Source organism: Dermacentor variabilis, chromosome 1 (assembly GCF_050947875.1).
Source record: "Dermacentor variabilis isolate Ectoservices chromosome 1, ASM5094787v1, whole genome shotgun sequence".
NCBI classification, from domain to species: Eukaryota; Metazoa; Arthropoda; class Arachnida; order Ixodida; family Ixodidae; genus Dermacentor; species Dermacentor variabilis.
This window is the reverse complement of record NC_134568.1, coordinates 202805505-202877593: the sequence shown is the minus strand read 5'-3', so window position 1 is coordinate 202877593 and position 72089 is coordinate 202805505. Positions and strand designations below refer to the sequence as shown.

Sequence of the window (72089 nt, the reverse complement as noted above, 5' to 3'; positions counted from 1 at the left end):
GGTATCAAAGAATGATGGATGCTTGCCCATTGTTGCCGAATAATATATGCTAGTGATTCAAGCTTCTTCACTTAAACTTCTCCGGGAGAGAACAAGAGACCCGTAAACTGTCTTTTGGCCGTTTATTTTACACTTATTCTAGCCTTCGCTGCAACGGAATACAGCATTAACACAGGAAATATTTTACCAAGATGAAGATTTCAGTGTCATAATGAAGTGTTCAATCACATTAGAAAGAGTGAAGATCAAAGCGTACCATGCAGTATAACAATGAGCAACATTTTCCGGTAAAAAAAAAATGGTATAAGTAAAGAAGAAGCGGAGTCAAACATATTAACGTGGCACTTAAAAAAACGCTATATTCTCTAATTGCTTGATTATTTCATATGCTATTGCCCTAATTGTTTTTTTCTTTCATAGCTTAACTGAGTGTAAACCTGCATTAATGCTGAACGAGTTTACTCAGAACAACCTTCTTATATCGATAGATCCTCACCCGCATTCCGCTCCCGAGCACGTAATTAACATACATGCGCATTCAACCAATTAGCAAGCCGAGAACCTACTTGCGTACCATATTTTACAGCTTAGAGACATTGCCCAGTAATGCACCACTCTTTACCATCGGCCGTTGCCTTGACATCTCCGGCTGTCAGTATTGGTAGGCGTCCGCGCTAACAAAACGTTCTTGCCTATATACTGTGACTCTGTGAATCACAATGCACGTTCTTGTGTTCTGCTGAAAGGGCTAAATAACGGCTATAAAATGTTTGTAAAATGTATGCTGCAACAGAGATTTATTTTAGAGATAAAACGTATCAAGGTTGCCTGGCAACGGCTTCTCCTGTGTTACCGTATGGACCTACTCAAGCCGCACTAGAATAAAAATATTCACTCTGAGATCTCGTCAGGTCTCGTCTGCAGTGATCTATCGTGATGTCCAAACGCGAAGTTTTTGTTTACACGACGTTGGTACCACATTAAGATCACGTACATAACTTTCTTCGCTGGCCATGCAACGTAGTTTCTCGATTCGCATATGGATGTTTGTCCTAAGGTGAAAGTGGAAGACTTGTGCGGGCGTGGGCCCTCTAGCCCTGCTGGCTGCGCAGCTGGCTCCTCCTGGGCGGTGTCAATGCGTACGTCCTACCGAGACCCAGCTCCGTAGACCTCTGTACGACACGCTCCCTGCCCATGCGCACGCGGAGAGGTTTGCTCGCCGGCTTAACGCGAGTGGCCGCTTTGTCGCCGCTATTCAGGTACATCAACGCCTCTTCGTTCCCTGCGCCACCGAAGTCAACTCCCTCGCCTCCCGTGTCAATAGTACCCGAACCAGCATTGCCGAAGTCGGAGCCGCCGCCCTCCTCCACGATGACCACTGTGCCGTCGTCAACGGGAACGTAGACTGGAACATAGATGTATTGAACTCCGCCGAAGCCACCGCCATACAGGCCATCCAGTACCCTGCCATAAAGGGCTGTGGTCAGCGCGTTCAGTCCTGCACCGTAGCCACCTCCTCCCACGCCCCTGTAACCACCACCGCGGTAGCCGCCGTAGGAGCCGACTCCCCTGTAGCCTCCGAACCCGCCGTAGCCACCACGGTATCCGCCACGCATCCTGCCGCCATAGCCGTACGTGCGCTTTGATATATGGTGAAGACTTGTCAAGGAAACTGCAAACGACCACACAACGCATAATCTCGATCAACAAACACTGTTTCACGAGATCAGCACTTCAGCATTAGACCTGCTTCACCAAGCACGCACTATGCACGTTTGGTGAAACGGCTGCCATGCCAAATTCTTTCTCTTTGCTTGCACTTAAAATTGAGAGCAGGAATAATCTGTGGTCTTACCAATGTCGAGGAGAATGCATGCCAGTAGAACATATCTAAGTTTGGTCATCTTCGTCTGAACACTAGTGCTGCTCTGTCAAGTTTACGATTTTCTCCTCAAAAATCGCGTGACCAAGTGTGCTTGCACAGACGACAGCTGCGCGTGCGTGCCGAAATTACTTTTACTGTGCGTGTCTACATTGTCAATAAGTTGCTTTGCTTCCCTTTCCGAAGTCATCACCTACATTCTTCCCAGTGTTGAGACACGTGCCAAGGCGCGTGAAAGAACCGTCTGGTCCGTCCTTCGCTCGACTTGAAACAGAGGTAAGCCGACCACAATAAATGTGGGCAAGTGCAAAATTAGCCTGATGCATGAGCACTGTCCACATGGTGCTCAAGATTGCTTTACATCTTTCAACTCATTCGCCAGGAATGGAAAAGTTTGCTCTTGCACGACACCGCAATAGTCATATCTATATACTGAACTCCTTTACAGTGCGTGCGCATACTACGCTGTTCTTGAAATGCGCGTTCTCCTATTGTTCTCTGAAACTGAATTGGAAGCAGCAAACTGCTGGTTCCCTTCCGTTTGTTAATATTATTTCAGTGAATCGAGCGATTTGACAACGAAACAACTGTTATAAAGAAACAATTTAGAAGCTATGTGAAAGGAAGTAATCGAACGTCGTCTACTTAACATTCTTCAAGACGTATTTTTATTGCGATTCTGGGATATTAAAACGACCAACGGAATGACGCCATCAGCTAGCCGCGGCGGGTGTCGTAGCCGCGCCCGTCGGTTGCACAGGATTCACGTAGACTGGATTAATAACCCACCTGTACGGATAATACCCGTACCCGTAGTTGTATGTGTAGTAAGGGTAACTGTAATAAAATGGTGAATATAACGCAGAGTAACCATACAGTCCTGAGTATAAGTATGGCAAGTACAGCCAGCTGAGCGCCAAAAATGGCCAAATGTAACGCTTTCGCCGCCGTAGAGTTGTATTTTGAGTTTCTCTTCGCACTCGACTTCTTATCTCTGTTTGAGGAGGATCATGTCCAACGGGCTGCCAGCTAGAACCCAAAGCTACGCCTCGAACGTTTCTAAAGTTGTCACTAATCTGCGCACTCCTTGATGGCATCCTTGAGCGGTTCCCAATGCCGAAGTTTCCGTCGTCTTCGCGATTAGCGATGTTATTGTAAGACGGCTCTTTTTCAAAAAGTGCTGTTCTGATGAGCTGTGACCGAATTTGTAACTGGCGCAAAGGAATTCTGCGGTCATCAATCAGGGTCCCTCTCTGGTGTCGTGATGCACGAAGTTCTGCTCCGCCTTCGGTTACTTGCAGCTCGTCCAGAAGTGCAGGTTTTCCAATCCGGCCCCCATCTCTTTGGAAACCTGAAAGCAATAACGGGGATGTTATCCTAGGTTTACATTTACCGTCTTTTCACAAAGTACGCACAAGTAGGCTCAAGACAGTGTTTTATTTTCTTTCAGCTTTTTTTCTCTCGCAAACGTGTACCTATTGCGCTAGTGTCCCGCTCATTGAATTAGATCTACGACAATTGCGCCGGCGCTTACTCCAGCGGCCGCCTAGTCTTTTATTCGAGCGCGTGAAAGGCAGCCGGTACTGCAATTTCTCCTCGGTATCTGGATAACTTGTATCAGTGCATACTATTTATAGGAGACATCGCAATACTCGGCTAGTTAATTAAATAATATTTACAAACTAAATTGGTATTTCAAAGGTTTCGGGCAAACAATGCAATTATGCCGCTGAAGCGGGTATATCGGGTATATAACGATTTCACGTAGTTTATTCAGCACTGCTTCAGAAAAGCTTTGCGCCGGAGTAATACGTGTCATGCCACCACATTTCAGCGCACGTTTTGGAGGCGGACCCTTGTGAACCTAATGCCATCATGCGGAAGCCCATATGCAAGGAGGCACAATGTACCTATGGAATGAAGGCAACAGGATGAAGCCAGGAACATCACCAAGAAAATTAACCATTCTTTTAAGAGGAAGTTTTAGCTCGGGTGCTCCTGTATAAATACACGTAAAAGGAGAATTCGTCTTTCTCGGCCACCACTACACAATGTTGGACGAGGTTTGTTGCACTTAAAGGAAAACAGTAAATCTAGTGACTGTTGGTTTCGAATTTTTCATTTAGTTCGTCAATTTTTTTATTAAAGATTGGCAAGAATCGAAAATTTTCATAAAGCGGAACTACCAAGTTTACAACCCTCTAACTTCGCAAGGAAAAATGGTACACAATTCTGTGAATTCCATCTGATAGTACATCTAAAACGGACAAAATGGATATCTTACAGATGAATCTAAAAAAATCAGTAATATGGGAATACACCATTTGCTGAACCTTTGTACACATCGTAACAAATTCACGTAAGATAAAAATTGACATATTGAATTTGTCCGCCTTAAATGATCTAATGGATGCCGTTTACAGAACCGCGATATATATTCTTTATGCAGAGCTATTAATTTATAAACTTCGAGCATCTATTTTTTTCGAACTTTCAAATTTTCGAAAATTCTTTTCACGAAATTCAGATTCTAAATCGAAATCCCGCTTTCAACAGTCACTAGAATTGAATTCTCTCTCAAATTGAACATTTTTTCTAAAAACCGGTCCAGTGGTTATCTGAGAGAAGCGTTTTTGTGTTTTACATGTATTTGAATAGGCCGCGCCGGAGTTTGGCCCGAGCTAACGCTTCCTCTTAAGCTGAAGTGTTGAGTAATTAAGCATCCCGTTTACGTTTACTCATAATTTTATTTCTATAAAGGAAAAGCAAAACGCAAGTGGCACGCAATGAAAACCTTGGAACCGGTGCACGGGAGCCGAACCTACAACGTTCTCATGAGACATCTGGTGCTCGGCAAACTGAGCTACAATAACGCTGGGCACTACGTCCCCTTTCTTGTGGATGTGCAAATCTGCCCTCGTGACCGGAGGGGTTCGACAGAGTCACTCCGTTGCCCTATATCACTCTCTCTCTCTCTCTCTCTCTTTATTAAACGCGTGTAGAGGAAAATTTGGTGCCATGGGTTGTGCCAGCTACTGTCTTTCACTTCTCCAAACAATGCGCATCAAGTGTATAGCAGCCAAGAAAATGAATATAAATTAAATGCCAGGACCCAAGAACTCCTGGCCGTCACCTAGGCGGGGCCTTTGGCCCTCCCCACCAACTCGCAGGGCACACCATAAAGTTCTTTCCTCCTCCAATTATCTCGGAACGCATTTACGAATATTTCACGGTAAATTCAAACGAAAAATGTACATTATAACGCATGCAAGTCAAGCAGGAAAAATTATAACACTCTGTTGAAGAATCATGCCAGCTCAATGTACTGTGGGAATCAGCGTAGGCGAAGCTTTCGCGTACACTCCGGTGCCGCGACCAATCGAGCGTCGCTTCACTGCCGCCACATGGGCTGTCTCCCCTCCACCGCCGTAGCCCGGCGGTTTAATCGCCAGCATTAACAGCCAACTGGCGCGCCTCCTCTCCTCCCGCTTTCGGCCCCTCGATACCTGCACCTCTGCCTACCGTGACCCTCGCCCGCGCCCTCCTCTGCGCAGTCCAAGCACCTCCCCCCCCCCCCCCCCGAAGAGTGCACCTGAACCTGGATCCGAACTACACAAACTAAGCTTCGCTTTCAAACTATATATTTAAAAATTGGATTGCGTTCACGGACCGTTCAGATCGAGATTAAGTATACACAATGCATATCACAATATCTACATGATACGCCGCAAACATAACGCGTCTCGATCATCCAAAATGACATCGGCAATGTATAATAAATCAATAATGAAATGAAGTGTCCCCTTTAGTTTTGGTGCTGTATTTTTTATTACTGAACATATATTTTTTAAATCTTCGAGCATGCAGTATAGATGCATATATATATATATATATATATATATATATATATATATATATATATATATATATTGGAAGACGGAGTGTACTTGGGATTGGGCGCTTGCAAGGCGGGTGCTGGAAGAGAAGACGACGAGGCAGAGAATAGAACAGCCGGCCGAGTGAACGGGTGTTGGCGCAGTGAACATTTTATATATCGCAGAATAGTAAGACTGCGTGGCAGGAATTCGTACGCAGGGAATAGTTAATTCAAAAAACCAGACCTATCTCGTAATACACGCCAATTCACGGGCCTTCCGAGAATTTTGTCCAGAAAACTCAATTTTTCATTTGGCGATCATTATTTGCGCACTGCAAGAAAGGGTATGTAGCAAAAGGTACCTTTTCTATGAAAAATATCTTTACGTACGCAGTGCCTGGAGACAGCGTATGTATTTACAGTCTGTCTGTTGAAACAATAGACACACTGACTCTTACTCTAATATTAAATTGTACGTATAATGGAATTGATGTAAAATATGATGTTGTTTTGACCACTGCTTTTTTTCAAAACACACACACGTCTCGATATTCGGACAGACACTTGATGCGAAGTGCTGCCTGCACCGCTTTGTGACGGTAAGACGCCCAAGTCTCATTTTCCACCTGCGGTACACTTGCTTCATCATCAATGACTGAATTACCCGGAACGCCAAACTGATTAGGATCCCACTGAAATTAAATTTTGGGGTGAGGTTCTGTTGCCTTTGTCGACATTCGTGTGGGGTGGTAATCCGCCGCCTTTGGCGGAGCCGGAGCCGCAATTCTTCTGCACTTCATTTTGTAATACATGATGCCTTGAATTTGTACTTACGGAATTAATACTGGTTAGTGGTGTTTAGCCCTTTAATCACTGGGGATATCTCGCTAAAGTAAAGGGGGGGGGGATTACGTAGAACGCATAGGAGGCTCGAGGCGGACATTCCGGCGTCGAGCCCTGCTGTTGTGGATTATGCGATTTGCGATAGCCCGAACACTGTGCTGTCCCTTGTAACGGTTATGTAGAAAGCAGACATCGAACTTGTATTTTGGCTTCAGGTTTGTGTGTATACCTGAACGTGATCTCTAAACTACATATCCTTCCTTCTGATTTCTAGTAAATGACATTAACGAGAGCTGTCAGGCACTTTGTTCAGAGACACTGCAGAGACATTGTTCTCGGGAACAATGTCTCTGTATGCTCTATGCTCGCACTTATATGTGCATCGTTTCTGTGGTTTAGTGCCTAAAGCAGTGGATGACGGGAAAATTGTACTGCTAGGCAAAAGTGATGATGGCATATCTAAACAAATTTCAGTAGGTTGTCATTTCCATGTAATTACTACACCACGACATCTGTATATACAAGGTTCTGGATAGAAAAAGATCGGAATAACTATGAAGACCGAGGCGGAATACGACAATATTTTTCCTGACTACACAGGGCAGGCGCAGCAATGTCGATGCTGAATAGTTCCATTCAACGCAATGTTGACATTCCTTTCCACGGCTTTCACTGATCGAGCTCATGTTTATATTTTATCAAAGACAGAAGTTCCTCATCGAATTCCAGAAAATAATTTTTTTTCAGCAGCGGTATTGTAAATGGGAGTACAGCGGTATTTCCATTTAAGGGCAACGCCTCTGGTGTTAAAAAAATAGAACTTTGGTATCATCCAAAAGAACTCGCTGGTTCGTCTGCTTGACATTCCTTTTGTTCCTCTCCTTCCCTGAATAGCAAGGGCCTGTAAAGTGGCGATCTTCTCATCTGGTGGTAGCTACACGAACTTTTTGACCGGTTTCCGTGCACATAAGCTCAGGCACTACATGACGCCTGCGGTTTCATAGATTTTCTACATCCACCGCCAGCGCCGCGAGTGGTGCTAGCTAACACTTCCAAGTTATACATATATGCGCATAAATACATAAGGAAGTGGACGGAGCGACTGATCTCGCAGTAACTAAATTGATAGAGCCCCAGGCGCGTTATGCGGAGGTTGTGACTGGATTCCCATTGCCGACAAGGTTGCCTTTTCTTCCACTTTGTTTTCGTTTTTGTAATACAATAAACATATATCGCAAATTTATTCCTAGTCGTGAATTATTATCACAATATAATAGAAAACGGTTCACTTTCCTTGTAGTTTTCGTGACTTTATTGGCTTTGGCCTCATGTGGTTGTTATCCCTCACTAAAAGCGAACCTCCCTGTTTCCTTTCTTTTTTCTTTTTCCCCATTGTAAATGTAGAATAGAATAATCATTTTCTTTTTTTGTGATAGTTTCTTTCATCATTATCAAGTAAACCGTGGGCAAACGGTGGGAAAGGTTTTTGTTGTTTCATTCTTTCTATATTCTTCCCTTGCAGATTTGTTTTCACTACGATTTCACGGCAGAGGGCTAAACTGCTACCACTGGCGCCCCCCCCCCCCTGCATAATAAATTTTATACGAAAGCGGCCTCTTCTATAATAAGCAAATTATCCTTCCTGCAACAAGAAACCGACGAATTCAAACTTTTTCGCACATATAACTGATTTCGCAGTCACCCTCACTTTCTAATGAAGGACATGGTAGATCTTAAATTCTGGATCTCTCATTGCAGACTACAAGACAGTTTTTTCTGCATGTAACTAACCTGCTGTTTGCCCACGGCCGGTCGCTAGCATTCCGAGGAATAGCAGAATCAGGTTGATCCTGCGATGAGACTGCATCGCCGTACGTGGCCGCAGCCGGGCGACTTTCTGTCTCCAATTTCTGCACGCTCACTGACTTGGTTTGCGGGCCGGCGAGCCTAATGGAAGCCTTATATACAAGGCAAGATGCCTTCAGTACAGTTTGCGACTATGCCACTGATCTGAAAGTATAATTGTATTCCACTCAAACAAGACTGCAGGCCGAGAAACGCGAATGTATACACCTGGAAACTGCGCTTTTATGGGAATATTATGCAGTTGCTCAATGTGGTGTATCGCAGTGGCACGGCGCCGAACCAGCTTGATCGGAAAAAATTGTACAAAAGTTTTTATGCCGTCCCTTAAGCGTCGGCACTTCACTATTTATTACCTGTAGAAGTACGACGCGAATAAACATTTCCCCGTTCTGTATGTTTTTGAAGTTTTATTTCAAGAGCACTTTCTCCCCACTTCACAGGCTTGGAACAGTAGGGCAACTGTGTGGTGCAGCGCGAATCGGGACAGGGGACACGGCAAAAGACAAGTACATGCGCTTACTGCCAATTGAAAATCAAAATATGGGGTTTTACGTGCCAAAACCACTTTCTGATTATGAGGCACGCCGTGGTGGTATACTCCGGAAATTTCGACCACCTGGCGTTCTTTAACGTGCACCGAAATGTACATACACGGGTGTTTTCGCATTTCGCGACCATCAAAAATGCGGCCACCGCAGCCGCGATTCGATTCCGTGACCTCGTGCTTAGCAGGCCAACACCATAGCCACTAAGCAACCACGGCGGGATTACTGCCAATTCAAATTTTCTTGTCTGATGCAAGGTGTTATATAGAAAACCATTATCTTTTATTTTTTCGCTGTTTATTGTTTTTATTTTCTCCATTCTTTCTTTTTCTCGTGTCGTTTTCCTTCTGTTTTTTCTATATAACACCCGGTACTAGACAATAAAATTTCAGTTGGCAGTAAGCACTTGTCCTCGTTTATTGTGTGTCCCTTGTCCCACTTCGCGCTGCACCACGCAGTCTCATGGAAAACCAGCCAGCCCAAACCATCACCCTTCTAAGTAGTGAAACGGCGGAACATTACGCTATACCAAGACGAAACGAATAAAACAGGGTTTCCACATTTAGTGACAGACACTGAAGGAAAGCAATGTTCTGCTGCTGTGCACAAAGCCCCGGGTTCGTTTCCCGATTTCGGTGGCCGCATCGATGAACTCTCGGTGAACGCTCAACAGCCATACTTTGGGTGCATAATAAATATTCCAGGCAGTCGACAACAATTAGGAGCCCCATACTATCAAGTCTAATCGTACATATGTGCTGCTTGGGGACATTGCACTTCAAAATTCAACAATCGATTGAATGTCGTCTAGGTTATAGAGGAGTGACGTTACATCTTCCTCAAAATATAAGTCGTTGAGATCTTTTCGCGAAAATTTCGTGAATTATTTCGAAATTCGCAAATAATAAATACGGAATGGTGAGCTCTTCTACAGTTCTGGCGCAAGCTTTGCCAGCATGTCGGTTCTTCTATGTTGCTTACAAATTTCCAATGACGGCCCTATGAAATCATGACTGGGCACTCCATGAAATGTAATTCAATGAACGACAGTTTCTGCATCTGATGATTACTAAACGAAATTTTCAGCGCTTTTATTGAGTGCACTTTTTGTCTGCACGTTGCACAGCAGCTTCATTGCAAGCTGGTCGCAATGAACTTTGTTTTTACTGAAATTAGATACAGAGGAAGCATAAACATGATGTGTACTTACTCCTAATGCAGAAATTACACAAGCGGAATTTGCACTCTTCTTAGGTATCGTGCACGCCTTGCCCAAAACCGTGTGGTACTGTAGACGGGGATGTATATTTCATGCGTTGAACTGGCCCTTTATGGTCACCTACGTACGGTTATAGCGAACGAGCTGCTTTGTGCACAAGTTTTCAGGCAGCACTTCACATGCTTGAATGGTTCGAAACAGGAGGCATACCAGTGAATCGTGATAAGTATGACTACAGTCCCGGAATGTCCTATTAGACCCGACGACGACGATTACGACGATGATGATCATGATTTATTGGCATTCCATTTGAAACAAGGCGGTGACAAATAGTCACCTCGCTTGCTTGAGTTCATCAGGTATGCGATTATCGATGAGATTCTGTGGCGCCATCTGTTGGAGGCACCTCTGCATCAAAAGTATCAGATACCTGTAGGTATGACAATACTAGAGAACAGCGCGAAAAGCGGTGTCAAGATTATAGACAGCACGAGCTCCGTAATCCTGTCCCGTCTTTTCGTGCTGTTTATCAAGTACTATCGTATAATGTAGCAAGAAGCGCAGTTTTCAACCGACCTATTAGTAGCTTGTCGTGCTTGCACCCACAGCATTCTATTTGATGCCTTGGAAGCTGAGTTTTAAGACATCTGTAAGTCATTACGCAATCATTACGTGGCTTACCTGTTGCGAACAGTACAGAAACGCACTGCGTACGCTTCGTCGTGACATTGAGATGTCCACACACTTTTGCTGCCGGAAGAGTGTGGTCCCATGAAAACCTGCGGCTTTCCGGAAAGCGGTCGATCACTTATTTCCATGTGAATACTTGTACATCCTCTGCGCCACTAACTGCAAAGTCATTTCATTGCGACTGGTGGGTGATACTAGCAGCAAGAGCTGACTTGCTGTTTACAAGAAAACAGTAGTTTGCACTCCTTTATGGGAGCCTATATTGCGGCTTACAGTATGTGCCGTAACTTCAAATTTCTAACATGATACGTGTGATATGCTTTGCCCATACTATACTCAGAAGCTCTCAGCTCGTTTTATGTAAGAAAGAAGGCGCGTGCGCTTCTATAGGCTGGGACCTTTCTCAATAGGTCTTTAGAAGGTGAAGCCAAATACATTGGTCAAATAATGTGCTTCTTTCCTACAACTACTTATTTTTTATTCACAGGTGTTATGCATATCGCTTATCTTAAGTTCGTAAACCAAGACAGCCGTCCACCGGTTCACCGACACTTCAAGCCGGTGAGGCTGAAAGGCTCTGGTTAAATACTAATTAGTAATATCAGTAAATAAGTGTTTTTGCATACTTTCGCTAATGTTTACAAATTGCCTAAAGTTAACTTAGCCATCTACTGCGCGATAAGACGAACACCGACGCGTTGATATACATGCAGTTCATTTCGTTTGTTACACGTTTGTGCAATCCTATTTTCCACGCAGAATATTGATTGTAGTAGACCTTTTTCAAATGGCGGAGCAGGGTCATTCACGGGCTCGAATAGCCAAATAATCGTGACGTCATGCCTTTTGAGTATTTATGAAACATCGCCTTTGGCAACATACGTCCTATATCGCAGTACAGAATAATAGCGATGGCAGCGATGGCCTATCCAGTGGTGGAGATCGAGGCTGGCATAAAGATCCAATGAAAAACTACGGGAACGACCGCGTTAGACTTGTTCAACAGCGTCATACATCGCACACTATATGTAAGCCTATCAGCGGAGAGGAGGCGGCAGCAACATGGTGTTCAGGAGATAACGCTTTACTGCAAGCTTTATGGAGACGTTTTCCAATTGCTGTGTCCTATCTTGCCACTTTGGCCATTAGCTGGGTCATCCTTAATACGGCGGTTCTAGCCAGTTCCTTATGCGCCAGCACCATTGTCCTGGTTTGTACTTAAGAAGGAGACTCTTTGAGAACTCCAAATGCAGATGACATCCCCTCACCGCGTAACTAGTTGGGTGTCCGCTTAAGCGGGGAAACTATGATATCTACTGTAGTTGTTCCCACCCCTTGCCCGCCCTCAGCGATCACTTGTTTACTGCTGGAGCGTTTCTTGTCCAGGTCTGCCACGTACTCATGTTGCACTGATGCAACGGAAATTACGTCATCCCCTGACGCGGCTGCACTTGGCCTGCTTAGGCCTGCTTACCCGCTTGAGGCCAAACGGGTAGCCATTTCTAACCTATTTGCCCCTTCCCGGGAAGTGAATGGTGCTGTAGACTTATGCTACACTTTATTTTACCTCGGCAGCAGAAGTTTGGCATTATTTCGGTGGTCTTCTTGAGGTTGGCTGCCCGCATTGAAGGATGAAAGCCTAGCCTATGGTCACATGCACACAGGCAGCTCACGATGTCATAGCAACGAAACGGTGGCTCCGTTTGTCACAGCTGCGGCAAAGCAGGGTGAAACACGCCGTGCGGTGACGTATGGTGCCACCGTTCTGCTGCAGAGAAATTCGCATCTTTCGAACCGTGCCGCCGCAGACGACGCGCACTTGCCACTGCCTTAGTTTGGCATTGCTTCATGCGGCATACGCCAGCATATATTCTCGCCTCACTTGTGCATAGAGCGCTCGGACGCGTCAAATCGGTTTTCTAAATATTTCATGACTTCTTAAGGAATCCTACTTGTGTTAGCTTCTCGTGTCTAAACTTCATTTATGATTTAGTGACGTGTGGGATTTGGTGAAATTAGTAAATTTGCAAATATAAGGAAGGGCCAGCTGGCCCAACACAGGGGTAATGGAAGAACGCTGCGAGGGGCCTTCGTCCTATAGAGAACATAAAATAGGATAATGACGATACGATGATAATGATGACGATGACGGGTGTGATAACCATAAATGCCTTTGTTAGGAGCGATGGCTGGTTATATGGCAAAGAATACAAAGGAGCTCATCGTTTTTACGGTAACCTCCTTCAGTTCGGAAATCAAATAACCACAAATTTTTATTTCTCCACCGGTTCACCATAACCGCTATACAACACAACCAACTTAACTTGACAGGTCACGAAATTGCACGAGTTACTCCTGCCTTTAGTGATCCCTTATTACACCAGGAAATCGTACCGTATAATTGCGAATTTCTACTCCTACTCCTCTGTTCACGAGAACACCGCTGGGACTCTGGCTTACAGAAGGGAGAACTTCATTCATCGTAATGTCCACGGAGGGTGTCATGGTATCCGTACCGGGAGTTTCAGTGCCTGGAAAAGGTGAACTCTGCCGGGTCGTTCCCCCGTGTCCTATTGGAGCGTCAATCCAGCTTGCGGTGGTGAGCGGCGATTCCGTTGTCTTTGGGACCTCAGAAATACTAAATGGCGTAGTATGCGGTCCGGCATTTTCGACCTTCTGACCACCGGTTGCTTCGGGGTCGCTGCTGGGCACATCTGTGAACCTTGGCATCTGGGTCGTGAGTGCAGTACGTGATCGAGGCATGAAGGTCTGCACCTCGGGCGAAGGTAGCGTCGATTGAGCTGAAGGGTTCTCAGGAGTGCGCTCTTCTGTAACGTTCATCTCCAGAGACGCTGTGAAAGGACCAGGTGGCGTTACTTCTGAATGGGGTTTCTCCGACATGGGTTCAGTGGCTTTTGTTGCTGCTCGACTCGAACCATCAGGTTTTGCTGTAGAGCCTCCAGGGATATTGCTCACCGGCGGCTTAGTAGTTTTATTTCTCTTCGGTGGCCAAACAAAGCTCCAACACCAGTATCGACCCGTCGCATTTGGCGCACCTCCAGGGAGCACGACGTAGACGCCATGCCAGAAGGGCGTTACCTTCTCGCCTTCTACACGGTTCGGAGCCCATGGCTTAGGAAGTTGATCCAGAAATTCGGGCTTGAACGGACTCGGTATGTAGGCATAGCTGAAAAGGGCTGGCCATGACGGCAAAGCTTGAAATCGAGACGGCCTCTGAGGGCTTCGATTACCTGGCTTGTTTTGAAGCGAAAGTAGATGCAAGCGAGAATCCGGTCTCTTTCGCAGCCGCAAAATAGGCGATATACTTTCGCCATCGAAGCCAAGGAAGTTTCTCGCATTGCGTTTTAAGGGATGCACTTGAGAATCGTCGGTTGTTCTTGATTTGTGTTCTGGGAGCACGGCTTTTCCTGGTATGGAAGCGGCACCTACATTTTAATGAAGAAATGAAAAAGTGCGTAGTGTCTGTTCAGACAACGCTAATCAATTAAACACGTACAAGAGGTGTGAAATAGAATAAATATATACTACCATATTAGTTACAAGGGAAAGATACTTTCAAGTCTAATGAAAAAATGAGTATTCTACAAGAAACTATGGCTGGCAGGCAAATGCTCGACTGCGGTAAGATGAGATGTGGCATGTGAGGAGGGGCGGCGCCAACCCTGCCAGTAAATAAATAATTCACCCATATCCATGCTCTCGTGCATGTTTGTTTATGGAGTCATAAAAAGACCTTTTGTTTCCATTCGCCTACGTTTCAATTTTCCCAATCTTTTGTCGTGCTTGTCTTGTCAGGATGCGTTTTCCTGCATCATTTATATAGTAAGTCCTCCATTATTCGTTTCTTTTGTGCGGGAGGATACAAGTTTATGAAGGCAGTAGCGAAAAATAAGAAAAACTGGTGCAGTATGACTATCCATGACATGATGAGTATTGAACCGATTCCGATTGATGTACATGCTCGCCCACTGCAACTCGGTTTGCTTGACAAAAGGAAACCCCATTCATAGAGATACTGCAGTTTAAATAAACTACCTTATGCTTACGCTGCAGGGACCTACTAGCGCACTTAAGCAAAGAGATGGCGAAATGACAAACTTGCAAAAAAGCTAACTGTTTTTCAAACAGGTTTCCTGGCTGAAGAAATAAAGGTACCTCTGGAATAGGCTGTATCCACAAATACGCTGTCTTGTTGCAGAGGTGTAAATGAAACTTATTAGCATTATATAGGTTCGTGAGAGACTCGCTGTATATATCTGAGTACGGACTCATAACCACAAGATTTTGTTGCGTGGGAGGTGCGTCGTAGCTGCTCCTATAATTATCCAACCTAGTAAACCTGCATTGTCGGTAGAAGTTTACGACGCTAACCTTTAATTTATGAGCCCTTGCAAATTTCGAGCAGTATTCGTAAACACATTGAACCTATTCATACCTGTTTTAATGTTATGATAACATGTCCCGACAAAATTTTTGTAAGCCAAAGGCCGTAAATTATGCTTTCTAATTAACGAATGCTTAAACATAACACGCCTTTTTCACGACAGTTACACGAAAACGAAGACCATAAAAATGGTACATTGCCTGAAGCTATTTCCATTATTTGAAATCATGCAAGCAGTCTCATTATTTACAAACTGTAAATATGAAAGTGTTTCCATTATTTGAAATCATGCAAGCACCTTCATTGATTACAGACTACAAATATTAACGTGTTTCCATTATTTGAAATTATGCAAGCAGTTTCATTTATTAGCATTTACACGAATCCAAGAGGCCAGTATTTCAAAGGACCTAGGTGCAGGCAAAAATGCACTTATGTAGTGCTCGCGAATCAAGAATGCACGTTGAGTGAGCGAGAGAATAAAGGGCAGTGCCTTCCAGATTTCCACATTAAAAGTAGGTAATCCTTATACTCGCCTGTACCACCACCATTAAGATATGATCTGTCTCATTGACGTTGTCTATGTGCGCGATAGCTAAGGCTTTTTACCATTTTCTTCCTTCATAGCAAGCAGGCAGTAATATACGTTTATCTAGAACTTACACTTTTACGAGTAGCACGGTCTCTTTCACATATAGTGTTATGTTACTGAACACGGGATCACAGTCTGCGATCCCAGTCACGACGGCCGCGCTCTTTTTGATGTGTAATGCAATAAACACTAGTCTTATTGCCTTAGATTTAGATTCACGTTAAACAAGTGCGGGTAGCAAATATTAACACACCAGACCAGCGCACTACAGTGTGCCTCGATTCACCTACCTGCACTAGTTCACTTGGATCTCAGCTTCTAGACAATATTCGGTGCCTTAAAGTGAAACTTACGCATAGTGGAAATCATGCATGTCATGAAGAAACCAAGTGCGACATTATATGCCATACTAGTACTTTTTTGTCGCCTTTTCGAGGCCTCACTAACGTATTAAAGATCGACGAACTGATTCTCGCGCAACAAGGACGATGTGAGCATGCGACGTGTCCCAGAAAACTGCCACAGGTCCCAAAATATGAATCATTATTGTTCTAACAGGACGCCTGTAACGTCTGCCGTGTCGTGCTTGGCATACGGCAGAAAATAAAAGGCGGCGCTGTTTCGCCGTTCGGCAATCCGTCAGGTGTCTGGACAAACAACGCGAACTTTCGTCCCCGAGCAATCCTGCGAGAAAGTAGGGTGAATCAACAGGGAACTAGCCCCAGCACCCTCGTGATGTTGACTCAGCCGCTTCCAAGATGAGGCGGAGAGAGCGGTCGAGGAGGGGAAACACAATCTGACGGGGCAGGCAAAAAAAAAAAAAAGAAAGCATGGAAGGCCGTGTGGCCTTCCCCAGAAAAATATACTCATCGGGTGTAAAAAGTATTTTTGCTTTTCAGTTTGCATTCCGTCCTGCTAAACTGATGTGATGGGCTGAAATGTGAGCTTGATGCAAGCGTTACCTTTACTTCGTCGATGAAGGTGTTCGAACTAACAAAAAGGTCGAACGCGTTCACACGATGGGATCATAAAGATATGTCTGTTCAAACCGCATACGCACTATCTTACTACCAAAAGAAGACAAATTAGTGACGCTAAGGGTTGCTATATTCATATAGATTAGCGCATTCAAAGCTACTGATGTCAGATAAACACAAGGTATTGAATGTAGCTTTTAAGTAGTACCTTGGACATCTCACATGTTATATCACGTGTTTGTACTGCGTTCTAGGCCACAACCTAGCGCGAATACGTGATTAAGGTGCCCGCGCACGTGCTTTCCGCAGTTTAATATTAAATGACTTTGAAGTTCAAGTCATAAATGTGAAGTATCCTGAAAGCATAAATTGTAAGCTTAATACAAGTACATATATTGCAGGTCTGCCTTCATGCCCATTTGTCTATTTTCCTTGCATGCGGCGCAGTCAGAAATTTATTTCTGGTGTGCTCCGTCGATCACTACCCTTCCTCCCTCTCCTTCACCACATCTCTATCTATCTATCTATCTATCTATCTATCTATCTATCTATCTATCTATCTATCTATCTATCTATCTATCTATCTATCTATCTATCTATCTATCTATCTATCTATCTATCTATCTATCTATCTATCTCAATTGAAAAGTTGATGTACTTGTTGAAAAGCAACCGCTTATTGTCGACGTTTGGCTCGACAAACAGAACAATGCATTCTTACCATCATTGAACTGACCCGCCGTGGTTGCTTAGTGGCTATGGTGTTGGGCTGCTAAGCACGAGGTCGCGGGAAAGAATCCCGGCCACGGCGGCCGCAGTTCCATGGGGGCCAAATGCAAAAACACCCCGTGGTACTTATATTCAGGTGCACGTTAAAGAACCCCAGGTGGTCCGAATTTCCCGAGTCTCCCACTACGGCGTGCCTCATAATTAGATCCTGGTTTTGGCAACGTAAAACCCCACAATTCTTCTTACCACTGAATAGTTTCTCCTGACTTGAAAAAGATCGGTTTCCGGCCGTAACGTCAACAATAAATAGTTGTTTGTCAAGAAGTGCATCAAATTTTCAATTAAAACCTTGCGGATACTATAGATGTATACTTCTACCTTGAAGTTATATAGTATTACGAGGTGTTTCAGCGAACACTTTCAAAATTTTTGAAAGGTTGCCTGTGGCAGATAGCTCAATTGTAGTTTATGAGCGGGTCTACTCGAAGCGGCGGACACTACTTGCACAAGATTGAAATGCAAAATGACTAATTAACAAGAATTCGCTAATTAACGTTAACTAATTATCTTATGACCCATATTGCAATTTACAAATTCTAGCAGTGGACTTCTCAAGGCGGATCCACTTGGAACGAATTCTCAGAATGACACCAGTTTCGAGATATAAATTCCCGAACTTTGCGGAGAAATGCATTGGCGTTCCAGTTACTTGTGTTCTTCAGTGCACACAACAACGCTTTGTTAACAAATTAACTGGAGCGCCTATACATTTCGCCGCAAAGTTCGGGAATTAATATCTCGAAACTGGTGTCATCTTGAAAATTCGTTCCAAGTGGACGCACCTTGCTAACTCCACGGCTATAATTTGTAAATTGCAATATGGGCCATAATGTAATTAGTTAAACTTTAATTACTGCATGTTTATAATTAGTCGATTTTGCACCCGCCGTGGTTGCTCAGCGGCTATGGTGTTAGGCTGCTGAGCGGGAGGTCGCGGGATTGAATCCCGGCCACGGCGGCCGCATTTCGTTGGGGGCGAAATGCGAAAACACTCGTGTACTTAGATTTAGATGCACGTTAAAGAACCCCAGGTGGTCCAAATTTCCGGAGTCCTCCACTACGGCGTGCCTCATAATCAGAAAGTGGTTTTGGCTCGTAAAAGCCAATAATTTATTTTTTTAGTCATTTTGCATCTCAATTTTTTTGTGAAAGTATTGTCCGCCGCTTCGAGTAGACCCGCTCATGAACTAGAATTGTGATATCTGCCAGGCAACCTTTAAAGATTTTTGAAAATGTTCGCTAGAACACCCTGTGTATTATATATGTGAACGGGAAGAAAGGAAACTGAGGGACCCGATTTTTATTAGTCATACCAAAGAAGAGAACAAGCCAAAACACAAAGGACAGCATTGGGGAAATTACTTGTACTTATTAATTGAATTAAAGAAACGACGAAAGTCAGTGAAGAAACAACTGGCCGCCGGTGGGATATGAACCTACGTCTTTCCATTACGCGTGCGCTGGTACTACTAATTGAGGTACGGCGGCGACGTTTTCCAATCAATTTTCTGGGGTATTTATGTTTATCCACTAGAACTAACCCTGGGAGTGTTAGCCTGCGCCGCCACTCACGGCCTTGGCGGCGGATGTGGAACATCCTTTCTGCCACAGGTGTCACGTGTACGTGAACTTTTTTCGTAAAGGCAACTGGTCAATAATACTCCCAGGGTTAAGTTCTAGTAGATAAACATAAATACCCCAGACAGTGGATGGTAGAACAACGTCGCGGTAGCTAAATCGGTAAGAGCATACCACGCATAATGCGAAGACTTGGGTTCGTATCCCACCTGCGGCTAGTTGTTTTTTCATCAACTTTCATTTCAAATAATTTATTATTTCTGTAATTCAAGTAGTAAGTACAAGTAATTTCCCCTATGCTGTCCTTGGTGTCTTTTGTGTGTTGGCTTTCTGATATATATATATATATATATATATATATATATATATATATATATATATATATACAAGCAAGAACACACGTTTCCCCGCAACAACACTTTGCTTAACTTCTGACAATAGTTTTTCATTGCTAAGGCGTGCATACACTTCGCATCCAATTATGCTATCATCCTTATGCTATATTAAAAAGAAACCTGCTATATAAAAAAGACTACACCATTTATTTTACAAATTGATGCACTTATATAACGTATATTGATGACCTAGTTGGTACATGAGTTGGAAAAACGAACAGTGCTAACAACGGGACCAAACAAAAAGAAGACAGCGCCCGGTCTTGTCTTTTCTTGCTTAGCCCCGCTTATAGTGCTGTTTTTTCAAGTATTCATATAAGCAGCCGCGTCTACAAACTCATCTTGAACAACGTAACCCATTTGAAGATATAGTCTACGCATGTGCGAGAGATGTATTTCCCATGCACAATATCCTCGTCCACATACTAGCAGGAAAATGTATTCTTACCGGTTAAAAGCTTCGCCTTTACCACCCCAAAACACACTACTCGATCTTCTAGGTTTCGGTGATGGTAAAAGCACTAGAACCACAACAATACATTTCCTCTCGGTGGCTAGGTGTGGGGTCGGGAACCATTAGGACAACAATGTTTCCCAAAAAATTTTAAGCCTTCGAAATCGCGCTCCTCCCCTTGAGAGAATACAGTTAGGGCGAGCAATAGAGCCTCTGGAGAAGAGCTAAAATTCGCGTTAGAATTGATGGATTGCATGAAATAAATAAAATATATAGAACTTCAAACAGTCGAGAAAGACAACAAGCTTGGATTTTTGTAAACAGTTCATAAAATTGCGCCGGCTATCCGTTTCAAATGAACGGAAAAAGGACTGATGTATCCTTTAATTATTTACTTAACGCAGAAGAAGTAAGGGTGAATAAAGGCACTAGCAAGAAAGGCAAGGAGCAAAAAGAAAATTGTTGCAGCGCTGGTCACGGCGGAGCTAAGCGCTGCTTTTTTTTATTAAATGTTTGCAAGGAGAAGTTGGTGCCTGTGTGTGCGCCGGCTACTCCTCTTCTCTTACGTGATTGTTATCGTCGGAATGCTGTCAACAATCACCAAACCGGACAAACAAACATATGAACGAACATTCCCGTACAGAGTCTCAGTACTGCAATATATATAAATGTTCGCGCAACAGAACAGTTCACACAGCATGAATACTCACAAAACCGAAATGTTCACACGCAACACATGCGTTCACACAGCATAAATGTTCCCAAAAACAAGATGCTCACACTGAAGATGTTGGGCGCTTGAATGCCGCACTCTAAGTGCAACATATATAAAGGCTACATGAACACGAAGACACAATTGATGAACATGCAATTAAGGGTTCCTGTCAATAATAACAATGGGAGAAAGAACTATTGTATGACTTAGTATTTTTGCGATATTTTTGATTCCTCCAAAAACTGTACTAAGGCGCGCACAGCGATGGTTTGAAGTTTTTCTGTTTACCATGGACCGAAAATTTTTCCTAAGTATAGTGGCCGTCTATCCAGTAGTTTTTTGGAAAGGTTCTTGCAGGGAGCATCATGAATTTTACAGTGTAGAAGAAGGTTTTCTATGTCTTCTTCAGCCTCTTCACATTCAGTTAGTTAGTTGTTAGTTAGCAATGTTAGTTTTTCTTATCCTATACAGGAAGCTTTTAGTATAGGTAGTGCCAACTCGAAGCCTATGAACTGTTGTTTCAACAGAGCGACTAATTTTAAGCGGAATAATGAATTCTTTTCCAGGATCTATATTGTATAATTGAGAGTTCTGTGCATCATTAATGAACTAAGTTTCCTTGGACAATCTACCGCATAGTTTGTTCAATAGACATCGTGCATCACTCGCCGCTGGAGGAAGTAGTGATAATTAATTCTCTTGATGCGCTGCACGTGCCATGTGATCAGCTGTTACATTTCGTATGATTTCACAGTGACTTGGAATCCACTGGAAAGTTATGTCATGTTGTCGCTCTTTCGCTATGGCGTATGTCTTCTGTATTTCGTATGTCAATGTGCTGTTTTCTTTTCTTAAGCTGATTTCATTTAAGCACAGCAATGAGGCTTGTGAGTCACTCAGAATTACCCAGCGAAGTGGTTCTGACTGCTGACATATGCAACGCAAAGCAGAAAGTATTGCGCAAAGTTCTGCCGTTGTGGACTTTGTAAATTGGCAAAGCTTATAAGATCTTTTCTCTGGGTATGCAGGTATACAAAACGCAGATGCACAGCTTTGTTTTCACCATTATGCATCGGTATACACGTGAATGCGATCTACGTACTTAGTGTAAAATGTGATAAATTGCATTATCGTGACTACGGGAATATTACATTGGCGACCTACTACAGGAATTGAAGTGACTATTTCTGGAATTGCTAGATGCCATGGGGAATGAGTTGCGCAAATAATCCAGTATTCATAAGCAGGCAGTAATTTTTGCACCGCTTTATTTCTTCATGTATGCGTGAAGCGGTTCTATGCTGAAGTTCTTGGCATAGTGGATGATTAGCGTGTTGTGTTGCCAAACGAAATAAGTGACAAGTTTCCGTAAATCTTAGTGCATGAAAAGCTGGTTGGCGGGACTCAGCAATTACCAAAGCACTGGCAGATGTACGCTGTACACCAAGACATATGCGAAGGCTTCTGGCTAGCAATGTTTGCAATAAAACACGTTGTGGCGCTAGTTGGTGCATAGCTTTCAATAGATGAAGCGCAAATAGTGACGGCACACTAGGAAGGAACAAAGACAGGACAAGACGCTACTTGCAACTGTTTATTGAAATCAAAGGTGGCTGATTATATAGCCATGGGGAGAGTGGAACGAAAAAAGAGAAACACTGATTATGTGAATGCGCACTTGCGAGAACACTGAAGATATATATGAAGGGAATCGCGTTTAATCAAAATCTAAAGCTTACCTAAAAACATGCTTTCATTTGTGTAAATATTCAGAGACGGAGTGCTGATACAGGCGTCCCCACTTTTCTTAATCTGGTTGGCCTCCAACAAGTCACGCGCCACAGAATCTTTACTATTAAACATGATTGTTGTATCATAAAGCCTTGCTTCACATACTTGTTTATTCTCATTCCCGCAGGCCTTGCAATGAAGCAGAAAGTTTGAAACATATCCATTTTTCAATGAAAGCTTATGTTCCCGCAGGCGTTCATTAATACATCGGTCTGTTTGACCGATATCTCTTTCCCACACTTCAGCAGTATGCGGTATACGACCCCTTCTTCACACTTAACAAAATGGTTTGTATGTTTAACAGAAAACCCTACTTTCTTAGAGTCATCTGAAGCAATCAGGCGGCACAAAGCAGCAAGTTTTTGGGGCGCGGAAAAAACCACAGGAATTTTGTATTTCATGGCAACATGTTTAAGATTATGCGCCACTTTATGAGAATACAGTATCACCACTGGTTTAGCTTTCATTTCGAGTGTTTGACCTTCTTCACTTCATTTTCAATAAGGCCTCCGAAAGTGCGTTTAAAACCGAAGAAAGCTAGACTTCCTCAACTTCAAAATCGGTTCGTCAAAGTTTCTTGTGCCTTATGACAGCACGATTTTTTCAGGGCGGATTCCAGGCACATAGTGGCGATGGCACGTTTTACAGTCTTGGAGTGTGTAGACTCATACGGCAACAATTCCTTGCGGGACGGGGTCGGTACATCCAGCAGGAACCTTTGTTAGTAAGGGTTATGTCAAGATCTAAAAACTGCAAGCTGTTATCCTTGGCTAGTTCAAAAGTAACATCTAAGCCTTTGTCTTGCTGTTTACAATCAGATAAAATGCCCTGCACAGTATGCGAGTAAGTCATTGGAGATCGTTCCTTTGACTTCAATAAACAGTTGCAAGTAGCGCCTTGTCTTGTCTTTGTTCCTTCCTGGTGTGCCGTCACTATTGGCGCTTCATCTATTAAAAGCTAGCAATCTTTGAATTGTTTCCTCTAGATTACAGGATATTCGATGTAGCACAGGAACAGAGTATTATTCTCTGTCTAATGATTGCCGAGTGAATGCGTAATAAGGAAGAGGTTGAACTAGCGCATCTCACTCCAGCAAATCCACTAAGAATGTTAATTAGGGAGTTGACTTTCTCCTCTAATGCTCTTATTTGGGGAGCCCATGATAGCCGTCTGTCTACGATAATACTATATCTTCTAGCGAGTGGTTCGGCCACGACTACGCACGTAAGAGGACGGGCACTATTTTGCAAGTCGCCTATTACTCAATTGCGCTCGGCGTCTACATTCAAAATACAGGAACGAGCGTTGGCACTAGAATTTCGACAGTATCATATATGATGCAAGTTGCACTCACTTTCGGTGACTTGCTGTCCGACTTGAAGAGATTGTTGGAGAGAACTTGCCAACACGGTATTATATAGTCGTCGTCACGCGACACATATCATTATTTGATCGCACTCGGACATCGATCAGGCAAACAGCGCCACGCAGGGCTGCTTTCTATGCTAGAAGCATTTGTAAAATCACGGCATCCTTGGCTCGCAGTAAAATAAGCACTAACAGCTCCGAGAGATTTGAAAGTGTTATGTCTCCTGAGATCTGGCTGTTCTGAATGCTACGGAGACGTTTTGTTAGGATGGGCTCTCAGCAGCAAGCAGCACGTGTTACGACGGGGTAGGTGAGCATCAGCTAGGTGACTGGCCATGGCTGTGGGGTGTCGAGAGACTGTGTACTGACGAGACGCTCTCCCTATGTCCATATTTTTGCGCCATCTTCGTTCTTGACGCCTTTGATGCGTGTCCAGTCAAGCTTCCCTCAAGTTTATTTACATAATGAAAAAAGTCAGAGACAGGGAAAAGAAAAAAAGGAGGGGGGGGGGGGGGGGTGGCCTACTATGCGTTTTCTAGACAATCAAGTCGCAGTATTTCGTCGCAATAGACAAGCAAATCGACTGCGTTTTTTCCGCGCAGCGGGCCGATGATTCGCTCAAGTGCCAGAAATGAGAAGCTCTTCGACGACACGAAGGCCTGGCGGAGAGCTCAATGCCCAAGAAGTTTTATGCGCGCGCTTGTCCCACATTTATTTGTGTGTGTAATTTTTATTCTGGTTAAAACAATCCGGAATGAGGTTCAGGCGCACCTTGGGCGGAGTCGTCGCAATTTTCTGCCTGCCACAGGCGCCGGGTGACACCTTTCTCCTACTTTTCTCTACGAAAGCACCACACTGCTTGCGCCAATTTGCGCAAGGAGTGTGCTCCAAAACATTGCGGCCCTGAACATTGGATTCAAGGGAAGGGAGGTCCTACAGGTGAAAATGTTTTTTTTTTTTTCGTCGCCGCTCTGTCTACACCTCAATTATGCTTGCAAGTAGCACATATTTCTGCAAGCATCGAGATCAGGCTGAGCAATTCCTATCGACGGAGGTTCACGTTAGTGGTACACTTTCGTGCGCAACCGGTGACAAAAACTGAGCAAAGGCTGGTCTTTCTCCAGAGAACCGACAAGGTCATCATTCTTTCAACAAAAAAAAAAATGTGCGGTTGCTTCAACAATTTTTTTTCATGCTTGTCAATTTTCCCTGCAATGCAGCTTTTCTTTTTCTTCCCTTCTGTAATCGCTTTGTGCCTGTCATATAAGCATACGCGCCTGGGGGCAGCAGCGACGCGGATGAACTTGTGCGATCACTTCGAAAACGCATCGACACCGGTCGTGAACGAAGCTAGGGCAGCTAGGGGCCCGAAAATTTCTGGAATCCTACGGGATACAATAGCCCGTCGGCTTGCATCAATTCATGCCCATTAGCATGTGTCTTCTGCACGGGATGCGAAATGTCTGAGTAAATTGCACTAATATTCATTCTTCTAAATACTGTAATTATTGTAAATAGACCCTCTGTACTTTTTTGCTCTCCCCTCCATGCTTTTTGCAATTCTGTCTCCTCTTCATTGCACCATCCCCCTTTATAGCCTGTGTGTCAGCCATTGCCAGTATGGCCAGCAAGATTCTCTTTGTTTCTTCCACAAAGTGTAATCGTTTTCCTACAAGCGGACGCAAGCTGATGCAGACGCGTAGTATGCCGCAGTTTTCGCCTATTTGTTCTGTGCGTACAGCGAAGACATCTTAGCGCGACAGCGTTAAGGAACCGTTGTCAGATGGGAAGAGGACTTGGCACCTTTGAAGGCGCCGCGTCCATGAGCTTTCGTGTACTCATCAACCCAGCATCATTCGATACATTGACCCCGGTTCCCCCCCTTAACCCGGGTTGACTGGGCGGGGGGCTTTGGTTCGGGCCAACGGTCCTTCCCGGACAAGGGGGCTGTTGTGGTGCAGCAACACAGAGTTACTGCACTCAACACACAAATAGCCATGTCGGTCTTACAGGACTCAAGCCTGACTGACCCTCGGACTGCCTCGGCGCAAAAGAGGCCAAGGCATACAACCATGGAGAGCACCAAAGCCGTCTGCGGAACAGCGCGACCAACCAAGGGTGCGCCACCACCGGTTACAGCTCTGGGTTCCATTGAACCAAACAAAACCCCGTAGATCGACTGGCGCACACGGCCGAGTCGAGCGACCTTAGGAGCATGCATCATAACTTAATGAATAGTTTTCCACCTGACACATCAAAAATCACTGCAGGACGGGCCCACCCTTCGAGAAACTTCTCGCCCAAGCGGTGCCGCTCCAGACCTCCTTCCGTGCTTTCGCAAGCACTTCGTGAACGCCCGGTGCCCTCCCACCGAAAACTGCATCGCGGCGTGCCAACCAAACTTGGTAGGAGCACTCGGCGAGGAGAAGCGCGAACTAGTTCACCGCCTGATTAGGTAAAGGGTGCAAAATAACGAACTGTCTGATAAGAAAGGCCTAGGAGATTTAAAAGACCAGCAATCCAACGGAGGAGAGGTGCAAGGACCACATATACCCAGACCTTCAATATGATGCAAGGAATTCACTGAAATAATTTAATTTCTCAAGCTAAAATGCGTAGAAAAATTGTAAACTACGACTTGCACACAACCTACCAATATGATAACTCTCGGATTGCAATTTGACTATATGAGAAACAGATTTCTGTTACGCGAGAACTCAAAGAAGCCCCTTCATACACACACAAACCGGCCGTGGCGTTCACAGTCCGGCCGTGGCGTCAGCCATATTGCGCGCGCCGGCGCGGTGGATGTCTTGGGGGCCACCATGGGGCCACGGAGCTGCGCCCGGTTCCATGTCTTAAATCCAGCTGGCGCTCGCCTCCGCCGCGTCGTAGAGTCACTGGAAAAAAAAATTTCAGAGGTCGGGATTTGACTGGCAACACTGAGCGGCCACCGCCATTTACCTTCCAAGCCGACTGCGTCGCGGGAGGGCCGCCTTGTTGGAAGAGCTTGATATTCGGTGACACATCGGATTGAGTGTTTACTGAAACACAAATACTTTCTGCCCTGAAATAATGGTTGCTAAGAACGAAAATCAAATGTAATTTTGTGCGAAGCAATGCAGCCGGTGGTTGTTTTGCACGCCCATCGTGTTTACTGCTGGAACTGTGCTATACGATTGTGGGCAGCAGCTTAGCGCTGCCATCGGGAGCTTATGCACGCGTTTTTCTTCCCCTTCCGCGGAGCGAGCAACGAGCCGGAATGAGGCAAGCTTGTGCTTTTGGGCATGAACATCGTGGACCGCCGTCGGCTTCTATTGAATGCTTCCAAGCAGGACGAAACTAACACCTGACAGTGTCACAGGCACGCACGTTCATTATATAATTTCACGAGCTAGATCGGATACATTTAATTTAATTTGTAAAAGGATCACTGGCGTAGCAACGAAGGGGAAGGGGGGCGGGTGCACGGGGCCAGTGTACCAGGAGGGGGGGGTGTCATATATACGTCTGAAGACACCCGAAAATTGTCGATATCCTTGACTTCCTCGACTACACCCGGGGGGAGGGGGGGTGACAGAAGAGCTATCGGCCCAGGGTGCCAGACGACCTAGCTACGCCAGTGAAACGGATACCGCGCGTTCTCGATTCTACCGGGCGACTTCGTCCGCCGTATACGCACGACACACTGCGACTGCCGTGTGCGCACAGGTGTTTGGCCGTGATCTTAAGACGATCTGTGCACAGCAGGCGTAAAAACCAACTTCGATGACCATATTGCGCACTAAATCTTGTGGAAGGCCAATATGAGCCATTTGCGTGATTACAGCGACGTATATGTACTTCTGTACACTGATAATGAGCGAGAGTTTGCTACATTGCGATTTAAGAACGCGGCTGTCTAGTGCGTTCCCCCCCCCCCCCCCATGAGCGGCTACTCTTCTCAACTTATTTATGACTGTTTTCTTAGACTGCCAAGTTTTGCTGCATGTATAAAAAAAGGCAGGATCGCCTGCTGGTGACGCAGCACTATCTTTTTCTAAGCTAAATAGGTGATGTATAAAATTCTTATGCTTTTAGATCGGTTTACGTAACATGCATAGTGCCAGAGTGAAACTAAAGCTACTGGGTGTTCTGTTGTTTTGTATTTCTTGTTATGCATCAAGCACAACATTATTTGGGTATGCACCGTAGCATTTCAACATAAAACATAATATGTATGCTGACTTCAGTTCATTGCATGTGCTCGGCTTACAAGCTCAAAATTTGAAGCATGTGATGTGAATATCACCTGGTCATTGGTTTCAAGCTCGAAATGCGTATGCATAAATGAGCAAAGGATAAGTGGAAAAAAGGAAGTATCATGGGCCTCGTATTGACCATATTTTTATTGACTGTGATCGTCACGATCTGCGACAAACAAGTGCCATATGGGTCGAGTGACTCGAGGCGAGAGCGCGCTCATGTGCGCGGAGAAATCATGCGAGTACCTGGTGCACGTGAGAACGCGGAATCCTCGCGCGACAAGTGTGCCTTCACGTGCCACGAGCACGGAATAACCGCGTGTGTTGAGCAACAAACGCGTACACGTGTACGCGCGTCAAGCGTGCAAGACACGAACGATCCCTGCAATGAACTCCTATTTCCGTGGCATCGCTAACACTGCGTGCATTTCGCTTAAATATCTTCTAAAACAGTGCCGAAAAGCACAAGCATGGTGTACTTATACCTCGCACACGCGGATATTCTTTGTAGGCTTGAAGTTCTCCCGGTCGATTCTGTCTAACCACGCAGAACGACGCTCTCGGTCATTTTCCCGGTCGGAATCTAGAAAAAGTCTTACCAGACTCCGCTCGGTTGCTGCGTCCGAAGGCGCAGCAGCCAGGCATGATTTCCTTGCAGTCAAATGCGAGCGCGACAATCGGAACACAAAAAACGTAGGGAACCTGCGCTGCCTGCGCTCTAACTCAGCCGGCCCGCATGCGGCACTCTGAAGTTTTTCCAGTGACTCTACCGCGTCGTGGCCCACAAAAGAGGCCGCGGTTCCACGCCAAAGCTCGCCTTCGTGCATAGCGTTCGCGGCAAGCGTTTCCAGGTAAACATTACCGTTAAAAACGCTGCAGTTGCCGTGAGGCGTGAGAAGCAGTCAGGGATCTTTGAATGCTATCGCGTTCCACTATTAAAGGCGAAGCTTAAGCGTCCTCCAAATTTTTGTGCGTGTGCACGGGAGAGCGAACAGACCCCGTGACCCCCCGTCCCACTCCCTTCGAACCACCGCTAGCCCTCGACTAGCTTTGATATTCAGCCTCTGCCTATCATCCATGTCGCTCTTTCTGAGCCCTCCTTCTGAAAATTTCTGTTCCGTGGGAAAGGGGGGAAGGCAGTAGGATTCATCAGAAAATTTTGAGGGAGTCCCCCACCCTGGCTACGCCAATGGTCGGACGTCAAGTCAGCACTCCATGTGCTCGAAACCGGTTCAGCAGAGAAGGCGCAAAGAAGGTTTGGCACACATCTTTTATTCAGTTATGTATGCAAAATCTTTCCTCAACACAAACGCGACGTTAGCTCACGCGTCGTGACTATTCGGAGTACCGTCTCAGATACTTCTAGATTTTTCCAACTTGCATACTGTTCCCTCCATATTCATTCATGACTACCACTGAAGTGTCATAGTAAGCTTAACAAAGTGATAAGCGCTGGTGCGAAGAATATCCAGATGTACATAATATTTCCAAATATATGATACCATCATAAGCGACGTTGACATTCCCCGAAGGAGCGCTGATTTTGTATATAACAGCAGTCAAGCCCAGACGTTCCGTTGTTGCGATGGCCACCCACCTCGCTCGCCATAGCACCGCGCAGCTGCGCCGATCTCGTGTAACTTCGCCCCGAATGACATGAGCAGTGACGCTGTCATTGTGCGTTCTCGTGGATAGCCCGATAACTTCGATAGTGTGGCTTGTTTGGCACCAGGTTGTCGTATTACCATTTCCGACCATTATCTAGCGCTGCATCTAGAATCAATGTTCTTTTAGGAGTTAAATGGATTGCTCACTAATGGAGCAGTTGCCGCCGGGAATTAAACCAATGTTTTCAATGATTTTAGCATTGTGACATTGCCAACACAGTCCCGTCCGTTCAATACACACCTAGCAACAATGTCGGTCCACTACGGCAGTGTCACGAGCTCATTTACGGGTGCGCACCGGACATGGTTACGCAGGTGACTACTCTGTGCACCACAGTGTAACGGGGCCATGCACGCACAGTCACTGCATCAAGGTTGCTGGAATAACGCACACGTTATTCGAGCACTATTGAGCCATTGGTAAGGCTGCATACTACTTCCAAGTGTAATATACTGAAACGGTCGGCCTGATTTTTTTTCTTGTTCTTTTTGTATCATGGGCACTTTATATGGAACATTTCCGTCTGTAGTGCAAACACAGCCATCCGCTTGCACTTGCATTTCCGTGACTCCTTATGGCGTGATTTTCGAGCCTTCAAGTTTTTAAAGCATGTTTGACCAACAAGGCCAATCCTGCACCCTTCTTAAAGCATCCTGTGATAAAATACTGATCCTCCCTAAGGCATCAATTTAATCAGGCGAACTCTCAATAATATGATATAAGTACAAACGCACTCCTGTACTTAGATTTAGGTGCGCCTTAGAGGAACACAGGTGGCCAAAATTAAGGTGCTGCGGCTAGTCTTAAATATTTTCACCCCCCCCCCTCCATCATATGCGCTGTTTACGCTTGGTCTTCTTGCGTAGCAGAAAAATGTTTATTTTCTAATGAAATTACTCATTCTCCGGGTCAGTCTTCCCTAGCCCGCCCCGTGTTCCCTCTCCTACCAACTACGGGTTTGTCACTTCAGTTAGGTATCATAGGTACAAATTTATTCGACGGTGACATCCGGTCAGCCATCCTCTAATGGTGATCAACTCTTGTTACTTCTTGGGGGCATCAATTTCCGCAGAGCACGTCAGATTGAACTGACGTTCATGGGACTGTGCTTTTGTGTCCAATCTCTAAACGTTTATCTAGAGATGTCCAGTCTGGCAGCCTTTCCACATTAAATTTTTTTGGGCAACAAACAAAATAAATTGATCATTTCACTGGATTGTCGTCATTTTTCTTTTCTTAAGAATGCGGCTTCAAAAATTCCGCAGCGACAGCGTGGCCTGCCCGTGAATGACGCAGACTTCATCACTGGAAAGAAAAAAGAAAAGGGAAAAGTTTTTTTTATTTTTCTTTCTACTCGTTTCTATCTATTTGGTAATTTTTTGCAAGTTCAACCTAATAATAAATGGTAATATACCTCTCGATTCGTGGCCAGTTTCCCTTAATAGAACATGCGCTATATAGTGGGTTTGCCACCATCATCAACAGCATCACACAAGATATGTTAAGGATTACGACTGCGCGGTGTAATGAGATTATGCCTGCCCAGCTTCTTGCTGCATGGTTTGAGGCAAACCAACTCACCGTCACGCGTCCAGTGGTTTCGCCGTCCAGAACACTTAGTCATTCGTCGCTCTCGACGACGGTAGGAGACACGACTTGTTGTGAGCTGTTTTTTACGGTACCCCCATACAGAAGACGGGGCATTGAGAGTAAATTATGAAGTGCACCTGTAGTGAAAAGCAGAGTGCTTCCTTTGCTACATTTAACCAGTGTGCGAGTCAGTGTGTTTCCGCACACTCTGTAGCCCGTCTGGCTGCTCAGTCATATACGTTGTTTTCCATTTCTTGTTTTTCCATTTATTTAGTTGTTTTTCTCTTATTTCACTCCAATTATGTCATATTATTTACGGTGCGCGATTCTTAACCAGTCGCCCTTGATAGGCATGTGCCACTGCCGTTGAAGTGATTGTCATCATTTTCACTAGGGGTCCATGAAGTATTATGATAGTGCGCTGTGTTGAGCATGCAGATGACTTATGGCCTAATACACACGCATTCTTAGAAGAGAAACTACATTTATTATTCTTATAAATTAGTACACTCAGACATAAAATTCACGAAACGATAGCACGCTTCAATCAAACGTACTAGCATCAAGACACTGTACATTTCAAAAATGAATATTAATGGTTCCCTGGAGAGCGAACAATTGAACACAAGATAGAGATCTGAGGGACGCTTGTCCGAGCTGTTCGGTTTGCTAGAGTGCCTTTTGCTTAATGCATTCACGAGTACACCGAGGCGTTTCCTTGGGCAGCGGCCTGCGGAAAGTTCCCCTTCGGTGGCGGCGCTCCGACGGCGGGCAGGAAGCCCGTCGCGGCGCCTCCGTCCTGCTGGTACTCGGCGGGAAAGCCGCCCGCGCCGACGTTGATGTACACCGGCACCGTCACTTGCGCGGGTGGCTGCAGTCCCGCCTGAGAAGGAGCCGGATACGGCATCACAAACCCGCCGCCAGGAATGGGCGCCAGCGCGGCGCCCCTGTAGGCGTGGTGGTAGTACGGCCTGTAGTACGGTGGACCGTATTTTACGCGAGAGTAAATGGGCAAGGTGACTAGTGCGCCACCAACTCTCACGGGAGTAGCCGGCAGACTTCCGTTTCTGTCGGCAGAACTTCTTGGCGGATCGAGCGGGAATGGCAGTGGTCTCTGGGGTCTCACAGCAGGCCTCCTGATGACGACGGCGTACGGCGTCTGATAGGGGCGCAGCAGATAGTTCAGGCTCGACTGGCGCATGGTGAGCACATGCGCTGGCCGGACAGCGTACTGTGGTGTCCTCTGTTGCACTGCCGGCTTCGGAACTTCGTCGTGGTCTTCCTCATCCCAGTCCGGAAGTGTAAAATTAAAATCGGAGCAGCACTGCCGCGCACGGTCGCCCACCTTTAGTTTGAGTGGGGCTTTATCTGAAGAAAAAGAAGAAAACAATATTCTGCATGGTGGCCAGCACTGGAGAGCAGCCACAAGGTGTGAGCCATCATTTGAGGCAACAACAACAGCGACGAACGGATGCTTGTGCTAACCGTTTGAAATACGCGCGATTAGTCGCGGGAATATTTTGCTCACTCACTCAACTTGATTCAGCACTTCACCGATATTCCACTGGAGTACAGCATTCGAAGTACATGCATAATCCACATCAAATCAATATCACGACTGCCCCACTTGGAGGTCGTTGTGATCAGGTGCCGCACTTATCAATGCGCATATTTAGCTAGACAACGTTAATTGTGCGTAATATATCTCGGCATTATTCTCTTTGCGTTCTTAGTGCCTTTCGGAGCATGCGGATTTTTATGGCGCCATATAATATGAGGATTATTTTAGCCCGACTCATTTCTTTTCTTGTCACCTACCGCAGCGAGTGTCTGACTACAGCAATAACGCAGGCGTGGCGCCCTGCCAGCCAATGACAAAGGGTAAAAAGAATCGAAATGGAAAACAATTGTTACATAATACGGCTACTGAACACAATATCGTGGAGTCCCTGCAAAGTACCACGCCACCATTAATAAAAGATAACCTGTAAAAAAATAAGCAAGGGCAAGTCACATGTGCATGATGTATTCGGTGAAAGACATCGCTCCCATATATTTTGATGAATCTAACAATCCTTCTCATTTACCTCAATCAAAATAAAAAGACCTTATAGGAGCGCACCACAAGCTAGATTTATAGTCAAATAAATCTAGCTATTGATAAGCACCTTCCCGGAAGAGTTATGTTTGCTTGTGAACAACGGTACGCTCCAACACTTTTTTTCTACATTGTGCCAAAAGAAAAAAATTCAGTACCACCAATTCCGTGCACAGCGGAGGCTAGAGCTTGTGTGATCCAGCCAGTAACAAGAGCGGACTGCGTGTTCCAGGGAAGGGAAGGAAGCCTAGACCTACGTGCGCTACTAATTCTACTGCGACGCTTCCATCCAGTCGGCATCGCGCAGAGGGAAATCTGGAGGGAACAGTGCAGCAACCATTCTTCCGGTTCTCTTTTCTGATTGGCTGACGCGACGCATAGCTTTCGCTTGATTGCACGGTGTTGGTCACGCGGTGCATAAAAGGGCTACATTTACTATTTGCCACTTTCACTAAAGCAAAGGCAGTGGCATGAATCCGACCATCTATCGTAATCTGGACCCAACTGAAATAGCAGGGATCGATCTTTAAGCGCTTTTAGTTCGTAACAACTATTTGGAAAGGGCATGGCACTCTCGCTATAAACATCTCCAACATCATGATTGGCTGGCCCCTGCTCTTACGAAGAGTTATGGCCTAACAACTCTTTTATTTTGTGAATGCGGGCCCATTTTTTCCGCTACGGTTGTTTGTAAAAACAAGTAGTGGTCAGTCGTCAGACTGAACGCAGCATGAACGCCAAACCGTTCCTAAAATCGAAAAACTTTATCACTTCCTCAGCTAGGTCCTAATTTACATCATGACAACGCTATGAAAAAGGCGTTCGTGAGAGCTGGTGTGGGACAATCGTTACAAACAAAAAAGGGTAACTGCAAAGGTGCCGACCGTTGATCGAGAGACCCCACGGGTGAAAAGCTTTGTAAGTCGATACCAAGAAACAAGGAGAAAATCCTCAGTGTACGTATTCACAAAGCAATTCGCACGCTTGCGCACACATGTGTCAGTCATTAATGTTAGATACATGATATTAGCGAAGGCAATCGTATAGCGACAAACAGGGAGCTTTGTGCATTAGGCCTCAAGTTTACAAATCTTTTTTACGCAACACTGGTTCTATAATTAGCAAACACTGAGGCCGGCCTCTATAAAAACAGCCTCGGAAGAAATCAAGAAAATAGTTAAGCTGTTGCCTTATTACAAGCCACACACATGTCTCGTGACGAGGAGGCCGGGTTGGTAAGCTTCTTCTATTTCGTTGGATGCGCTCGTTAGCCGTCGGCTATCTTTAGCGGGCTCCTCAGTCGATCTCACAATGTCTCGGCTCGCGTTCTCCCGCACCATTCGTGATTACCATGGGCTTCGTGGATCCGATTGCTGAGCTTGGTCGCTCTCTCCATGTTAAAACCGAATGCTCATGCATCGTTAAAAAAAGTTGAGCGGCGTATTTTTATAGACGCTATGTTAATCGTATACTCAGTATTCAGGCACATAAACGAAATGTGACTTACCGGCCATTATTACGAAGGCGGCCGAGATGAGTAAAAGGCAGTAAGACGATGACAGAAGCATGCTTTCACTAGGCTGCGAGCTCTTGCAGCGTCAAAAGCCGGGACCGAAATGGTCCGTGTGAGCCATACACAGGGTGTTCAGGATGCGCGCTTTTTGGCGGATCGCACTGAAGCCAAACGGGGTCAGCCCAACCGGAGCTACGGGATTGTTTGTGGACCTGCCGTCACAGCCGGGCCAATAACCCCGAACGGGCGTCAAATGTGCAGTCATGTAAAAAGGACCGCGAACCCGCTATGATCCTGTGCCGCCCTTTTTCGGCAACTCGACAACATTATTTTACTTTACTTTATTTCCATTTTTACCATTCTGCCGTTAGGAGGCACCTGACCAAAAACCGTGCTGGTGCTTTCAGGATAATGCAAAAAATAATATACGCGTATATCAGCCTTCATGTCGTGCTTTCAGCGTTCTTAGAAATGTTACCGATGCTCAAAATGAATTTTATTTCTCCAAAAATGCTACTATTTTCAAAGAACACAGCATTATGACCAGGACGTATCCTCGCGACCACAATAATGACCAATATAATATCTCTGGGTTAAGCGTAGGTGACAACCCATATATTGAAAGGCAGAAAATAGACACTATTCAAATTTTGTCTAATATTACACACAACAGCAGCTATGGACTATTCCGACAACAACAAAAAGAGTGACGCTTAGGTGTACTAAAGAATTTCACGCAGAAATCACATGCTGCAAGAGGCAGATATAAACGGACGTTCAAATCTTAAGCGTTCTTCCGAAACACTATTTGCATAGCCTTGTCCAGAAAATGCCAATTAGTGCAGAAAATTAAGCCCTTATTTCTCTTTAATTTTAACATTCTAGCCACAGCGTCACCTTGATGTCATCAATTTCGATCGACTTTTACGTATGCCGGCAGTTTATATATGCAGCGAAGTTAACGGAGTCGTAAGTTTCAAAGTTCACTTGCACTTGAAAGCAGAAAGCCCCAATCTTTCTTTATCGATAAACAATTATCCAGTCCGGAACTCGAAATACGGTCTTCCACTTTTACATTATTTTGGGCTTACCGTGTTTGAGAACACAGTGGATGTGATAAATTGGATATTCCACAAGTGAATCTTACCGACGTAATTCAACGTTTTTATTTAGCGTCCCTTTAAGCCGATAAAGCTTTGAAACCCTTTTAATTTTTCCCGCGCGCCAAAAAAAAAAAACTATTCTAGTATTAAGTACTCGAGCGTGGTTGGTCACCCTTGTCAACAAGACTAATGTGTGCTTTTTACAGCAAGTATCTCTTCATATAGCCTCTTTGAACACGTCTTACGTGTTTGTGTTAGGTCTGATGGCCACTATGTATACATGGGAAATAAATCCGGCTTTCTGGTAACAAGCAAATCTCTGAAGGGGCGTGCTTGGCCAACGGTGGCCATAATAAGTTCTCTAAAGATACACAGCGAATAAGAGGATATTTGACACACTGCCAACTACCACACATACAATCTGAAAAACAAACAGCTCGTGAGGAGCGTGTGAATTATATAGTGGAACGAGCTATGGAAAGAGGCTGCAGGGCTTATGAAACAACCCGATGTTCGTATACTAATTGTAAGACTTGTCTTCAAACAGGATACGTGCGCAAAAAAACATTGAAATAGACAGGAAAGGCCTGGAGGAGAGTGTGCAGCAAAAGGCTTCAGTTACCTAGGCGTGCAGCTTAGAGTAGTGACCACATGCCGTATTTTAGACATCGCCATAAACGCACCTAAATTTGCACAAAATGTAACCCATTGACTTCTCCAGAGCTTCTTCAGTGTCGACTGTTAATCGTCAGCCTTCACTGTTGTTGATGTTGCGGACACCTACAAGCTTGCGAAATCCCCAACGACGCCTTTATTCCTACCACCTGCGGCGTAATCTATTTGAAAGTTCTCTTCATACCTACGGAACGTCACACAACCACAGGCTCCTGGCGTCGCCGTTGCGCTTAGAGACCCTGATGGCCATCACCAATCAAATAATTTCTAACCTGCCCGAGGAGTGAGTGATAAAACTTTATCTAGAATCAGAATGCGTCCGGCGAGTTCGTGGGCGGTGGCACCCGCCGAGGTTACGGCCAAGAGTTCTTGTCTTCCCGCGGCTTCCTTGGCCCACTGGACAGTCCAAACTTGGTCTTCCAGGTTCGAGCTGAGCAGTGCGGGGCTCTGGTGCCACACACTTTACATCTATATAGGAGGTATATATATAATACATCTCTCTAGGAGGATATATATATATATGAATGTATGAGTGTTGGTATTCATGTAGCCATACGTTTTTTTTTCTTCATTCTTACACAGAAAATACCTCAGCTCTGGGTGCTTGCATTCGCACTCTTGATGAAGGTTGGACCCCGGCCGAAACATAGAAATTATTTTTTTTCTTTTTGCGTTTCTACGTCCGCAGGCATGCACTTCTTTGAATTTATGCACTTCTACCACAGTAGTACAAACTCTCATTCACGGAACTAACTCTTTATTGGGCGAACCTGTGCCCAGAAAAAAAGTTAGTCAAAGCACAACGATATCGGCGAGCACAAAAGTATGCCCCGTGAGCCAAGCGCGTCGGCTTTTATACAGGACGACTCAGAAAGTCGTTACCCCTATTTTTTTAGCCAAATTATGGTAAGCGCATCGCACACGCAATGCGAAGACGTGGGTTTGTATCCCACATGCACCCAATTTTTTTTTCATGCACTTTCATTTCCATTTATTTATAATTGCTTTGATTCACTGAAGGACTACAAGTATTTTCCCCTATGCTGTCCTCGGTGTCATTGTCGGTTGGCTTTTTATGATATGACCATGTATATACCAAATAACCCGTACGAAATATACGCGAATTCGTGGCATGAGTCGAGAACTTCGGAAAGAAGGGCAACTTCAGGGCCCGACTGCCACTTAGGGCAGGCTCCATTTCTTCTTGAAACACATGTGTTGCGGGCGTAATGACAGAGAAACTTTTCAAGAGCTTGCACTCCTTGAGCAGGGTGTTGCGTATCAGGGTAAAATTTATCAAGTAGAACCAAAAGAAATTTGCTAGGCATCAGCTGTTACAAAAAAGATGAAAGTGTGTATCTCGTCCAGTCCAAAATGTTGGAATGCATCCGTTGTCCTTAAGGTGTCGTGTTGTCTTTGTGCTGTTTCTTCGCCAGGATAATTCGCCAAATAGCTCCCATGCGCACATTGCTCTAAAATTTCGTGCACTCAGAGGGTTGTGAAAGAAAAAGAGGTGAGGTCTAAAGGCGGCACCAGTGCCTCCGTGAGCATTGTGCACCAAGCTTATGCCGACGCGAGTGATATTTAAGAAGAAAGCATTTTACTGCTCACAGCTAGGATAAAGAAACCTGCATTGTGCAAAAGCAGACGCTAATGAAAGTCCAGTTTGACGGACACTGTATTGAAGTGGAAGTTGCTGTCATGAACGATGTATGTTTTTATCTTACTCTGATGTCCGGACATGAAACACATTAAAAAGAACATCTCCTGGCAGAACGAAGGGACCACAGACTCGAGATTTTCGTGCACCCCTGGTATTAAACCTTTTCAGGATACGGCTGACGTAAGACTTCGAGGGGGGAAGATGTAAGAGTGAAGTTTCCCGAACTAACTTGTAGAAAATGTAACCTTAGCTGAGGCTGTTTTCGAAGCGCCTTTCGAGCTGCCTGGTATAGGAGTTCTCCAAGCAAGCCGTGCAACATTTCGCCGAGACGAAACTTTCGTTGAAACTACAGAAAACCACAATTAAAAATAAGAACAGCATACAAATTTAGTTTTTCTGAGATTGGATTGATTTCTTGGGAGACAGTATTCGATAGTGAAGCAAAAACTGCTAAAGAAAAGCTGCTACTGGCAACAGAAAGCTCATGACACCTTACAATCCTCATTTGACCAAACTATTCCTCGGGATCGCATCGTCAGTTTCCTCATTTGTCGAAGACTACGTTGCGAACACCCAGTCTCTCACCATGCTCACTTTGAAGGACGTACCTTTCGACAGAAACAATGGATGTGAAAAAGCCTACCAGCACCTATTCCAGGCCGTGTCGTCGGACTCAGTTGTCGTTCTGTCCGATTTTACCAAACCATTTGGATCTCATACAAACGCTTTGCCTAAAGTCACCGGCCGTGGTAGCTTAGCGGCTATACTGTTGCGCTTCTGAGCACGAAGTAGCGGTATCAAATCCCGGGCGCAGCGGCCGCATTGCTATGGGGGCGAAATGCAAAAACGCCCGCGTGCCGTCCATTGAAGGCGCGTTAAAGATCCCCAGGTGGTCAAAATTAATCGGCAGTCCCCCACTACTGCGTGCCTCATAATCAAATCGTGGTTTTGGCGCCTAAAACCCTAGAATTCCATTCAATTCGACTAACGTCAGAGGGGCCAACGGTACTTTTTCGAGCAGCAAGAGCAGCACAAACAGTGATTAGTTATTATCCGCACTTTTTTCTCGTATAGGCGCATATAGCAACACTGCAGGACGGTAGGGAATGATGCACTGGCACTGGTTATGGGGCTGCAATATTTTAGAAGCGCAAGATCGCCACTTCGGGTTGTGGCGATCTTGAGGGGAAACAAAATGTTCAGTTTACGGTCGGCATGACTCACAGACATGACGGCAGACCTAGGGTCAAATACGCAAAACTTTTCATTCGTAAGATCTATTTTGCATAGTGCGGGCACAGGAAACAAACTTTCAATGCGACCGCACTCTCAAGGCTCTAATCCAGCGAAACCAATCATTCAGACCATGACCAGATGAAGAGCCTTTAGGAAAGTACTGGAGGTATAAAATTTAAGAGCGAGAAGCTTTCCGTTCTTGAAAGCAAAAAGCACTGCAATTGTGCCACGACAGTCCTGGCTCGGGAAGTAATGAGGACTTCTCGAAGACTTGCTGGAAGATAAAGAGCCGTCTTCATTAAAAACTCTGTTATAGGAAACCATGTTCGAACCTGTCATCAGTGTCAAATCACCAAGCCTAAGTATCATCCAAGAGGATACTGACTGGTTATTTCTACTTAGTTCAAAGTATCTTTCGAAATTATCTACATTCTGTTTGCGGAACATCAAACGTAGAAACAGCGAATCCATACTTAGTGCCTACAGACGAGTGTAGAGACAGAACATCAGCAAAAGCAGGAAAAGATGGAAACGTTTATCGTAATATTAGAGCGCACTATTGACCCCTTTTCGTGGCGATGCTGTAGGCGCTGCCATGTTTTATCACGTGGGGACGCGTCGATTGATTACCTCAACTGCCTCCGTTGCATCCGTGTTTATAATGGTTGTGTATGACACCGGAGCGGCTTAACAAAGCACTGTTTCGGGAGATATCGTAGACGGTGACTGGGTGGACGGAACGAAGCACAGCTTCAGAGAGCACGCAAAAGCGCTTTCGGAGCTGCTTAAGCTATGTCCGAACAGCGCGAGCAGCGTGTATGGTGCTTGTTCCAAAAGTGGGCTTAAATACGTATTTCAAGCTATCCAAACTTTCCGCTCCTGAATTGAATCAGGATTAGTTTGTTTTGCTCTTGGTTCATTATATGGCAAATATTTTGAAGCAGCGGCTTTTCACATTTCTGACACAGCAAATTTCCTCGGTGCGGCCCACTATCTGATTATTTCTGGCTAATTATTCGGGGATGGGCTTAGTTCCGGTAGATCTCTTCTTGCTGCGCGCAAGACATGACACACTGCTGTTTTCTAAATTGTAATACCTTGTAGAAAAATATGAATTATCGCTAGTAATTCGCTTGCTCTTGTGGAGCGTCATGAAATGTACATTGAGCTTCGACCATTCGTGCGCTATCGGTGTAGTCCGTCATTTATTGTGCGTGCATGGTGCGCATATAATCAAGTGTGCGCTCATTCACTTATTGACACATCGGCGATAGAGTGGGCGGAAGTTTCCGTGCCAGTTTGAGTTGATGTGTGCAGATACTGTGCGTGAAACTTACTGAGACAGGCAGCGGCGCTACTCTTGCCGACGTTCCGGGGCTGAATCACTTTCCTTGAAGGCTAACGATACAGCGTTGGCGGATGAGCAAATTTCTTCATCCTCGAAGGAAGCCGTACATCTCGAGGGGCCGGTAACACGTATGAAAAGTTACAGCAGCGGTACGCGAACTTGACCACACAGATTCATTTCATTCTTTAATATGCCAATTAATGTTTTTTTGCACCTAACTACTGCACGCGTGTTCAATCTACATGATTCAATCCAGCATGATTGGAGCACAGTGTGTTAGCGAAAACTCGGGTGCATTTCCGACAGCTGATCACACAGAAGCAAGGTGGTAGCGGTAGTTATTTCGTATTCGTGCGCTGTCGCTGAGGCTACGTGCGGCACGCCACCGAAAGCGCCATCTCGTTTCTCTAGGACAAACTGCTCCACGAAAAGGGTCAATGTTAAAGCTAGGAAACTAAAGTAATCGTGTGTGACAACAATCAATGTTTTGCAGCAAAAAACTCGAATAATGGGCCCGTGAGAAATAAATCTCAAATTCTCTGCTCCTTTATCCGTGATTGGATGAAATTATTAGTCGTGTATTACCTGCGAAAGGTGATAAGCAAGGCCACTGAATAAACCGGTTATAACAAAATCTTAGCTAAGAAATCGCTACAAAATCGCGACCCTTGTTTCTGTCGTAACAGCTCCACTTCTGTACTGCGATCTTGTGACGGCAGAAAAGGTGAGGCCGAGATTTTATAGCGATGCTTTCTCCTCAATTTTATAATGCCGCTCTTATCGCCCATCATTCACGGCCGGCTGATAACGTTGGTAACGCTGGCGGAGCATCACTCTGACCACTGACAATGTGGGAAAAGCCTGAAAAGAAACAGTATCGGAAAAAGGCACCGTTAAAAAATCGCAGAATCGTTGTACGCCAGACGTGACTCAGGTGACTTCTCTGATGACAGAGAAGGCCTCAGAATAGCATCATCGTTGTTTTCCAGATATGACATACCTGGAACTGGAGTGCAAGGTTGTAGAGAAGTTTTTACTGGCTCTTCGGACAGCCCCGGCCACCTTTCGATTATTTCTGCTTCTTGATTGTGCTTTTGTGAGCGCTTCCTGTGACGATATGCTTCGGTTACTGTCTCCCTTCCAACAAAGCAATTTTCAATTTCGGAGGGTCCTTCGACGTTGCCTGGTGGGTTTCGCTGTAGTTAGTGAATATCAAGAATGCTTGTAACTCCTTCATCTTCGTGGTCACCACCACAGCGGACTCATGCTGTCTTAGAGCACTGCACGGGACCGGGCAAGCCCGGGCTAGACTCGGGCCCTCTCGTTAAAGGGACTAAGGCGTACCTCCGAGCGCACGTGAACATTATGCATTGCATGGTCCAAGGCATTCTGTGGCAAGCTGAAGTGACACGTGATACGTTAGCAAAGAAAATAGAAAGATGAAATGCTAATTTTAGTTTGTTTCCACAAAAGGAACATTGTTTTCGTCTAAGGAAAAATAAAATATACAAGAAAACCGCTCCTCAACTCCTCAAATCATTTCCCCGTTACCACTTTTGCGATAGCACTGCTACAAATATCGATACTGTTATGTTATTTAAGCGCTAACGCAAGGTGCGTCTTTTTCTACTTGTGCGTTTATTTTATGCTTTATGCTCGTGCATTCGCCTGTTTCCCTATATCTACATATATATTTACATGCGAAATGACCTCGTAGGACCAAACCGTAGAACCAAATCAAGATAAGTTCGTGCGCACCAGCGGAAAAATAGCAGCACAGGCAATGGGCCAGATCACTGATGTTCCCGTGGGAAAAACAAAGATTGCAGCCCCCCCCCCTTTTTTTTTATTGCTTATACACTGTAGCTAATTAGACCCCGAGAAGGTGAGGCTGACACATACGGTATGATCTGTAAGTAAAATAAGATATTTTTTTTTTACCAACAGGCCGGGCCTGATCATGCACACACGAGCTCTGGCTAAGCTTAGTGATGAACACCCGGGCCTGGAGTGGGCCTGGGCTTGGTATCACTGGCCGGTCTGGGCTCGGGCTTCATAAAGCATACCAGGGTCATGCCCGTGCAGTGTTCTAAGCTGCCTTGCTTGTACAAGTGCTATTCACATGTCCTATAGCTTCGGACATTTGCGAGATTGCAAGGGCCTAGGAATGTATGCAGGAACAAAGTGTCTTATGTCTGTCCCAATTTAAGCATTAGCTTTATGCGGTTGGACCGACTAAATCGATGAATATCTGCAGTGCGCAAAGGTGATGACAGTAGCGTTGGTAGCTTGTTGTCATTTATACTTGCGTCCACATCAGATATAACACCAGCGATTCTGCTGCTGCCATGCGGGATAAATGAGCGCACGTATTTCCTAGTGGTGACGTACTCTTTAGAGTATCTGGCACTTTGCGAGCGACACATTACCGCTCAGTATGTTCTTTCTGGGGGTCATTCGGGTCTCTCTGAGTCACCCGGAGTTATTCTGTGAAGACAGACATCTAGAGTTCGCCTGCTGATAGGATTAAATACATCCGTAGCCATAACGCGTAAGCAGGCTGTCGTATACGTACCCTTCCGTACGTTTTCTTATAGAAGTCGGGCACACCGGTACATGAAGTATTGCGGTACTTCCTCTTCAACCTGCGATTAGTAGTTGCAGAATATTGGTCCTCAGATTCCACGTCGTCTGCTTCAGAAGCGCTTCATGGCGCCGGCAGCTCCATGTCTAGATACTCAGATGCAGCTGAAGACCTGGAGCTTGATAACTATAATAAATGCTGGATAGCTGACGTGCACTATCTTCCATCATTGTTTCTAAAATACGTCATGGTACACGAGGATGGGTAGACATAAAACCTTCGAAGCCAGAGGTTAGTAATTGCTCCGACTAACTGAAATTACCGCCTTCTGCGAGAAAAGCAGTGAGGTAACCAGGGTGTGAGATGTTTCCGTATGTGAGATTACCTTATGAGGTTTATAGCACGCCCTATGTTAGACAGAAACTAACGTGTACTCTCATAACAAGGCATACTAAATAGTGCGCAATGCACTGTGCCTGTTGTAAAAAAAAATGAACAGCGGTTGCTTTCTTTCTGCACCACACAGCACTGGCGGACATGCCAGCGAAGAGAACACGCTCTACATGTGCGCCTTGCTTTTTTTTTTTAAAGTTAGTTGCGATTTGTCCATTCAGATGAGCAGGAATATAGCGAGCTACTATGTCTAGTAGAATATTGTTTATCCAATCAGGTACAAATTCTCAGCACAATTCTTATGACCTATAATTGGCAAACGGAGCAACACATATCAACACTTCCGTTGAACATGGTTTCTTCGTTGAAAGGTCACTTGCTTCCCTCGTTTCATAAATCAACATTGAAAATATGCCCAAGAAAATTGAGTTTAGGCTTTCTAGATGTTACTATCGTTGTCAAGGACTAATATGAGCTGACTTAAACAGTTGCTTGAGCCGTAAATCCCTAACCACACTGAATCTTTGCTGTCGGAAGGTAACAACAATGACTGTTAGCTGCTGGCAGCAAAGTTCGAATGTTCTAACACAGCCTCATAGTATTGCAGCGAATAATCTCCGGCGCCGAGCTCCAACATATATGAACAGCAAATGTTAGTCTTAATGAGCTATACTCAGTCATCCATAATAGTTGAATAAGCTCTTTTGCACAGGCTGTATTTGTTACAATTTCCACGGCCATGCATGTAAGTTCCTATGTTTCGAAGCTTGCACAAAAGACGTCCGGTGCTGAAGGCTTTACTTCCATGCTTCGATTGAGTGCGAATATAGCGGCAACGAGATAGTGTTTTCCAACCTGTATTTAAGGCGACCCTTCCAGTTCTTTCGACTATACTTGTCCGATATCGATAGAGCCGAATTTATAGAGACAATTGAACAATGCCTAGGCATTTTTTACCTGCTGCCCTCTCGCAAGAACTGTGGCAGCAGGGCCCCGCCGCTACGATCGGAAAGAGAACAGCATGATGCTTAGGTGTAACTCTAAGAAAAAGAGATTATTTCTTTATTCTTGTAGTGATTAATGAAAAAGAGGAAAATGCTTTGGGCGGTGAGTAAGTTTCAGTCTCCTTCTCAGCGGGCGCCCGCCCCTCAGATAAGAGCAGCTTTACGAAAACGCTTTAAAATATCAATGGAATATCTGGCGCAGATCTCTCGAAGCTACGATGTGCGCGCATGTCACGGAACCCTTGTCTATTTGGCGGGGACCACGGCAAGTCCTCGCAACACGAGAATTATTATCGGTGGAGACGGAGGTGGAGGTGGTGGCCTTGTCGGAGGAGGCGGTGGCGGAGGTGGAGGAGGTGGAGGCGGTGGAGGTGATGGAGGTGGTGGTGGTGGAGGAGGTCGCGTAGGCACACACAAATACCTCACTAAAACGGGTCTCAGCGTGCCGAACACGCTTAGCTGGTAGGCGACGCTCGTTCCACACGTGACCAGCCCAGGAGCCACCGCCACCGCCGGTGTCAGGTACGGGAAGAGGAGACGGGCAGTAGAATCGGCAGGACTTCGCACCAGGCGACCGTTTTTGTGTGCGGCGTTGTTTTCATACCAGGGATCAGGCGGCGACAAGGCGGGCAGGCCACCATGCGGCTGCCTGGAGCGCCGCGTCCTGCTATGCTCACTGTTCTGGCCTGGGTAGCTTTGCAAGCCCGGCACCTCGGCCACTCCAGAGAAGTCACTGCGGGAGGCGAACTGCATATCTGTGCCGTTCAATGATAGAGCTCATATCAATGGCAGTTGAACGCTACAGCAGGTGTCAGCCTGGTCAAAGGGCTGGGCAGTGTCATTTAATGGCAAGGAAACTGCGAGAGAAATATATGACTTTTTTCTGAATTTCCGCATGTGAACCGTAGCTATACGTAAATATTTCATTTTGCATATACAGGGTGTCCCACGTAACCTGAACCAACCATTAAAGATATGCAAATGCCACGTAGCTGGACAAAACCAAGGTAATGTTGTTTTCCGTCGCTTCGAGATACTTACAATATTTTTTCTAATTATGCTTAATTAGATAATAAGCATTAATTAATAATCAACTTCTCAAATATTTTAATTAGAGCAAAAGTGTCAACAAGAACATTGTGAAGCAACATGAAAAACTCCCAATAGAGCTTTCTGTTGCTCGATACGTGCTACATAAATGTATTTTTCCGAGCGCAAAAGAAGCCCGCGAATACACGCAAAGTGCCTGGAGCGGCCAGTCGAGCGGCAATTTTGCGTGTACCTGCGGGTGTTCCAATAAATCCAATAAAAACCAATAAATCGTAACGAAAATATTGAAATCATAACAACACTAATTCCGGTAACATAAGCACACTAATGTCGCACTATAACTGATTAATTACATAATTAGGCGGAATGTAAAAAAGTACAATGAGTATCTCCAAAGTGACAGCGGCAAACACCATTACCTTGGTACTGTCCAGCTACATGTCATGTGGCTATTTTTATTGTTTGGCTCAAGTTACGTGGGACATTCTGTAGCAGAGAACGTCAAGTAGCGGTAGCTGGATTTCGGTCGTGATCAGCACAAATAGCTCGCAGAAAGACGGCGACACGATAGAATCAGACACGCTCGTCCAGTCGTCAATGCAGCTTCCATCTTTCCTGCCGCTTTTAAGCGAAGCTTTCCTCGCGAGCCCACCCGTACTTGCATGACCGTGGCTGCTGACTGGGTGTTGCTGCTGTCCTGCCAAGCCGCTCGCATGCAGGACAGCACTGTCATCTTTACTACCCTCATACCTGTCCCGGCTGCTGAGCTTCTTCTCTACGAAATTGCTCAGTAATAAAACCGATAATACCTAAATATCTTAATAGCAACGGATATACGTTATCAAGGGAACAATTCCTTTAACAAAGGAAACTTTTCTAACCTTTCTGCGCCTACTTTTCTAACCATTAGGCCCCAATGAGCACGTGTACTTCTATCATGTCAATCCAGATAACATATTTGAGTTGATCGCCGCTTGTCGCTGATTATGATGAGTTCCATACTGAGACACATCCACAGCGAGAGATTGACCAGCAAGCGGACGGTACATTTAAAATTAATCAGAAGAAATCGAGAAATACGGGGCAATATAAGAGTTGTCACATCGAGTAGCACGGCTGCGCTATACCACATGCGCGTGCATATTTGCTTTATGCCAAAGACGCAGAAATTAAATGGGCAAATTATGGCATTTCATTAACCACTTCACGAAAGCTTCGCTTCATGTAAATTTCAATATATGCGTTGGATCTGCACATTTGTTTTATTCATGATGATATAGCATAAAAATACGCGAGTCATAAATTTATAGACGTTTCTTTGTTACTACCCCTCTTCCCTTTCCCACAGTAAGCATACTGAAAGTTTAACCACAGTTGTACATGTGTCATAGTCACTATTTCTGAGCTAACACAACAGCAAAATAGGGATTGCTATTCCCTTACCTTTGCGTCTCTTATATTTCAACGTTACTGTTGAAGGCAAACGATTTACCATATTTGTGAAGATTAAAGCGGGAGGCGATAACACCCAGGTGATGACTTTCGGGACATTTAAGATACTAGGTAAAATTTTGAGATACACGAAAATGATAAGAATATTTGTACAAATACAGTAAACATAGATGCAAGGCTTCGCGCTTTACTCCTACTGTGCGGCTCACCAATACAGAAAAGCATGTATCGGCGTTTCATTATACATTATTTATATATGTACAGCCCTGTGTGAAGCCCTAATTGAAAACATAGCAGCGGTAGAGTGTTATATCCTTGTTTATGTAATATAGACGCGATAATGGGCTAATAAATTTAAGTCACGGACAGCAGAAGTGGGTATGGTGCACTTACCTGTTGAAAAACATGGAGAGAGAATGAGTGCTAGAAGCCATAGTGTCCAAAGTGCTGTCATTTCGCACCAAAATGGAATTCTTATGCAGTCAAAATTGCAGGTGTGTCAGGAGCATCTTCGAAAGACGACTGCGGTCGAAGCAAGCCGTTTTCAAGATCAAGGACCGTCTGAGAAGCATTTGCATGAACTGAGCTATACGTTCCTTCCTAAACCGAGAGGGACGAAACGTGTGACATTGAAAACGCCTACAGACTTTCTAAGCACACATGCAAAAAAGAAATAAAAAAATGAAACAAAGGAAGACAAAATAAAAAAACTTGCGTTGTTCAGTGAATTCACTGAACAACGCGCAAGAATGCAGCAGCTTCTTTTCATGGCATGCTACACAAGCAGTCTCAGTTGGCGTTCCAGCAGGTGCAGCGTGAGCTAGAACCGCATTTACTTGACTGCGAACAAAGCACCACCGGACACTGAAGAACGCTAAACAATTCTGAGTTTGAAAGCGTCAGTGCGCATGAAGGAGCGGCTTTTGAAGTCACGTACGTGCCATTGCGACGCGATGAAAGCTGAACAAATCTGAAACAAAGCAATGATGGTACAACTGCTGCTAACATGCGTGAAAAAAAAGAAAAAGAATGCGTGGGGTGAGAGGGAGTTCTGACAAAAAAAAAGGACTACAACACAAGAGTTGAACGAATGACAGCAAAAAGAACATTCTCTCACTGCTAAGATACGGCTGCAGCTTCGAATAAATGCATTCAGATAAAACTGTCCCCTGGCAAAATCCATTTCGCGGGACACTTCACGGTAAATTGGCGATAATGCATGTTGAGCAGAACGGAAGCAACAATTTCGAAAAAGAATAGCTTGTAACACCTGAGACAATATATCATTATATGCAAAAAAACGTTATGCGTGTATATATCTAATACGCTAAGCGTGAAAGAGAGACAGAAAAAAAATTTAAAGGCAGGGTGGTTAACTAGACGCGAAAATCCGGTTTGGTACCCTACACTGGGGAACAAGGGCGGCGCAGGTATAAAGATAAGAACAAAGTAGAGAGAGAGAGAGAGAGAGAGAGAAAGAGGGAACAGAGGTACACAATCACAGACGGTCACTATCACCGCAGACTATCCCATGCGGCTGTAGTCTACATTTTTGTTAGTAGTACTGACTATGAATGATATTGGCACAACATAAGGGGAGGGGGATCGTCACAGCTAAGTGTTTCAGATTAATACAAATTGTTACGGAAAAACTATTATTTATTTATGAGCCCTTAAGTCCTAAAGCTGAATCGGGGCCCTCACAGAAATATTCTCAAGGGCTCAAGATAAAACGCGCTAACTTAGGTTACCTTAACCTGCACGAGAATATTAGCACACAAGCATTTATCCACGGTCTCCTGTCGGAGCGTGGCCTTCGCGGGCAGGAATCGAGCGCGCGACCTCGTGCATTCATATTAGCAGAAAAAAATCGCAGAGGCGCTCACCTTCCCAGCGACTGTCACATGCTAGGCCGATGTGTAATAGGAAGCAGCACCAAAGAATTTAACTTTGAATCGCTGTTGAAAACTAACATGCAACAAAACGCAACAACTACTGTCAAAGAATGAGTTGCTTGATAATGTACTTTGTGCACTAACATTCTACGTCAGGTATATAATCCATCAAAGTTCCCCACGGCTGCTAGCTTTTACAACACTTGTAGATGTATTTTAGTTATAGTTATGGTTTCGAAATGTTGGTAACAAATACAGTGTGTCGCCTGCTTCTTCATGACGTTAAATTTCTTATTGAATCATTATGACAGATGAAGTGAAACAGTTCAAATATTTAGCAGTTCGACACCAAACGCGGGGCACTTACTTACCATTAGGAAAAGGCACAACAAAAATAAAACAAATCACATTTCTCATAGCCTGACGTAATGCTGTTGTGTTCACAAGCATTTCACAAACTGGAACCCAACGAATGTCGTCAAGTGCTTGCGGTTGCAGGAAGTTATGAGTGGAAGAAAGAAGAGAAGTATGTGAACAAACTATTTATTGTGAAACTTGTAAGTATAGTGGCCCGATGGTAGCGGAACAGGACAGACCACACAAGAATGATACATCAGTATATTGCTTAGCAGTATTTTTGCTACAGCTGTAGGCGTATTCAGTCGCTAGTGCATGTCGCAAACCCTCAGAATTATTGCGGCTACGATGCGACGAGGGGTGAGTAGAGATTGGTGACTTATATAAACAAAACTGCTAAAGGAAAGAGAGATAACATCAAATCATCTAGCGTAGTTATGCCCACTCTCATTCATTAAACGAATCACAGTCGTATTGCACGGAAAAAATTACTGTTACGGCTGTATGTGTCACAGCGAAGCAACACCTCTCGGCAACACCTCTATCTTCCTCAACCTCCGTATGCTTAATTAAGTGTCCAGTTGAATGCTAATTGGTTTCATGAAAAGGGCATTATTAACTTTTAAATAACATGTTCTGCCAGAAAAAGCACATGCGAACACAGCTTTTAATTATTTCTCAGCTTCGGCAGTTAGCAGCCTTGGCTGTGCCACAGCCGTAGGTAGGCACAAAGCCAGCGTCAATGCCATCGTCATTGGTCGGATTGTTTGAACCTGCTACTCCTGAGCCGTCACCAAGTGCAAAGCCCACGCCACCACCCGTGTTCGAGACAAATGTAGTCACTTGAACTGGTACAACGTGGGGGTGAACGTGCACAACGACGGGTACATTGACCACAGGGGTCGCCGGGGTGGCCGGGGTCGCCGGAGGTCTCCATGAGGGATAGACAGCGTAATATGCCCACGGGTACGGGATCGTATAAACCCTGTGAAAGCCCACGGCTAGAGGGTAGTAGGGCACTCCAGCAACTGCGACAAGACTTTGGGATTTCTGCGAGTGGCGATTCGCTCCCCTTAAGCCGTCCTGTGCGCGACGTGCCACCGATAAATTCAAATTAGGTGATGACAACGGTGTCCGCACAATTGTTTCGAGTTTCGTCTGCTGGGAGGCCGCAACACGCGGGTTGCTTGAGAACTTGGGGACCATTTTCTGGTTCTTCCAGGTGGACCCTCTACTTGACCCTGAACTTCGGTCGTAAAAAACTCCATTGTCGTTACCAGTAGCACGGCCACCTGAGCCTTGTCGGGCCGGAAGATACACCGTACTGGTATCTGAAAAAAGAAAATAGAGGATATATAAATTGGCGAACGGAAAAAGCTGGCCACTAGGTTTTTTTCTTCTTTCAATAGCCAGTGGTGAAACACTGAAATTTATGTTACTTCAGTGTTCTGGGAAAATAACAAAGTGGAAAACATGCGACAACTTAGTAATCCGTTTAACTGCATGTTAATTTTGCGTTCCCCTTGTGGTACGTACGATCGGCACTGCAACAAAAGCTACTTGAAAATCATCGTTGTCATCACGAGCAGCAGCAGCAGCAGCAGCAACCTGGACGTAAGTCACCGGCAGGGCGAAGCCTTTCTAATATATCTGGAAGTTCCTCTGTCCGGGCTTAAGCGAAATCTCTCCCACGTTCACCCTTATGAGAAATCATGACGAAAGTTTGGTTGCCGAAAACTTATCTGCGTTTTCCCTCCATATCAACAAATGTAGTGGTCCGTGCTTCACATTACTTCTATTGAACATGGTGTTTTACCTGCAGAAAGCGTCAGGGAATTCACGAAGACAACGACGAGATGGTTGATGATCAGCGCCAGGTATCTGCGACTGTGTGCATGACTCATGATGCCAATTTACCATAGAAACATCAGAAAGAAAGCGAAATAAGAAAGTTCAGCGCAGTCAGCAACGCAAGACCCCGTGGAGAAATGAAACGTAGGGTCGCAAGGTAGGAAAATAATCGAGCGGCAGCTCTAGTAGCACGTGATCAGGCAGAATGGATTTGGATGAATCAGGCTTCAAACACTCTGAACAAACACTACGGATGACTGATTCGCCTTCCGAAGCGCGGTGCGAGACCGGAAAATGGGGCGCAACTGAGCATAGAGAGAGTTTCCTGTAAAAAAAATAAAAATTAAAAAACCTTCTGACCGATTATGCCGAAATCATCCTGGAATGTTTCTGAGCATCTAGATCCTCGTGTTTCTGAGTTCCGGTATTCACTGTATACAAGTAAGCCTGTGTCTGATGGCTAATGTGATTATTTTCCAGGGGAAAATAAGTTAGCCATTAAAAATGCACAAGAATGATACAGCTGCCTGGAATAGTTTTATGAGCCCATTTACACAGGCCTATTTTATATTTCAAGGGAAAGTTAGCATTCACTAGCAAGTAGCACGAAGTTACAAAATAGTACCATACAGCTTTCTCAGACAGAGAGAGAGCGAGAGAAAACTTTATTTGTTCCATTAAGGGTTTAGCGTTCGGTCTTCGTCTTCATCGCTGCAGACGCTTGACCTTCTTAGCAGGGTTGGGCCCCTAGTCCAGGGCTCCACTCAGCCGCGCTGCTTCGCTTGCGTGCTGCACCATTGCCCTTCGGGCGGCGAGCTCGCATCTGGTGAGCCGGCTCTCCTACTGCTCCGCACTCGGGGTTTTCTGTTGGTAGAATGTGTAGTTACGTTTACACGCCCAGGTTATATGGTAAAGCGTGTGGATTGCCCCGCACCACGGGCACGTGTTCCTAAATTGTGTAGGATACATCTTGCTTAGTAGATGTAAGTTAGGGAAGGTTCCCGTTTGCAGCCTCCGCCAACTAGCTGCTTCTTGCTGTGTTAAGGCTTTGTGTGGCGGGGAGTATCTAATTCTCTTGCCTCTGTGATAGCTAAGTAACTCTGAATAGCCGATCTCCAAGGTGAAGTGCTGTCCCAGGGCGTGTGGCCGCTCGACTCGGTACGTGATCTCCCGAGCCAAGCTGTCTGCCCTTTCATTTCCTTCTATCCCCGTGTGTGCCGGAATCCAGATTAGTTGCGGGTTGCGGGTTCTCAGACAGAAAGTCTCGCAGTTGGAAAAAAAGCCGGCATATCCCATGCCCTATGGGAATCGATGTTATGCGAAATGGTGGGCGGGGCATCTACCAAGTTAACGAAACGACCATTAGAGCACGAAGACGTAGGCGGCTGTTTCATTACCTACATGACACGCATGTCATGACATTCATGTCATGACCAGTCATTTATGTTCTTCCTACCCTCTTGTCATACTATGCCAATTTTCGTATATACCAAGTTAACGAAACGATCATAACAGCAACAATACGTAGGCGGCTGTTTCATGAACTACATGACACGAATATCATGACATTCATGTCATGACCTGTCATTTATGTTCTTCATACACTTTTGGCATATGCCAATTTTGGTATATGCCAAGTTAACGAAACGACCATGAGGGCACCGAGACGTAAGCGGCTGATTCATGACCTACATGACAAATATCATGATAGTCATGTCATGACCGATCATTTATGTTCGTCATACACTCTTGTCATACTGTGCCAATATTGGTGCATACCAATTTAACGAAGCGACCATGACAGCACCGAAATGTAGCCGGCTAGATGCTGTCAAAGGAGCAAATGTTCGCCAAGAAATGCTTCGCATTTGAAAAAGAATAATTCCTGCTCGAGGAACTGCCCTGTCACCACCGCAAAAGCATTTCAAAGGCCACCCGAATGGGTTGCCTATGATAGTTTGTGGTACTTTCAGATAAACACCAACGTTCCCTTCCTAAACGCTTAATTCATAGACTTTGCGAATTTTCGCTGAACTGATTTATCTATAATAATAACAATAATGTTATTTTCCATCAGCACATGTTGGAGGGGTCGAGAACAAAAACGGACCATTCGCTTGAGTAGGTTCGTGCCACCTACACAAAAAGCAGTGGCAAGAGAGGCCAGACAAACAACATTAATAAGTGCGCTATGTTACTAATGAGGCCACATCTCTCACAAGGCATCAAGAACACAAATGCAGCATAAGTGTAAAAAAACATCGACAGGGGACCCTGTAAAGTTAAATCACGTGGTGTTATCCACAATTATTAAATGAACTCTTGGCGACTAGGTTGAGGTACCAACGCTGGGAGGGCAAAACGTCAATCGATAATCTGTAAAGTTATGCAATTTTCAGAGGTGTGACAATGTAAATCTGAAGAAAGTAAAAGTCGCAAGCGATCATTTTTTTATTATAGGTGGAATAGATTACCAACACTTTAAGGGCCATAATTAGTCTTCGTAAAATTTAGTAGCCAGTGTGGTTTATGGTGATTCACAGGGCAGACCAATAGAGGCTAATATATATAACGACCGCAAATGTATATTTTGCTCCGTTTTGAAACACTTAAATAAACTGTAAGTAATAACTAAAGGTATTTCTGCTTGCAAAGTTAGTATATAGGTGGTGAGTCGTGTTTCTGTTCGGCAGATCGAGCACTTTGCGGAGCCCCCTCTTCTACAGAACTGACAGTAAAAGTAAACAACTATAGGTATAAACTTCGACAGAAAAGGGAGCCAAATATTACTCATTGTACTGCACCCTGCCTTTCTTTTGGTATTAAATCGTTAGTACGCGTTAACACTACTTGCAAGACCGATATTGTCATCTTAGGATAGGTTCACTGCATGCACATTTGGATGGTTGCCTAGTATACAGTGAATATTTTTTACATCCCTGTCATACGAGAAACACTCAATTTTCGCACATCGCGGAGAAACTCCAATGCTTTCTGAACGCGTGTTTCCTAATTTCGCATTAATAAAATTTATATCCAGTATTTTGTGAATATATTTTCCCGAAAAAAGAAGCACACCACGCGTTGCATTCCAACCTGTATACTTGTCGGTAGTTTAGACAATTAGGTAACGAGTGACACAACTTTCTAATAATTGCATAGCAGGACATTGATGTCAATCACGTTAAGTGCCTGCGATATTTTGCTCTGCATTCTATTGCGCTGCTTATATAAAACTTGCGGGACAATTCTTTTTTATTAATTAATAACTTTCACGTGCTTGCCTTTGACCTTTTCATGGAATATTTTGTTACTTATTGATATTGTATCCTTTACATAGGCGTATCTACCGGGGGGGAGGGGGGCAGATGGGGCACTTGCCCCACCCCCTCTCAGAACTGGGGACAAAGTAGGGCATTTGCCCCCCCCCCCCCCCACACACACACTTTTGGAATCCGGCTATACGGCGCCTGGAGTCCCAACCAATATCACTCGATTAAGTCGCTTGAAAGCCTGATAATAGGGGTCCGGCATCTCCACCAGCTGCGCGCGGAGCCTCGGCCACATTGGTTCTGCAGGGCACTCATCACCGGTATTTATATAGCACACAGGGTCCACTCTGTAACAGCTGTTAAATTTCCCCACCTGTGCAAGTGTGCAGTAGCCTTTCTAATATTGATCTAGGCATTGATTCGGGCTACTTGGTCTGTCAATAGTGCAATTGAACCTCAATAGTGCAGGCGAGGTTCCCAGCACTTTCAAGACTGTTTTCGTTTATTTGGTCGTGAAAGGTGTTCTCGCGGTGAAACTGAGGCAGCACGAAGCGTTCGCTTCTCGCTGCCGGCACTCTCCATCACGCCAGCGTTGTGACAGCGAGTGCTCGTGGTCATCGAGTGAGATGTATTTATATTTAGCTTTATGTGCGTTACAACATGCTTGTCATAGCTTTATCTACCAGTTCAGGCGGAGGAATGTCCCTCCCGCCCAGTCAGAAGTGAAAGGGAAAAGTGGTAAAAGTAGGCCATTGCCGCCCCCGCCTACATACGCACAAACACAGTTCGGAAAGCAGGTACTGCCAGCTTCACACTGACGAATCCCACAAAACAACAGCTGATGCCAAGTTTTCACACAGAATTGCGCCCACATAGGTACGATTTCTTCATTGCATGTCCCCTGCTTGGGCATCTAGAATTGTCTTTCAGGCTTCGCCGCCACGTGCTGTAGCAGATGACGTTCGGCCGGCCACGCTAAGCAGTTCAAGGTTACCGTACTTTGCGAAGCGAGACGACTGCGGGACTTGCCTTGCAAGCCTGCTAAGAAAGCTGTCGCTGGGCAGTACAAAAGAACTTTAATCATCCCTTTCATAATCCCGTATTTGTTGGGGCCATCTAATCTAACAATCATTGAAAACAGAAAATCAGATTTACTTTTTATAATTTACCGGTAATTATTCAGTGTTGCAATTTGAGCGCTTTTCTGGCTAGCTTCAGTGACATTTTTGTCTGTTTATTGCAAAGTTTTCTATTTCGGAATCAGTGACTTTTTTAGTGACTTGAACGAGCATTTAGCGATGTTTTACCCACTTATAAGTTAGAAATGTTGCTTGAAAAATAGCATTCTAGAACGCAGTTTAATATTGAATAGGTACATGTAAGCGGCCGAAACTCGCTGTACGACGCATAGACTCCGTGAGCATGACGAACCAACGGTTGCCTTCACATTGATAGCCATTCACATTGTGATTGTGCTTCAAAATACAGTGGTCATCATAGCCATCACAGTGTTCACAGAAATGAAAATCTTTTACTATCTTGAAAACCTACTTGAATGTATTTAAACGCTGCGGCTTCAGTGATGACACCAAATCCATTCCAATGGTAGACGTGCGCTAGTGTGTCAGAGAGCTAATTTACCAAAACCGAATGGAATTAAATTTTGTGTTCAGATTTTGAACACAGCAGGTGAATAAGACATATCGACAGCGGAAAAAAGGCGTAAATATCGGAACGGCTGAGCTCTTTCATGCGTGTCTGCAACAAATTGCTTCCGTACTGTCACGTATTTCGGACCAATCAGTAGTTCACGGTGGCTTTCAGGTAGATTGAGGGCAAAAATGTGGTACTTAACCTGCACAAAGCTCAGGTAGTTGTCATAGCCACGTTGAAAGCACGCGGCCAAGCGCGTTCCTCAGAACCTACTTTTGCTACCACGAACGTGGAGAAGCACAAAATATTTAGGGATAATGTGCAAACTAAGAGCATATTCGTGCTAGGAAAACAACGTTGTTTGTGTGAATGCAGTAGCGTTAAGGGCCTCGTGTCGCAGAGAATCCACTGTCAGCGTTGTAGCCAGCGTTCGCGTCCCGTACAGGCGAAAATTGCCGTATGTATTATACACGGCACTAAAGTTCTTCTATCTCTGAAGTTGCTCATACCCTGTCTTACCTTGTTTACAGAGTTATTCCTCGGAATTTAGAGATTGACAGCCCACAAACAAATGTCATGAAAGAAAACCCTGACAGCGCATGCCTTCTATTGTTAAATGTTTCGTGACTCAAATATTAAAAGTCGCTCCGCTCTCCTTCGAAGAAGCAGGTTTTGTGGTGAAGCGCACGAAAAACTAACATGCACTGCAGAAGTCAAAAGGAAAACTGCATACAGGCTTACGGTAGTGCAGCTTCCGTTGTTTTGGTGTGGCGCCGTACCGACACCGAAGCGGCGGCGGAGCGATCCCAGGCGACACGTACTGCAAAGATCACCTTCCAATCCGCAAACCCCCTTCTCTCTCTCTCTCTCTCTCTCACTTATATATATATATATATATATATATATATATATATATATATATATATATATATATATATATCCTACGAATGTTGTTGTTGCTCTGGATGATCGAGTTCTTTTACAAGCATTCAAAAGGAACCAAAGAATGTACGAAACGCCGGGGTCTGGTTTCGTCACTGAAATCTATCGCGCTTATATATATATATATATATATATATATATATATATATATATATATATATATATAGAGAGAGAGAGAGAGAGAGAGAGAGAGAGAGGGAGAATGGCCTCTGCATTTGTCTGTTACATTTGCCCTCTGCAATGCACAACTGTACCTTGAGGGTATATTAAATAAATATATAAATACCGAAGCCGTAAATCTCGATAACATACCAAAACAATCCTGGTATTGAAACAGCCCTGGAACCTTGTCGTATAAACATTAAGAGTACGTGATTTCTATGTGCAAATGTATCCTGGGAGTGTCAGTGGTTGTATAAGGTTAATTTTAGAGCGTTGAAACATATTTGAGACAATATTCTGTGGACAAGCTCGGGATCACGGTTCGTTCTCCGAACTTAACTCACAACAAAAACGCAGCGCTCTACCGAGACAAGCACTGTCATAAAAGAAGCACACAGAAAGAAAATTTTCATAACAAATGTTTTAAGCTCTCGCTCTCTCTCTTTAAAAATCCTTGCATCGCAGAACAAATTCCTGTCACAAAAATTATTCCACCCCATAAGTGAAACGGGAACGAAGTGAGACACTGTACTTATTAAATTTTAGCCGTAACAAAAATCTTCTGCGAAGACCATGCCTCTCACCTCTAGGCATGCACGCAGTGCTTCGAGTTGTAATCGAGCAGCACTCTTCATGCAAGAAAATGTGTTATCTCTCCACGAAAGGCGCCGTTGCGCCATCTTCCAAGTTGAGACGTATCTGAATCCCTTAATTCCTTTTTCCAAGAAAAAAAGTTTTGTGATGCCAGTATAATTAGGTCATGAAGGCTTTCTCAAAGCCGAGCAACTATCAGACGACACGTGAGTAAGGCGCAGAAGCGCCCACTCTTTATGTATCTACTTCCGGCCCTCTTGAAGAGCGGCCAGCCGTCCTCATAACGTGAGTACAAACGCACTAGGCCGTACCGCGCGTACTACAAAGGCTTTGTCGCCCTCAGTTTCTGGTATACGCGATAGGTGGCGGGACAGGTTCCAGCTGACTAGACCTCTCCATCGACTTGCGCGCGAATTTCGAGACTCCGACGCAACGCATTCTGTTTTAAGTTCACACTTAGAATTGTTTCGTGATATTTCAGGCGCTTTCAAATATCCAAAATTTACGAATTTAGACAGAAGTATCGGTGACCCGCTGCGCTGGCTCAGTGGCTATGGTGTTGCGCTGCTAAGCACAAAGTCGCGGGGTCAAATCACGGCAGCGGTCGCGGCATTTCGATGGGGGCAGAATGCAAGAGCACCCATGTCCCGTTCATTGGAGGCACGTTAAAGACCCCCTGGTGGTCAAAACTAATCCAGAGTCCCCCACTGTCGCGTGCCTCATAATCTAATCGTGCTTTTGGCACGTAGCCCCAGAATTCATTCAGAAGTATCAGTCCATCCCATATGAGTATTTCATATGTGAAATTTTCGCATATTCTGTACCAAATTTAAGGCGCATACAAATATACTGCAACTAATGTGGAGCAGAGAGTCATGCAAAGGGTAGCATTTAAGCGCTTACTGCCCAGTGTCGCGAGTTCGCGACATAGCGAAATATCGTCGTGTCCACGTTAACGCACAGAAATTACGAGCCGGTTTTCGTCTTTGTGTTTTCTCTATAGAAAATTATTCAGTAAAACTTTTCGATCGTCACTTCTGGGAAATAACCTGAATTAAAAGCTAGCGCATAGAGATAACTATGCTGTAGTCGAACACATTCAATTTCGCGTTTTCCTGGTTGTTCTCTACTGCAAAATAAAGTAGATTGTTGTTCTCGTGCGCTTGAAAATTTATTCTCACCACTATAAACCCTCCACAATGTAGCTTTAGCCATGGAATGCGCGGATTTACTCTAAGTCGCGAATTCGCGACATCCACCATTCGCGCCTTCGTTTATACTCGCATGGCTAGGTGACAATGGACCGCCTTATAGATGGACGAATACAATAGAAACTCCACAGTGCAACGCTGGTGAAAGCAGGTGAGCAAGTGCACCATATACACCTGTTCTTGTGACGGCGGCGGTGCTTTGAATCTTAAATTTCATGTATTCCTCAACACCGAAGCACTCAGTGTGGATGTGGGTCCCGCTCACATGCTACGTTTATTTTCTAGCGTGGGTGCATGGCTTGGAGACAGGCTTGAAGGTGACGTGGTATTTTCATATAATGGATGCACATAATTACACATTTTTAATAGATATAGCCTGCCGAGGACACGTCTTCCACCGGAACGTGATAGTGATGACAGGCGTCTCAGCAATGACGATGACGAGAACTGTGCGGACAGACTTCAAAACACGAGGTTTCCAATAATCCACGCCAGCAGTGAGAATGAGGAAGGCAAGAAGTGTGGTGGCTCCGAACGCGTGCCTCTTGGCGTTAGAAAAGATAAAGTTGATGCAGACATTCTGCATTGAGAAATTTGAGGTGCTGCAGTGCCAAGCATATGCCTGAGAGTGAGTGGGTGAATACTGCGATTGAGGAATTGCAGAATTCCTTGACGAAGTAGCATGCTGAATGAGAGGGAAAAGACACTGCTCCTGCTCCAAAGCAGAGCGGCAGGCTGTCATCGTTCATGAAAACATTCCTGGTGGTGAAGAGGAGGGGCCTCGTGAAACCAGTTCCGATAGCGGGCGTCAGGATGGCAGTGAGGGCGCACTGGCCACTTGCAAAAGACACGTGGCAGAGATGCAAATAACCTAACTTAAAAGAACAGACTGTTCATGTGTACCAAGGGAAAAAAAAAACACAAGAAGCCCTTCTTCAATTTCCATCAGCACTTGAACTAGGAAGACCAAAATTCGAAGTTTTCTCAAGATAGAAAGCGTTTCAGAAGACAAAAACTAGACAGTCTTTATGCACATGCACGTGCCCGCATTTATAAATTCTCAGCATTCACCAAAGATGGACGAAATTTAAATTATGGGGCTTTACGTGCCAATACCACTTTCTGATTATGAGGCACGCCGTAGTGGGGGACTCCGGAAATTGAGACCACCTGGGGTTCTTTAACGTGCACCTAAATCTAAGTACATCGGTATTTATGGACGAAATGCCCACTGCCGCGAACTTGCGGCGTATAAACCAAGTAAACCACAAAGATTATAATTTTTTATTCGCGTTTGCATAAATCGGGCATCAAGGGGGATAACCACTTATAGCAGGTCATTCATGATAACTTAAGCCAGAAATACTTGAATTACTGTGTACTAGAAAGTATTATCTAGTACACTCCACGTAAGTATTCCTGAAGCCTGAGCTCTGAGTGAAAGGGTATTTTCTGTTCCGAGGAGGGTGAGGGCGTCGTTAGAGCGCAAACGAGGCACATTCATTTATTATTATTGTTATGTGTGCGATGTTGCAGTAAATGACGTCCTTGTTTTCGACTGTCTACTGATGTACCGCAACCCGACCATTTGAGGCCAGCTTAATTCTTTTGTTATTATCACTGTCATATGATCACACAGAATGGAACGCCTTTAATTTGTTTCTCCTTTAAATGCTGCCTACACACTTCCATTTCCCCCCCTCTTGTTAACGGTATTATGTGTAAACGAAATCTTATGCCACAATCTTCTTCTCTCTCTCTCTCTATGTCTTTACATTTTAGAATTTGAACACTATGTGTATATATATATATATATATATATATATATATATATATATATATATATATATATATATATATATATATATATATATATATATATATATACCGGCATTGTACAGACAAATACAGCAGATCACTACCTTGTCACATCTTTGTCGCTGTTCGACACTTTGAACAACAGCCTAACCTTAGTAATCTTGGACACCCGATTGCAAGCTCCGAAGATTCACAGTTATATTGCCGGCACCTCAAAAGACTACAAGCAAAAACAAGAAAGCCATTATTTTAAAACCGAATTAGAGCACCACCGTTTGGACGCAGCACACCATATGAATTGAAACAGGGCGTGCCGGAAGAAAGTACTCTAAATTCGATAGTTGTGACGTCATTCTGCACGAACTACGCAATCTGTTGCCATTTTTCAAAAGTTGATACTTCTGCAAGCGGCAACAGAGAAAATGAGCGACATGCAACAAGACCGAGAGGATCACAAGGCGCATTACCATCCTCTCGGTCTCCTTTCTTGTGCATCGTGTTCTCCGGTGCCGTTTGCTGCCATAATGAAGCAACTATCCGAACGATACGTTATTATTTCTATTTATGCGGATGACATTTCTCTGGGGGTTTCGGGCATGAACTGTACTGAAGTATAAGGAATGGCTCAGGAAGATATTGATGGTATGGTATGGTACGATCAACTTTATGATATGTCCTGAAGATCAACTCTTAGGTTGACGCAGGCGGATATGATATTATGACACGTTTGTTAATGGAGAGTGGCGTTGATATTTCGGCTAAGTCCGCTGTTTTGCCCTTCTCCAGAAGTCGTATTAACGATGTTCAACTCACTAATGACCAGATTACTGTTCCTGTTATTAGGAGCCGTCGTTTTCTATAAATAATAATTTCCAGACCATTTTCATGGAATGTTCACATATGGTCAGTTGAGGAACGTATTAATCGCACCTTGCATGTGTTCAGATGCGCAACAGGCATCAAATGGGGATGCATAACTCCTCTGATGAGAATAAACATGGCTTATTTAATCACGCTATTACCTACTCCTTGCCTGTTATACCTATCCTATCTGAGACGTAACTGAGACGTGTCCATCCACTCGTTCAATGTCTATGGAGCCATCACGCTCACGCTCCGGACAGCCAAGCTGGTAACTTAACGCTGCGAAACAAACATCCTCGTACTGTCGGCGGCGTAGAGTGCGGATCCACGGCCGATTGCTGTCTTCCAGCGAATGTGTCAAGAGAAATGTGAGTTCGTAGAACTGTGCCTGCGTAGTAATTTACGAAAAAAAAAGCCTGCTACAGCAGCTCGCTGTGGCGCCCGTGAAGTTATCGCTACCAGCCGAAATTGAGGCCGACCTTACTTGTGGTGCGGGCGGCGCGTGCGTTGTTCGAGTGAAGTGTGGGGTGGTGGACGCCGCGTATACTCGCCTTTTAATTCAGTCTGTGGCAATGGAAAAAGGTCGCCAAAGACTTCCTCACTGTGCGCTTCGTTCAGTATGTACCCGGGGCAGTGGCTCGTGGCGGCGACAAAAGCCACAAGATGACGCCATTAGTATCCACAGGGGACCAAACAAAGCCGGAAAACCGGTGGTCACCGACATTCGTAATAGGCATCTTCAACGTGTATCTGGTCAGATGTCGTCCTAGTGAGTCAACACTGCCCACGCCGAGAACCGGCGAAGCGATTCACCATGGGTTCGCCAGACGGATCGAGACGTTGAACACTTCTCGTCACGCCTCGTATTTCCTGAAGCACGCACCACTTATCCCTATTGTGCCAAGTAAATCACAACAAGGCCAATAACAAGCAGAGCAGAGTCGAAAAATTGCGAGGCACGACTTCGTTCCGTGTGTCACCGGCACTCTTGACGTGACGCTTGTGCAGCATGAAATGGTGCTTTAGTTTCAAACTGATATTTCTGACGATGCGTAACGTAAAGAAACTTATCTTGTGAGTGCTAGGTATGGTGCAGCACAAAAGTGTAACAGACACGTGTGTTGTATCTCCTCTTAAGCCATTTAATCTGCATTTGTGCCGCATCGTAATGAGCGACATTCTAATAGACGTTAAGAGAAAAAATGGCGCTGGGTAGGTCATGTAGTGCGCAGATTAGATAACCGTTGGACTATTAGGGTGACATAATGGGTACGAAGAGAAGGGAAGTGCAGTCGAGGAAGGCAGAACACTAGGTGCTGCGTCAAAATTAGGAAATTTGCGGGTGCTAGTTGGAATCAGTTGGCGGAGGACAGGGGTAATTGGAGATCGCAGGGAGAGGCCTTCGCCCTGCAGTGGACATAAAATAAAATGATGATGATGATGATGATGATGATGATGATGATGATGATGATGATGTAATGAGCGCTGCCCCTACAGTAAAACATTTGCGTCGTTGCATTACCTTTGCATAAACATTGCACTGTATTTGCCTGATTAACCTTCGATTTGAATAGCATTTCCTTTAATATTAGCGAAAACATAAAAGAAAGCTTCGCTTAACACCAATTACCACATACACGTTGGATCCACATAATTCTTTTTTTTAAGTAGGCTTCGCGAACTGAGGAGTATATTTATTCCATCTTTTCGATGTCCTCAAGTGAAAAGGACCAGTTTTGACCACTCTAAGATGACAATTCTTGATATTTTCTTTTGCTTCAATAAACCGTAAGGCCTAGAGCCATTTGTTTCCAATCAACACAAAGCTGGTTTCCCGTTATTTGCAACGAGCCAGAGTCTGTATTCACAAAAAGCTCTTACGCTAGAATTGATCGTAGGAACAAGTTTGAGCCAATTCTGATGCTGGGCATATTATTAGGGAAAGAGGCTGGACAATGGCCAAGAGCCCTTACGAACGAACAGCTTTCTGATTGGGTCCATCGGAGCCCTGATTCATAGAAGCGAGGCAAAATCCCGGATTCTAGGGACCGACCACTTCACGCCGTCGCGCCGTGAAAAAGGCGGATTGGCGCGACGGCGCATGCGCCCTGCCCTAGCGGATTAGTCGCGAATCGTTTTGGAAGGGACGAGCGCGCGGCCGCGCGGCCAGATACCGAAGGAAAGTACCCCGAAAAAATAAAATCGCACGGACGCTCACTGCAGCGAAGACTTGTGCTGTGCACCGCATTGAAACTCTACTGGTAGCTCGACGTCGGTGCGGTGCCGAAAACGTGCGCAGCGCATGACTGCAACTCCACTTTAAAACAAAGAAGGGTCAGGGCTTCGTCCTGACTGCACCGTGAAGCACTTAGTTGCCGACCTGCATTGACGGCTGTCAAATTTATCGATGAATCCCTGCGTTACACTTGCGCGACACTTCGAAAACATGTTGCTGACGCAGTCTTCTTGCAGAGTCAACCCACTCTTGCTGGTGATGGCAGCGCATGCCTGACTTCATGTACTCGGTTAAGGCATGGTAACACTGGGTGGATACGAGACCGACAAGAGGCTGACGCCGGCGATTGGACGACTATTCAGCACTGTGTCACTGAGGCTATTTGATCATAATAGGCTGACAACGACGCAACAGTCGGGTGCGAGTTGTCATACACTGCGACGGGCTTTCTTGTCGACGGCACCGACAAAATCAGCGTGCCGACTATGATAGCTTGACGGAACACTACGCGATCAGCCGTCGAACCGACAACGCGATAGCTGCAGCTCATTCACTTGTAAATACAATAATTCGCGCTCAAAATGCGTCGACATGCCTTGGAAGTTGAAATACACAAGCTTCAGTCCTCTCAAGCCGTGCACGAGAAGTTTGAGCCAATGTTGATCCTGTTTAGCGAAGGTTGGGTTAGGCCTCATCCCATCGAGTTCGTGCACCCGCTACCGATGGACCTGAACTTAAAAAATAAGCAGTCAAGGCGAAGGAAACCGCTCTTATAGTTCAGCTGTGGGATTTGACAACTACTCTTCACTTCGCACGGCACGTACACAATAAGTGGCAAGCGGTGACGCAGCACTATGCCAGCATCTTGTACTTTGGTCACCGTTCCCGACGCTGTCGGTCGCATTCGCGTAGATGGTGGGTCTGTGTGTGTTGTTATGCTGACACATTTCTTAATCCCAGAGAAACTCTTTTTATTTCTGCGCCAAACGGGAAGGAAGAGAGAGTGAATTCGGTACAGCAGCATAAACTCGCTCAGTTGCCAACGGTGTCAGCGATGGCATCCGCGTTTTCGCGATAGAACTACACGGCCTACAAGTGAGGACTTATGCCGAGCACAGTTTTCTCTGATAATAACTTATGGTACGCGTAAACTTTAAGTATGATGAAGTTAAACAAAAGCGAGAATCAGTATATAACAGCCCGCAATATATATGTGTCTGGATCCCAGTTGCAGTTGTTTAAGTGGCTCGGCTACTCATATTGACTCGTCTCAGGGTGGAACACTATGGCTCATATTCGCAGATATGCATGTTTTGCTACGTTTTGAGAAACAGCGATGCACCGTTTCTACAATATCCGAAGCTAACAGCGATCTGAAGCTGTAGCTGTAGGCGTAAACAAATGCACCGCTTTGGAAAATCCGACTTGGAAGGCGGCGCTCGAAGGCTTATTGAATATGTGAAATATTTAGTGAATGTGTAAAAGGAATACAGAAAGTGATGTGAAAGCGCAGGCATCAGCGACAACGAACTCTAAGGCAGCCGCGTCGGCAGACGGAAATCAACGTGCCTTTATCGGCCGCACTGTTGCCACAACAGCGCATTCGGGCCTGTTCCCCCAGTATAGTCGATGGATGAACGACATGCTGCCCCGGAGATACCATCAATAATTAATCGCGATCCAGGAAACACACAACCGACGTACACTCGACATGGGCGCAGGTACACAAATCAACCGGCGAAATCCCCGGCACCCTTCCAAAACGTTTCCAGCGGCGTGCGTCAGAGGGCAGCACAGGAACGTGAAAGAGGCAGATTCCAAGATCAAAAGCACTAATGGTTGGTCAGGTGTCACCTTGGCACTTCACCTTGTTGTGGTCTATCAGCGACTTTTGCAATATATATCCGCTTCGACGTTGATAGTAAGACCTCTACAACCTTCGATCTCGCCAACGATGACGACGAGACAACCATTACAGTGTTCGATCGCAAAGCCGCGCCGCTATAGCAGATAAAACACACAGATTGGTCAATGGTACAAAGGACGATGCTCGACGGCTCCAAAAATCGGCAACAACTTAGTGAATGGTTTCAAATTTGTTCATGCGACAGTGCTGATTGAAAAAGTAGGTGGAATTTCGTGGTGCTGGATGCGAAAAGAAATCGTTGCAAACTACTAAAATTCTTCATGTGTTTAGTTTTCATGTACCGCAGCCGAAAGAGCATTTCGTCATTGGCCCGCTTCCTTTGCTAACAATGTGTGAGCGATCACGCGATTGACCGGCGTCTGTTTTTGTGAACCAATCTAGCGTAGACACACGGGCCCAGTATTTATTTGTTTGTTTGTTTGTTTGTCTGTTTGTTTGTTTGTTTTACCATAGCGGGAGTGGCGATGCTGTGAGGACGGAAACCCTTTCATCATCTGATCGAAGCGCTAGAAACGCTGCTCCCATTGCAAACAAAAACTGTGTCATGAATTAGTAATAATTCAATGTTGTTCCTGCCATAAAAGTGCAGGAGTAATTGTAACAAGCATTTGTCCCTGGGATAAATTGGTTCGAGCTGAAGAAGTTGTGTAAAAGTTAACTGCCATGCTGTAAATTATGACTAGTAAAAGAGTGATGCTCGAAAACTTTAATCCTTGTAAGCCGTCACCCACATGGGCGCGGCACTTCATTGGTTCTTGAGTGAAACTTCTAAATTGTGGATAAAGTTTGACCTCGTTGTTCTCACTTCTAGGTTGTTCTTTTTTCTGTCTCCAGTGTCGCCCTTTCCCTCAGCTACAGCCCACCAAATGCAAAGGTATCAAACTGTTCATATAATACAAATAAAATTGCAGCTTCCGCATAGGCAGTTACAAGCGCTCATCATTCACCGCGAACTATCTGACAGAGTCAACATGACGAGAAAAGAAGAAAGGTAAACTGTGCAAGCTGAGCAGCTGGATAATTATAGAAGTGGAAGGTTTGTTTTACAAGACATTCAAAATATTTGGAAGATCTGCAACTCGGCCATGCAGTGGCGGCGGTGCTTCCCTAGCGCAACATTGTTAAAACAGGTTATAGCAACGCAGGCGACTGGGAAACCTTGCGGTGCAGCAGCCGGCGTCGTGAAGAAAGTATGCTTAAGCGGTAAGACCTTCCGGGAGCCTCCAGAAGCGAGAATATTGCGAACGACGCGCTCCTCGCTCCCTAAGACTCGCCTATTGCAGCACGGCCCTTTCTGCGTGAATTACGGCCGATGCGGAAAGAGCACAGGCAGTTTGCTAGCCTCCTTTCACAAGTTTCTTTGGACTTTTTTTTATATTAACATGTAGCTCCGACGCGGAGGGCTGTCTTGATCCCCTCCCCTGCGTTCATTTTTCTTCGTGTAAAACGAGAAAGCAGAGGGTTTCTGGAAACACTGCAACTTGTATGTTTCTTCTCCTATATATGCGTTTTTTTTTACCTTCGCGCTCTCGAACAAGCAAGTCTGAGGACAAAGAGAAACATACAACAGCAAGAGAATTATAGAAAAAAAATGCGAGGGACAAAAAATTGCGGCGGAAAGCGGCTCTTTCCAGAATGGAAGGAGCAATCAGCAGGTAAGTTGGTTCTCTTACTCTTTTCGTTTCCCCCCTTAAGCGGGTAGGTCCATGCGCAGTGCTTGATTTCGGGCGCTCGTGTTTTAGAGCTCGGCAAAAAAAAAAAAGAACAGCGAGTACGAGAGAGACAGCTCGAAGTGACCCGCCCGAGAAGCAGCGAAGCGGAGCGCGTGCTGGTAATTGTGTTTCCTGGGACAATCGCCCATTTCCGTGTTTTTTCTTCGCACACGAAGCAAGGCGGTAGAGGGCGACAGAGGAGGGATAACGAAACGGGCCGGTCGCGCACACACCTCACAAAATTACGAGAAGAAATAACAAACTACGAAAACCTAGAAATTAGGAAAGGAAAACACATCGGGCATAAAAACAGGCGCGAAACGCTGGCCGTATAAGCCACGAACGTCGAAGACAGTAGAGCATACGGTGCCGCCTCGACGACCAGCCTTGGTCCATAAATATACAAATTCATCGGTCAAGTATATAGCTTTCGTGAAGATTTCGCAAGCGCAAGGCTGACATGAGCGAGGTCATTGTGAGAATCACACGCAAGGTTCTTGTTCTCCTGTGCTAAGCAGGGCGTAGCAGCCGCGATGTCATTCATGTTATCCGCTTGCAGACGAACACAGCACGTAGCGAGTCAAATTTTGCGTGTTTTCCAGCGTGTGGGCGGACTTTATTCACTATAAGAAAGAAAGGAAGAAAGAAAGAAAGAAAGAAAGAAAGAAATTGACTCGTGTTCTGCCTAGTCTTAGCACGACACCGTTTTTGAGCACTACGATTTTGCGCTCTTCGACACTTATCCTATTTGCTCTTCAGGAATCCTTGCGCGACCTACCAATAGCGGTCTTGCAATAAACTCGAGTTGCTAGGCACGTGTCCCTTTTATATATATATAAAGTTAGGTGACGTCACTCACTGATTCGTATGCTGCTGTGGCCCCTTTTCCACCGAAGCAGCTTATGGAACCGTAATCTTTACCGGGAGACACTCACGGAGAGAAGGAACGTGCCTTGCATTGTTCACAGCCGCCTTATCACCCTTTATGCGGTTTTGACACTTGTTTTGTGATTTTCTTTATTGAAATGAATACTAATCTCTGTGCTGTATGCCTGATTCCAAAGGAGATATGCACTTTTTTTTCGGTTCGATTTTTTTTCCTGACGGACACCAAAAATCCCGACTAACTAGAGGCTAACAGCTTCGCTGTATAAGATCGAGAAGACGCACAATGCGAACGCAAGTGCGCGCGTAACGTGGGTTGGAACGGCGTTGGTTAAGAAGAAAGGCGCTGTGAACCTTGTCGGTTCTCTGGCCGCCCATTGTTGAGCTACTTTAAATCTTCAAGTGTAACCGCGACTATGCTCGCCGTCCGGCACTGAACGTACCCTCAGTGGATGATAACGCGTTCTATGCAAAAGAACCATTTCCTAGTTCTCTCGGGAGTCCTAGCAGAATCAACTTACTTCAGCAAAGGTGCCCGAAAGCGATCTTGCGCACGTGTGCACGTAATTCTTGTTCCTCTGCCGCTCATTTCATGGCGTCAGCAGCCACTTCACCGTGTCGGACGACAAAAATAACAAAACCGACCACGAGCCGCGTAGCCCCGAAGACGAATGCGTATTCTGGGTTCATTTATTTATTTCTTCGTGCATCGCAAACCAGAAGCGGAAGCAACGCGTGATCTGAGACATATCCAGAGTTGCGCCGCTTGGCTTTGATGTCCGCCGAGTGAAGCCGCACAATGAAACGGTGCGCACCGCCGCCAGCCGCCGTGCGTCCTTCATTCTGCCCTCCATTGTGCCCTGAAATTGCTGCTTTCATTACAGGTCAACGATTCGAGTCCGTGTGCGTCAGACAGTTTGCTCCGCATTAAACAGCAAAGTAAAAAAAGAAAAAGAAGAAGAACGTTTCTTAGTGCTGATTTTAAGAGTGGCGATACGTTACGCCGTTCTAAACGCATATTAAACTTATATCACAATGAAATAACACCACTTGCTGCGCTGACCATCTGCCTCTGGCGTAATTTCAGCGTGACGTTGCTAAATACTGCGTGTCCCAGCTCACGTTAGCCAAGATATTCAAAGAAAGACACTATAAACAGATCACGGTGCAAAATACGATTATGAGATCTATGGTCAAATGATATTGCGCAACAAAAGACGACACGGACGTAAGAGAAGACGACACACCAAGCGCAATCGCGATATTGCGCTTGGCGTGTCGTCTTCTCTTACGTCCGTGTCGTTTTTTGTTGCGCAATATCCTTTGAGTAATGAATTACCAACTTGCTCGGAATGTTGCTCTCATTAAGATCTATGGTGTTCGGTCATCAGAGGCTTTTTTTTTTCTTTGACTACCTTGGCTAACGTTAGCTGGGACACCCTATGTAGTATAAACGCAGTAAAAATAGATATGCAAGTTTTATCCGAAAGCCCATGCCGTTTTCAAGTCAACCAATACTGTAATGACGCTGACAATTGCTATTTAGGCCCTTCCTTAAATGAACGAAACACGACAACTTGACATGGAAAATTATCGCGAATTCGTGTGGTATACGGAAAGGATGCGGTGGGTTGTGCAGTGGGGAGTATATATGGACTGCTGGGCATCTTAAAAAGCGACGTTAAATACGCTCTTGATAGCTGGCTCACCAAAAGTCGATCTTAATTGGTCAGCCCTGCAATAACAGCGACTATCATCGGGAGCGGATGTTCAAAATTGCGTCATATTACGCGGCTTTCGCGATTTTTCATTTACTCCAGTGCGGAAAAAAATATTTTGATGAACCGACGGTTCCACGAAGCAGGCAGTAAATACGCCACGCGAATTCGGTACTCGCAAGAAGAGACTTCGTCTGATAACACAAGGCCACACATTATCATGCTTCTACCTATATTACACTTTCTTTAAAGCTAGCAAAAACTGGTTCCTGTTCTCTTTGTTTCTGTTTTTATTTTTTAATAGACGTGCTAAACTTAACATTTCTTCAATCTGGGAAGCCTGTAGCAGGCAATTCACGTGTTTTTACTTCTAAATTATATTCGACTGTGTGGCTAGTTCCGTTCGCGAACTGAAGCTATGGCTGAGCAGATAATATTCCATAGAATTTATATATCTCGATGGATCAATGCGCCAATTGAGAGTAAAATGACGCGCGACACGTCACCCCTTTCCTAATACTGACGTCTTACGGCCATTGATTTCATGGAACCGTGGTGAATAACTTGTCCACTTCGACAGTACTACGCGTTCTGAAATAGCCACAGAACCTTCATAAGTAGTTTCGTCACCATAACCGAGTGCAACGACAGCCCGAGACACTGATCTCGGAATAGGCATTCACATAATCTGGCGACATATGATGTAATGAGCCGAAAGCATGCCGAAATCCTCATATATTTAGCACATACGATCTTCACATTTCGTTCAATTTCCGGTCAAATCCAATCCTCGGCAGAGCTGGTAAATATAATCCGCCGTTCTGAGACCTGTTTTGCATTTGCCCACGGATCATACTAAAATCCGAATTCAATAAGGTTTTCGTTCTTAAGTACTGTTTGCCATTGGCCAGACGCCTTAGCTAATAAGTTGTACATATCAAGATTGGCTGGAGTTACCTATTAAGTACAATCCAAACGCAAATGCTTTTTGTGACTACAGGCTCATGTGTATATGAGTTGGCCTTCGGCGCCAAAGAAAGCAACTGGTAATGGCACGCTTTCTGCCTCTTCTTCCGTTGTCATTTGTGAACGTCAGTTTGCTTGTTGTAAATAAAAAAAACATATTTTCGAACGGAGTGTAAATGCAGTTAAATCGAAGAAAGAAAGCATGAGGTAGGGGAGGCCTTTGTGCTTTACATGCGAATGAACGCGTATAATTCAAAAGTATAGGTAGAATTCACGAAGCATTTCGTTCGTAAGTGGTCTCTGCTATTATCTGAACACTAATAATGTCGCATGTATTGGATTGGCGACACATGCAGCAGTGATGAGACGCTCGCACACATTATCTGTGTCTGCCCCCGATATAGGGCCGAGAAACAAGT

General features: G+C 45.0%; 2 protein-coding genes and 2 long non-coding RNA genes across 6 annotated transcripts; all 4 read right to left on the bottom strand.

Annotated features, from left to right (window-relative positions):
• Positions 1 to 123: 123 nt before the first annotated feature.
• Positions 124 to 8522, bottom strand: LOC142591067 (uncharacterized). Its single transcript, XM_075703437.1, has 3 exons — positions 8394 to 8522; positions 2967 to 3233; positions 124 to 1672 (listed from the first exon to the last, which is right to left on the bottom strand). The coding sequence occupies exons 1-3, from the start codon at positions 8467 to 8469 to the stop codon at positions 1092 to 1094; spliced, it is 924 nt and encodes a 307-aa protein (XP_075559552.1). The 5' UTR covers positions 8470 to 8522; the 3' UTR covers positions 124 to 1091.
• A 4655-nt stretch (positions 8523 to 13177) lies between these two features.
• LOC142572739 (uncharacterized) lies at positions 13178 to 16450 on the bottom strand. The gene is made up of 2 exons (XR_012826136.1): positions 16273 to 16450; positions 13178 to 14368 (listed from the first exon to the last, which is right to left on the bottom strand). It is a non-coding gene; the product is annotated as an uncharacterized LOC142572739 (long non-coding RNA).
• Positions 16451 to 30855: 14405 nt separating this feature from the next.
• On the bottom strand, positions 30856 to 48241 carry LOC142572726 (uncharacterized). Of its 3 annotated transcripts, none has more exons than XM_075682051.1 (4): positions 48001 to 48241; positions 45527 to 45860; positions 43700 to 43769; positions 30856 to 31203 (listed from the first exon to the last, which is right to left on the bottom strand). In XM_075682051.1, the coding sequence occupies exons 1-4, from the start codon at positions 48059 to 48061 to the stop codon at positions 31201 to 31203; spliced, it is 468 nt and encodes a 155-aa protein (XP_075538166.1). In that variant the 5' UTR covers positions 48062 to 48241; the 3' UTR covers positions 30856 to 31200. The 3 variants fall into 3 exon arrangements, with proteins under 3 accessions (XP_075538166.1, XP_075538149.1, XP_075538158.1); XM_075682043.1 differs by lacking the exon at positions 30856 to 31203 and adding an exon at positions 32730 to 32856; XM_075682034.1 differs by lacking the exons at positions 30856 to 31203; positions 43700 to 43769; positions 45527 to 45860; positions 48001 to 48241 and adding exons at positions 32002 to 32856; positions 35094 to 35181.
• A 1792-nt stretch (positions 48242 to 50033) lies between these two features.
• On the bottom strand, positions 50034 to 51852 carry LOC142572719 (uncharacterized). Its single transcript, XR_012826130.1, has 2 exons — positions 51676 to 51852; positions 50034 to 51190 (listed from the first exon to the last, which is right to left on the bottom strand). It is a non-coding gene; the product is annotated as an uncharacterized LOC142572719 (long non-coding RNA).
• Positions 51853 to 72089: the final 20237 nt, after the last annotated feature.

Excerpts from the sequence above, each read along its gene's own strand:
- LOC142591067 (XM_075703437.1), bottom strand. The coding sequence starts at position 8,469 with ATGCAGTCTCATCGCAGGATCAACCTGATTCTGCTATTCCTCGGAATG. Across the intron at positions 3,234-8,393 it reads CGGCCGTGGGCAAACAGCAG|GTTTCCAAAGAGATGGGGGC; the intron begins GTTAGTTACATG and ends TATTGCTTTCAG. Across the intron at positions 1,673-2,966 it reads CTCAAGGATGCCATCAAGGA|TTTCCTTGACAAGTCTTCAC; the intron begins GTGCGCAGATTA and ends GGTCGTTTGCAG.
- LOC142572726 (XM_075682034.1), bottom strand. The coding sequence starts at position 35,154 with ATGCTTCTGTCATCGTCTTACTGCCTTTTACTCATCTCGGCCGCCTTC. Across the intron at positions 32,857-35,093 it reads CGCCTTCGTAATAATGGCCG|ATAAAGCCCCACTCAAACTA; the intron begins GTAAGTCACATT and ends CTTTTTCTTCAG.